Source organism: Rhinoraja longicauda, unplaced genomic scaffold (assembly GCF_053455715.1).
Source record: "Rhinoraja longicauda isolate Sanriku21f unplaced genomic scaffold, sRhiLon1.1 Scf000121, whole genome shotgun sequence".
In the NCBI taxonomy this organism is placed as follows: Eukaryota; Metazoa; Chordata; class Chondrichthyes; order Rajiformes; family Arhynchobatidae; genus Rhinoraja; species Rhinoraja longicauda.
In genome coordinates, this window is record NW_027601339.1 from 79,528 (window position 1) to 151,415 (window position 71,888).

Sequence of the window (71,888 nt, forward strand, 5' to 3'; positions counted from 1 at the left end):
TAATGTTACCTCTGAACTTAACCTCTGAACCTAGCCGTGCCATCCTCCTTAATCAACAATGCAACTCCCCCTTTGCTTTTTTCGTCACCCATGTCTCTCCTGAAGTTTCTGTACCCCGGATCATTGAGCTGCCAGTCCTGCCCCTCCCTTTTCCAGGTTTCAGTCATGGCTACAACGTCCCAGTCGTTCGAACCTAACCACGTCCTAAGCTCATATGCCTTACCCATCAAGCCCTTGCATTAAAATACATGCAGTTTAAACCATCCCTCCTTCCACACTCTCCGGCTTTTTCCCTCTTCTGTCCATCAACCTTTCCTACACCACCCTCCATTCTAACCTCTCCTGTGCCTCTGTCCTGCACGAGATCCCACCCCACTGCCAATCTAGTTTAAAGCCTCCCATGTAGCATTAGCAAACCTTCCCGCTAGGATGCTGGTCCCCCTCCAGTTTAGGTGCAACCCGTCCCTTTTATACAGGTCACCCCTGCTCTGGAAGAGATCCGAAAGATCCTGAAATCCGAATCCCTGCCCCCTGCACAAACTCTTCACGGAGTTGGACAAAAGAAAATTCACCAGGATGTTGCCTGAAAAGGAGGTTGATAAAGGATAATAAGATCATGAGGGGCATTGACAGCATAGATAGTTGTAGTCCTTTCCCCAGGGTAGGAATGTCCAGATACATGGGTAGGAAAGGAATAGAGAGATGAGATCCCAATGTGGTCAAATGGGGTCATGCAGATGAGGATCATGATCAGCATAGACAAGGTTACCTGAAGGAAACGTTTCTGTGCTGCACTACTCTACAACTCTATAAGCATCGAATTGAGCTCTTTGGCATACTGGGTTCATGCAATTTACCCAACTACACTAATCCCATTTGCCCACATTAAGACAGTATCCCTCTCTGCCAAGTCCTATTTAAGCATTTGACTCAAAGCTTTTTAAACATAGGATTCAGATTAACATTCAGCGCGGAAACGGCCCCTTTGGCCCAAGTCCTCGCCAACCAGCGACCCCCGCACATTAACACTATCCTACACACACGAGAGATGGGGTTTTTAACATTTACCAAGCTTACAACCCAAGAGTATGAACATTGAATTCTCCAATTTTAGGTGACCTCTAACAACCCCCCCCCCCGCCTTACCTGGCTCACGCCTATTTCTCCCTTCCCCCTCCTCTTACATCTTTTCCTATGGCTTCACAATTTGTAATCCCCCTCCTCTCTCCAGCTTTCTTTCCCCCCACCTCTTACAATCAGTCTGAAGAAGTATCCTGACTTGAAACGTCTCCAATCCACATTCCTCAGAGATGTTGCCAGACCCACTGAGTTACTCCAGCACTTTGTTTCTTTGTTTAACACAGACCAGACTTAGACCCAACCAGTGACCCAACCAACACAATCACTGACTTGTCAGACCCTGGTCATCCTTCTCCCTGTTCCCTTCCAGCAGAAGGTACAGAAGCTTGAAAGCGTGCAACACTAGACTCCAGAACTGCTTCTTCCCCTCTGTTATCAAGCTTCTGAACGGTTCTTCCATTAACTAGGGTACTAAACCAATTCACCTCTACTGCATTGCAGACATTGGACTTTGTTTCTGGAACTAATGCACTACAAAGCTGAGAAACATATTCTCAGTTACTCCAGCACTCTGTATCTTCCCCTTTGTTCTATCTATTGCATTCGAGTTTGGCTTGATTGTATTTATGTATAGTATTTTCTGATCTGATTGGAAAGCATGCAAAAGAAAGCTTTTCACTGTATCTCGGCACATGTGACAACAATAAACTTAAGCCGAACCTAAACCTAATATTGTGTAGGAAAGAACTGCAGATGCTGGTTTAAATCGAATGTAGACACAAAATGCTGGAGTAACTCAGTGGGACAGGCAACATCTCTGGAGAAAAGGAATGGATAACATTTCGGATAAGGCTTCTTCAGACTGAAGGGTCTCGACCTGAAATGTCACCCAGTCCTTCTCTCCAGAGATGCCTCCTGTCCCGCTACACCTAATATTCACAGGTGAAATACTACAAGATTGGAAGGCTTGAGTTATTAGGTGACATTGGATCAGCTGGGGACACAAGAAACTGCAGGCGCCGGAATCTTTAGCAAAAACAATGCTGGAGTAAGATGCTGGATTCAGGCAGCATCTGCAGAGGGAATAGACAGGAGACCTTTTGGGTTGGGAACCTTCTTCAGATTGATCAGACTGAACAGACTGGGACTGTTTTCCCTGGAGTGAAGGAGGCCGAGGGGTGATCTTATGGAGGTTTATGAAATCATGGGAAGCATAGAGAAGGCGCATGGTCACAGCCTATACTCCAGCATAGGGGAGTCTAAAACTAGAGGGCGCAGCTTTAATGTGAGAGGGGAGAGACTTATTCCCACATAGGGTGCTGGGTATAAGGAAGAAGCTGCCACAGAAATTGGTAGGGATGGGTAGAATTATAACGTTTAAAAGACATTTGTACAGGTTTATGCATAGGAAGGGTTTAGAGAGATATGAGCCAAACAGGCAAAGCTCACTAGCTTTGGTAGACATCTTGATTGGCATGGATAAGCTGACAGGTCTCTTTGCATGCTGCATGATTCTAATATCAGATATCTGTGGGGGAGTAACATGCTTGGATCTATGGCAGGAGTTCAGATAGTTTATGTGTGGAAATAACAGATACCAGAGTTACAGAGTGGGAAGTCATTCATTGTCTGTAGGAAGTCATTTACATGTTGAATAACAGATACTAGGAGTGGGTTACAAACTGAAGGTTTTCAATGGGTTTGTGTGTTTCTGTACACAATCTCAAATACTGCAGCTGAGGCCAATGTAAAATGCCCAGAGAACAGACCTGAGAACACTTCCTGCTGCTGTGTGATTTGAAAAGCCCACCCACCCTCTAGAGAAATTGACCAAAGGCCTGTGTGCCAGCGTGTCACCCCAGACCCAAATCCCACGATGGTCTTGAACCGTAAGTACTACTGACCTTTATTTTGTTGTAGTTATACGGATCCCTATTCACATTGCGACCCTGGGGGGGCCTGGAAGATAAATGGAAGGGGTGAGTTACTACCTCCAAGCTGAAGAGTTCCTGCACTTTGCTGACAACTTCTTCACAGGGACAACACTTCCTGTTCTGTCTCAGTGCCAGAGACCAGGGGCTCCGTGGTAACTCCAGCGTTGCAGAATCGGTGCTCCCACACTGCAGCTTGGAGCAATGACAGCAAATATACCCCGTCCCGGGTTTGCCGGGTGTGAAGTGTAATAGTGAGGAGGTGTGGGAATTGTGGGAAGAACTGAACTGCTCTCTGTCTTGTTATGAGCACTTCGTACCGTGGAAATAGAACTTTATTTTAGTGAAGTGTCTCATAGGTTGAACATGTCTGACCTTGTACTTTTGATCTTTAATGTTAAGGCTGATAAGGGAAAGAGGAGAATTCTGGATCACAATAGTTAACCATGTTAACAAATATACGTGACCCACTCCACATTTCTTGCTATTAAATATGATATTAAAAGGTCGCATGCTCTGAGTCAGCAGAGCAGTCTCTGGCTTGACACCGTTATTGTGAACAAAGAAGTGAATTGTCACTCACGTCTTGAATATATTATTCCAACAGAGGTCTGGCTTTGTCTCTGCAGACCTTTAGTGACATCACAACAGATTCTTGGTCTCTTTATTTAAAGAGAGGTATAGCTGCCATGGAAGCAATAGACAATAGACAATAGGTGCAGGAGGAGGCCATTCAGCCCTTCGAGCCAGCACCGCCATTCAATGCGATCATGGCTGATCACTCTCAATCAGTACCCCGTTCCTGCCTTCTCCCCATACCCCCTCACTCCGCTATCCTTAAGAGCTCTATCCAGCTCTCTCTTGAAAGCATCCAATGAACTGGCCTCCACTGCCTTCTGAGGCAGAGAATTCCACACCTTCACCACTCTCTGACTGAAAAAGTTCTCCCTCATCTCCGTTCTAAATGGCCTACCCCTTATTCTTAAACTGTGGCCCCTTGTTCTGGAGCAGTTGGGTGAATGGTGAAAGGTTGAGTCCTGGGATGGGGTGCTGTATGAGAGATTGAGCAGGTTGGGCCGAAGCTCACTGGAGATTTTGGAATGAGAGGTGATCTTCATGAATTGTCTAAATTGTGCGGGGGACTGACAGGGTTGTGTCAGATTCAGGGGCGGCCATTTGAGGTGGAGCTGAAGACCTTTGCTCAGAATGCAGCCGTGCAGCTGCAGAACCAGCTGTTGTTCTGGCGCTGGTGCCCAGTGCCTGGGCTCAGTGGAGACCACAGCCCAGCACCACAGCCCGACACTACCACTGGAGACCCCCCTGTCAGCTCTCCCTGACAACTCCCATCTCTCACTAGAACCCATCTGAGTAACGAGACTTACCACCAGCCATGGATGGTCCACCACTCAAATTTACATCCTTTGCCGGTCCAGTGATTCACCTGGAGAAAGAACAAAGAAAACCCATCACTGAAACAGAATGGATGAAAAAGTTTAAAAAAAAGATAGATCATTGGGGTCATTGTCAGGCAGAGAGTGGGCAGGCAATGGGAGGGTTTGGCAAAAGGACAGAGGGGTGAGTGAACAAAGGGAGGGGTGGAAGAGACAGGTGGATGGGTCAAAGTGACTGTGGGATTGGTTGCTTCTCTCCAGGTGGATGTTTCTCTGCTTCTCAGGATATGAGTGAGAGGGTGCAGAGGAAAGTGGGACCCAGAACAAGCGATACACATTGGTACCAATGTGGAGAAGGCAGCAATGGAAGTCTGTCAATGTTGCCAGAGGTGGACAGGTGGCAATCTCTGGGCTGCTGGCACGGCCAGGCTTCAGGGAGAACAGAATATGAAGAGAAGGTGGTAGACTGGTAACATCCATGGTGCATGCAGGTACATTCAGATTCAGAGGCAGATGAAACCTGCATGAGATGGACGGGTCACAAGTTAATAGGATTGGGACAATGCCCAAGTCACTACAGTTGAATCAAGATCAGCAGGGTATGGGCATACCAGGCAATAACAGCAAAAATAAATAAGGGGAACAGAGGGTGTGAGTGTTGGATGATGACAGAGAAGGAATTGTTGGATAGGAGCAAATTGAGAGACACAATCTGGTGTCCACAATATACACAGAATGTGATGAGTAAGATTGGTGAGCTGTAGGTACAAAGAGCCATGTGTGATTATGATGTGCTGCTGATCACATGGCTCATTCTCGGCAGAACAGACCTCTTAATATTCAAAGATATGGTGGACAGAAAAGGCAAGGATGGAAAACAGGAGATGGGGGGCAGAGGAAAATGGTATTATAGACTATTGATTAAACATTCCCTTCTCCAAACAAGACAGCATCAAAGCTTCACCGTCGCCTCTCGCCGATGGACGGATGCCAACTACTATAGACTGAAGAGAGGGGATGTCTTTGAGGCCATGCACAAACTCGCTTGGGCTGGAATTCACTTTGCAGAACTTCCTCTTCTTCCCGACGTCGTTCATGCCCACGTGCACAACCACTTCTGGCTGTTCACCCTTCCTCTTGAGGATGTTCTGAAGTCGGTCTGTGACATATTTAACCCTGGCACCAGGGAGGTAACAGACCATCCTGAAGTCCCGCCTGCCGCTACAGAATCTCCTGCCCACACTTCGGACAATGGAGTCACCCACTACTATGGCTCTGCCTGACGTCGGTCTCCCCAGTCGAGTCTCCTTGCCAGGATTGGAGCCACCGACCTGTTCACCGCTTGGACTGGAAGCGTCTTCTGCTCCGACAACTCCTAAGGGGGCATACCTGTTTTCATTCGGCACAGCCACCGGGGTCGCCTGCTCTCCACGTTTACTCCCTTTTCTCCCAGTCACCCACCTGCTCTCCTCCTGAATCACTGGCGTAACAACCTCACTTGTCCAGGAAACTCTCATTTTCCAGGATGGCCCTAAAGTCATCCAGCTGCTTCTCCAGTTCCCCAACACGTTCACTCAGGAGCTGCACCTGGACACAATTCCTGCAGGTGTAGTCTCCAGAAGCTCCATAGGCATCCTTGACCGCCCATAACCTGCAGGAAATACACTGCACCAACCCGCCTGCCATTTCTTCAGTGGACAAAAAATCACAAGTTTCAAAGATCTGGGATACCAAAGAAAATTAGAGATTGCCAAATTTTATTTGGAGAAAAAAATAAATGGACAGAATACTTTTCAACTCGTGTTTCCTTACGCAAGCATAGATAATGTGCTTTGTGTTAGTAGATAGCGATATGGACCGCTCTCCCCAGTCCTCATGTATCACCAGTGTTGATGTTGTGGCAGCTGGCACTGTCACTGAAGAATGGGAGATGTTTTATGTACAGACGAGGAGTATTCCCACACCAGGGAAAAGTAAAGGAACTCTGGTGCTCCCTGGATCACCCAGGAGGGAGTGAAGGAAGGAGTGAGCATGAGGAAGGTGAGACTTCAATGGAAACCCACCTGAATGTGGTGAGATGGGAGAGGCAGTGAGTACAAAAGGAGAGAGGCTTTTCAAGGGAAAGTGGAACAGAGCCTTCCAAAGGCCTGTAAATGGGATGAGCGGAGTGAGGAGATCAGGGTATAACGGAGTGATCTGCATCAAGGTAGAGGCACAGCTGGAACATGGCTGAGGGCATTGTATCACCCGTTATCAGGAAATGGGAGCTGCCAGAAGCGGAGTGATGCAGATCTGGGAGAGGGGGTGGGGGTAACTGATGAGGAGGAGGAGGAGGTAACACTAACAAGTCACTTGCACTGGAAGGGATAATCCCAGGTTGTTAAAGGAGGCAAGGGTCGTGGAGCAGGTGGCTGTAACCTATGTTGCCACCACCTTCTGTGTGAAGAAATTGACCCTCAGGTTCCAATCAAATCTTGCCCCACTCACCTTTAACCTAAGTCTTCTTGTTCTTGATTCCCCCACGTTCGGTAAAATACCCTATCTATTCCCCTCAAGACCTTATACTCCTTTATAAGATCATTGCTCATCTTCCTGCACTCCAAATAATAACGTTCTCACCTACACAACCTCTCTCTGTAGCACAGGCTCACAAGTCCTGGCAACATCCTCTTCTAGCTTCTCTGTGCTCTTTACAGCTTAATGACATCCTTCCTATTGCAGAGTGACCAAAACTGAACACAATACTCCAAATGCAGCCTCAAAGTCTTGTGCAACTGTAACACAATATTGCAACTTCTTTACTCAACACCCTGATTAATGAAGGTATCAAAAGCCGTTACTACCCATTCCTCAAACCTCCCTGAGAGGATGTTAGTCCTTTTCCAGTTTTGATGCACCCTGTCCCTCTTGTACAGGTCACACCTGCCCAGAAGTGATCCCAGTGATCTCATCAGCTAAAGGCCTGCCTTCTGCACCAGTTCTTCAGCCATGCGTTCATCTATTCTATTGTTACCATCATTGGCATATGGCACTGAGAGGAATTTTGAGATTACACTCTGGAAGTTCTGCTTTGTAACCTTCTACCAAACTCTCTAAGTTCACCCTGTCGGATCTCACCTCTCGTTCTGCCTAGGTTGTCAGTACCATTGTGTACAACAATCTCAGCTGTTTTCCCTCCCCTTTCACAATGTCCCGGATCCAATCCAAGACATCCCTGTCCTTGACACGTGAGAGGCAACAAACCATCCTGGGATCTCGCTCTGAGCCAAGGGGAAGTCCATCTCTTCCCCACACCACAGCTCACTGAGATGTTTCCTTGCCCTGCTGTGCATCACAGCCAACTGTGGTGCCACACCTTGGCTACTGCTGCAACTTTCCTCTGAGAGACCGACTCTGTCTGCAAGGGGAATGACCACAGGGCACTCACTCCTGCACGACCTGCCTGCACTTACTGCTCCTCCTGGTCATCCACCTCCTTCCTTTCTCTACCTGCAGTGTGACTAATTGCTAAATTCAGTCAACAAAGTTCTCCGTAAATCAAATTCTCCACGGCACTACACAGTGGGAAGCTGCAGCTGGACACAGCCTCCTGCAGGTGTAGTCAGACACACCAGAAATGTTCCCAAACTCCCACAGGAAGAGCAGACCACTGGCCTAACCTCCATAACCTTTCCTCTTGTTCTACCCTTATTAGACCTTTGATGTATATGGTCTCACTTCCACCTGGCATTGCTCTGCCCATCTTATTAGATCAATATCACCATGTAACCAATCACTCTTCAGACAGAAATCCAGATAGACACATTCTGTCCCAAATAAACCTCCTCACCATGGGTGGCACATTGGCGCAGTAGTACAGCTGCTGCCTCCCAATGCCAGAGACCCGGGTTTGATCCTGACTACGGGTGCTGTCTATATGGAGTTTGCACGTTCTTGCTGTGACTGCGTGTGTTTCCTCCGGATGCTCTGGTTTCCTCCCACATCCCAAAGACGTGTGGGTTTGTAGGTTAATTGTCCCTAGTGTGTAGGATAGAACTAGTGTACTGGTGATTGCTGTTCAGCACGGACTCAATGGGCCTGTTCCACTCTATATCTCTGAAACTAAAAACATGTACTCGTTACTGAAGGAATCACTGATCAGAGGAGCAGGACATGTCACAAGAGGGTCTGATGTCAGAATGCAGCTGTTTTATGGATCGCTGACTGAGGGCAAACGATTAGGTGGTGACAGAACAAGTTTCAGAGATGCTCGTACAGTATTCTTGAAGCCTTTCAACATCGACACACTCCATTGGTAACAATGAACAGTGGATTGTCTTATTTGGCATACCTGCATAAAGTGTGTGCTCGGTCGTAAAGAGTTATCATGGAAACAGCCCCATTGATCAAACTCGTCCATGCCGACCAAGGTGCCTCACCTAAGCTAGTCCCATTTCCTTAGGTATGGCCCATATCCCACTAAACCTTTCCTGTCCATGTGCCTGCCCAAATGTCTTTTAAATGCTATTATTGTACGTGCCTCAACGATCTCCTCTGGCAGTTCATTTTCCATAACTACCACCCTTTGTGTGAAGAAATTCTTATTAATTCTTTCCCCTCTCACCTTAGGCCTATGCTCTCAGGTTCTTAATTCCACTATCCTGGGTAAAAAACTGTACATTCACCATATCCATTCCCTATGACTGATGAAAGCCAATACACTAAAACTCCTCTTTAATACCCAAACCACCCGTGATGCCACTTTCAGGGAACTACACTTTACACTAGCACTTTCACTGCTTAGTTTTTAGTTTAGTTTAGAGATACAACGTGGAAACAGGCCCCTCGGCCCACTGAGTGCGCAGATGAGCAATCCCCACACATTAACACTAATCTATACACACTAGGGACAAATTACAATTATACCCCGCCAATTATCCAACAAACCTGTATGTCTTTGGGGTGTGGAAGGAAACCGGAGATCCTAGAGAAAACCCACACAGGTCACGGGGAGAACTTACAAACTCTGTACTGACAAATACCTGTAGTCAGGATCAAACCTGGGTCTCTGGTGCTGTAAGGCAGCAACTCTACTGCTGCACCACCGCCCGATCCCTCTGCTCTACAACACTCCACAGGCCCCTCCCATTCACTGCGAAGGTTCTACTTTGGTTTGACTTTACAAAATTTAACATCTTGCACTTATCTGCATAAAACTCCATTTGCCTCTCCTCGGCCCACTTGCCCAGCAGATCAAGACCCTGCTGTAATTTTTGATAACCCTCTTTGCAATCTGCGATACCACCTACTTTATTGTCATCTACAAACTTACTAATCAAGCCTTGTACACTCTCATCCAAATCAGTTGTAACCTGAGACAAGCCTCTTCATTGTCCACTATACCACCAATCTTCTCTCAACCTTATTGTTCCAAACGTGCGTTTCAAGGTAGATAAGGAAAGGTACAAGGATTAGAAATTAAGGATCTGAAGTGGGGAAGGATGATATGAATGTCATGAAACAGGACCTGGCAAAAGTTGACTGGGAGCAGGTACATCCATAAACCTACCAGTCATGCCATCCAGATTCTAATTATTAGTACGGCAATATGATCTCTAAAGCAGCTTCTGTGATAATGACACTATTTGCATGCTCTCACAATCAAAGCACTCAGACTGGCACACAAATAATTCCATTTACCTTACAGACATTTTTCACCACTTAAGTGCCAGAACATTAACGGTAGGATCTCCCAAGTTAGATTTGCTATAAAACAAAAGTGTTTTCATTAACGGATCTGTGAACTGGCCACACGAGGAAGTGCTGATAGAGCAAATAGTAATTGGCGGTACAGCCCCCGTTCACCTACTGCATATAAACCACCACAACACGCACTCACCTGGTAACTCCAGAGATGGGGGTAGAGATGTCAAAGGGAGGGAAAGAGTCAGAGTGGTCTAGGTGGGAGCAGAGTCAAAGTGGCAGCAGGGGTCATGAAATGTTTACATTCCATCTGAGTACACCAATCCAGTCATCTAGGTAGACAGAGCTCGGTTCAGTTTAGTTTATTGTCACATGTATCGAGGTACAGTGAAAAGCAGTGAAAAGTGACCAAAGGCAGCAGATCAAAACACCATCCACATTCCCCTCAGCCCCACACTTTCTGAACTTGGACGTTTCCTCACTTGCTTCCAATCCACTCACCACCCTCCCATTCATCTAGGCTTAATCAATGTAAATGCTGCATTCTCCAAGTTTATAATGTGAAGGTGTTTCTGGGGCTACTTGGATTATGAATCCAAATCAGGTCTTACATTGTTCAATCCATGGTCTATAAAGAATATCAAGACAATAATGAATACTCTCCACATTCCTAGATGCGTGCACTTCCAATGACACTCGGAATGCTTGACTCATGTCTAGATGACCAAGGCGAATAACGCATTTAATGAGCACCCAGTCTATTCACACCCTCCACAGTGATACACCATGGCTGCAGTGTGTCCAGATTAAACTCCATCAGTCGTTTCTCTGCACATATTTTCAACCTATCTATATCCTGCTGAATCATTCGACAAGCCTCCTCACTATCCATAACTGCACCAATTAGGCAGCATCTCTGGAGAAAAGGAATAGATGATATTTCAGGCTGAGTGAGAGTGTCAGTCCAAAGAAGGATTTCGACCCGATACGTCACCTAGACGTTTCTCCGGAGATGCTGCCAGACCAGCTCAGTCTTTGCATATGCATGGGCGCAATCCCTTGTTAGGACAGGACGAGGCACTGGCACCTCAGGCTTGCCCCGGCCACTTGGCCTTAGTCTCAGTGGAAGTGCTGGCTGTCTCGGATTTTTTCCTGACAGCCCAGTCTTGACCACACAATGGTACTGGCAGTCTCAGTTTTGTCCCAGTAACTCAGTCATCCTCGGACGTGTGACAGGGGAACACAGCCAACAGGGAGCCCTGCGCCTTGCGCCTTGCGCCTTGCGCCTTGCGCCTTGCCCCTTGCCCCTTGCCCCTTGCCCCTTGCCCCTTGCCCCTTGCCCCTTGCCCCTTGCCCCTTGCCCCTTGCCCCTTGCCTTTCCCTTTCCCACACTCTCCTTTTCACTAGAATGCCTAGGTTTATAGGGAACAGGCTGAAAAGGTTCTGGTGACCAAACCAATATAAGCTAATTGCCCCCCGCTGTTACCAATGATGCTGAGAATTGCCTCTCCTGGCCTGTCAGCCAATGAGAGGGACAGGAGCGGCATCTGAAGGAGGGGTCCATCTCACATTGTGCACATCAACTTTGAATTCAATCTATCAAGTCTCTGTGGATCTCATGTACTTTAGCCTTTACATCAGCCTACCATGAAGGCCTGTGTTGAAAACTTTACTAAAATCCATTTATTCAACACCCATTGCCCTACGTTCAATCATCTTTGTCACCTCCTCAAAAAACTCAACCAATTTATTAAGATATCATCTCCCCCTCCCAAAGTCATGTTGACTATCCCTTAAAAGACTTATTATGGATAGATTAGGATTCTATCCCTAAAAATCTTCTCCACCAATTTTTCTACCACAGCCTCACCATCCTATGAATGACCTGTTTTGTCTCTATTTCCTGCCTCAAATGAAGGAATTGCAATGGGGTACCTGCAGAACTTTGGGATCTTGCATGTGGCTAAAGAGGATACAAAGATCTTTGTCAAGGCCCCAGCAGTCTCCACTCTTGTATTTTCAATGATCTGGGATAGATCCCATTAGGCGCTGGGGAGTTATCCACTATATTATTCTTCTAGAAAACAATACCTGTGCCACAGTGGCCCAAGGGTGATACAGTGACACAGCTGGTAGAGCTGCTGCCTCACAGTGCCCAGGACCAAAGTTTGATCCTGACCTTGGATGCTGCCAGTGACACAACTATACCTCGCGCTCCCGCATCTCGTGCCTCGTTAGCCCAACCGAGTGTTCGAGACCCCCCCGCTAATCCGTATGTCCCTACATGACCCCCCCCCCCCCCAGAACCCTCGAAACCGTACCTCACGGGTGCCCGGACCTCCCTCCTGGAACGCGTACGGAGGGGGGAACCCGATACCGCCAATGTGATGGGAGGCGGTGAGGTCGCCGCCGCCGGAGGCGATGGAGGGGCCACGGAAGTGGAGGGCGTAGGCGACGGAGAGCGCTTGATCGGGAACGGGGGCCCGGGCCCAACCATAGGCGGTGGGGGGCTGAGGGGTGGCAACCAAGGCGCCGCTGGCGGCAGCAGGGGGGCGGCCATAGGCCGGCCCCGGCGCGGAGGTTGAGCCACCGACACCGGGAGGTCCTGGTCCAAATGGGCCGGCTTGAGCCGGGATACGGAAACGAGTTCCTGGCGATTACCCACCTGTAAGGTAAAAGTGACAGCCCCTCTCTTCAGTACCTGAAACGGGCCCTGATAAATCGGCTGAAGAGGGGGGCGGTGGGAATCTTTCCGCAGGAACACGAAATCACAGTCCCGCAAGTCCGACGGGACGTGGACCGCCATGCTTCCGTGCCAGGAGGTCGGAACTGGAGCCAGAGAACCTACCCGTGCCCGGAGGGAACCCAACACCGACGTAACGGGTGGTGGCAAAGCGGGGGCTGGAAGGGAGGATGTCACCTCGTACCCGCAGGGGCGAACCGTAGACGAGCTCGGCCGAGGATGTGCCTAGCTCAGCCTTCGGGGCCTAACAAATGCCGAGGAGGACCCAAGGCAGCTGGTCAGCCCAAACGTGGCCGGTCAGTCGGGCACAGAGGGACGCCTTCAGCTGCCGATGGAAGCGCTCAACCATCCCGTTGGATTGGGGATGGTAGGCGGTGGTCTGCTGTAAACGAAACCCATACAACTGTGCCAGCGCGGCCCAGAGGGAGGAGGTGAACTGGGCTCCCCGATCTGTGGTGATGATAGCCGGGACGCCGAAACGGGCCACCCAATGCAACGCCAGGGCCCGTGCACAGGAGACCACCGAGGTGTCCGTCAATAGGAGCGCCTCCGGCCAACGTGTAAACCGATCCACCACCGTCAGCAGATGAGGATAACCCCGGGAATAAGGCAATGGACCCACCAAATCCACGTGGATGTGGAAAAAACGGACTGGGGGAACCTCGAAACTCTGGTATGGGGGCTGGACATGGCGATGAACTTTGGAGGTTTGGCACGGAATACAGGCACATGCCCAGGCTGCCACCTGCTTCCGCAGGCCGTGCCAGACAAACCGGGCGGCCACCATGGCTGAAGTCGCCCTGATGGACGGATGTGACAGGCCGTAAATGGCCTCAAAAACCTTACGCCGCAAGGCGGCAGGCACCACCGGGCGAGGGCGTGGAAGGGAAACGTCACACCACAACTTGGTACCTGTGGGGCCACACGCCACCTGCTCCAAACGCAGTCCCGAGGTTGTGGAGGTGTACACCGCGGCAGTTCCTTCCAGGCGCTGAGCCTCCGCTAGCTCCTGGAAATCCACCTGTCCACCTACCGCGGCTACGGAGGGAATGGCCGGCCGGGACAGGGCATCAGCAACAGCATTCAGCCTACCCGCAATATGACGGACATCGGTGGTAAACTCCGAAATCAGGGTGAGGTGCCGCTGCTGGCGAGCCGACCACGGATCAGAAACCTTAGCAAAAGCGAATGTCAGAGGTTTGTGATCCGTGTAGGCCACAAAAGAACGGCCTTCCAAAAAATAGCGGAAGTGGCGGACTGCTAAATAGAGGGCCAGGAGCTCCCTATCAAACGCACTATATTTGAGCTCGGCTCGCGAGAGCTGCCGGCTGAAAAACGCCAGGGGCTGCCATTGACCTTCGACCTGCTGCTCCAAAACCCCACCCACCGCCACGTCTGAGGCGTCCACCGTCAGCGCCGTGGGGGCGGAGGAGCGCGGGTGCACCAGCATGGTGGCGTTGGCGAGGGCCTGTTTGACCGCGACAAAAGCCGTCTCTGCAGATGCGGACCATACCAACTCGGCGGGGTTACCCGCGAGGCATTGAAAAAGGGGGCGCATGACCCGAGCTGCTGCATGCACGAACCGGTGATAAAAGTTCACCATGCCCACGAATTCCTGCAAACCCTTGATGGTAGTAGGGCGTGGAAAAGAGCGGACCGCCTCCACCTTAGCTGACAAAGGAGTGGCTCTGGCCGATGTAACCCGGTGACCCAAAAAATCTACCGCCGACAGGCCGAATTGGCATTTGAACGGATGGAGAATCAGGCCGTGGTCCTGCAGCCTCTGGAATACAGTGCGGAGGTGGACTAAGTGCTCCTGGACCGAACGGCTGGCAATCAAAATGTCATCGAGGTAAATAAACACGAACGGCAAACCTCGACCCACACGGTCCATCACACGCTGGAATGCCTGAGCTGCGTTTTTAAGGCCGAAAGACATGCGCAACCACATAAACAACCCGAACGGAGTAATGGTAGCCGTCTTTGGAATGTCCGGCGGGTGGACCGGGATCTGATGATATCCCCGCACCAAATCAATCTTAGAAAAAATTGTAGCCCCCTCCAGGCTAGCTGAGAAGTCCTGTATGTGCAAGGGTTTCTTGACAATATCTAGATCCAACCAGGGAAGGGACCATACTGGACCTTGTATTGGGAAATGCGCCTGGCCAGCTGATTGGAGTTTCAATGCATGAGCATATTGGGAACAGCAAACACAACTCCGTATATTTGCAGTAAGTTACGGACAAGGATAAGCCTGGACCTTCGGGGAATGTGCTACATTGAGGTGAGGCTAATGACATCAGTATTAGGCACGTGCTGGGGAGAGAGGACGGAAGGCAAGAATAGCAAGGCTCAGGATCCTTGGATGTCAAGAGATGCTGCAAGTTTAGTCAAAAAGAAAAAGGAAGTTTGAGGAAGTTGAAATTGGGCCCTTTGAGAAATGTAGACAATAAGAAGAAAACAAAACTTCCATGGCAAGTTGGATTAAGGAGCATCCCAAGATATTTTATTCATTGTTGACAAATAAGTGGGTAACTAAGGAGGGGATTGGAACAGTCAAAGGTAAATAAGAGAATTTATGCATGGATTCACCGAAAATGGGTGAGTTACTAAATGAGTGCTTTGCAGCTGTATTCACCAAGGAAAGAATAGTGCAATCACGGAGGGGTATATTGATATTCTAGGGCATGTTGATCATTTTGACTGTTTATCATTATTGTCCTATTCTGCTGCAGGCTCTGGTGCCTATGGTAAGAGCAGGGAGTGTACCTCTGGTAGTTGCAAGAACTTGTGGTTGGAACATGTCGTATAGGAAGCCTGTGTGACCACAGCCCCATCTGATCTCATGAGCCTGCAGCCTGGGGATGTATAAGGCCTGAGCATCCCACTGTGCATTACAGCTACAATAGCCTACAACTGTCTCTGCCGTGACATGGGTCTGCCATTCCTCCTGAGTACTTTGCACCTGCATTCACCAAGGAGAGAATAGTGCGATCAGGGAGGGGTATATTGATATTCTAGGGACATGTGATCAAGAAGGAGGAGGTTTACTCTGCTTTAGTTCAGAGATACAGCATGGAAACAGGCTCGTTGGCTCTCCATGTCCATTCCGACCATTGATCACCCATACACACTAATTCCATGCTATCCTGCTTTCTCATGTACTTCCTACACACCAGGGGCAATTTACGGAAGCCAAATAACCTACAAACCCGCATGTCTTTGGGATGTAGGAACAGGGAGAATAGGCAAACTCAACACTGGCAGCATCCAAGGTCAGGATCAAACTTTGGTCCTGGGCACTGTGAGGCAGCAGCTCTACCAGCTTTGTCACTGTGTCGCCCTTGGGCCAATGTGGCACAGGTATTGTTTTCTAGAAGAATAATATTGTGTCCAAGAAAACTCCCGGAACAGATATATGGGAAAAATGTAAAAGCAACAGAGGAGTTGCAGTGGGTGACTTTAATTTTTCCAATATGGACTTAACTCCCCTTGGTGCCACAAACTTAGATGGGGCAGAATTTTTGTAGGTGCATCTAGGAGGGTTTCTTGACAATATCTAGATCCAACCAGGGAAGGGACCATACTGGACCCTGTATTGGGAAATGAGCCTGGCCAGCTGATTGGAGTTTCAATGCAGGAGCATATTGGGAACAGTAAACACAACTCCATATGTTTTCTGAAAGTTACGGATAAGGATAAATCTGGACCTTGGAGGAGAGTGCTAAGTTGAGAAGATGCCAATGACATCAGTATTAGGCATGAGCTGGGGAGACAGGATGAAAAGCAAGAATGGCAAGGCTCACGAACCTTCGATGACAAGTTTAGTCAAAAAGAAAAAAAGAAGCATATGTAAGGATGAGGAAACTGAAATTGGGCCCTTGAGAAATGTAGACAATAAGAAGAAAACAAAACTTCCATGGCAAGTTGGATTAAGGAGAATCCCAAGATATTTTATTCATTGTTGACAAATAAGTGGGTAACTAAGGAGGGGATTGGAACAGTCAAAGGTAAATAAGAGAATTTATGCATGGATTCACCGAAAATGGGTGAGTTACTAAATGAGTACTTTGCACCTGTATTCATCAAGGAGAGAATAGTGCAAACACGGAGGTGTATATTGATATTCTAGGGCATGTTGATCATTTTGACTGTTTATCATTATTGTCCTATTCTGCTGCAGGCTCTGGTGCCTGTGGTAAGAGTAGGGAGTGTACCTCTGGTAGTTGCAAGAACTTGTGGTTGGAACATGTGTTATAGGAAGCCTGTGTGACCACAGCCCCATCTGATCTCATGAGCCTGCAGCCTGGGGATGTATAAAGCCTGAGCATCCCACTGTGCATTACAGCTACAATAGCCTACAACTGTCTCCGCCGTGACATGGGTCTGCCATTCCTCCTGAGTACTTTGCACCTGCATTCACCAAGGAGAGAATAGTGCGATCAGGGAGGGGTATATTGATATTCTAGGGACATGTGATCAAGAAGGAGGAGGTTTACTCTGCTTTAGTTCAGAGATACAGCATGGAAACAGGCTCGTTGGCTCTCCATGTCCATTCCGACCATTGATCACCCATACACACTAATTCCATGCTATCCTGCTTTCTCATGTACTTCCTACACATCAGGGGCAATTTACGGAAGCCAAATAACCTACAAACCCGCATGTCTTTGGGATGTAGGAACAGGGAGAATAGGCAAACTCAACACTGGCAGCATCCAAGGTCAGGATCAAACTTTGGTCCTGGGCACTGTGAGGCAGCAGCTCTACCAGCTGTGTCACTGTGTCGCCCTTGGGCCAATGTGGCACAGGTATTGTTTTCTAGAAGAAGAATATTGTGTCCAAGAAAACTACCGGAACAGATATATGGGAAAAATGTAAAAGCCACAGAGGAGTTGCAGTGGGTGACTTTAATTTTTCCAATATGGACTTAACTCCCCTTGGTGCCACAAACTTAGATTGGGCAGAACTTTTGTAGGTGCATCTAGGAGGGTTTCTTGACAATATCTAGATCCAACCAGGGAAGGGACCATACTAGACCCTGTATTGGGAAATGAGCCTGGCCAGCTGATTGGAGTTTCAATGCAGGAGCATATTGGGAACAGTAAACACAACTCCATATGTTTTCTGAAAGTTATGGATAAGGATAAATCTGGACCTTGGAAGAGAGTGCTAAGTTGAGAAGATGCCAATGACATCAGTATTAGGCATGAGCTGGGGAGACAGGATGAAAGGCAAGAATGGCAAGGCTCACGAACCTTCGATGACAAGTTTAGTCAAAAAGAAAAAAAGAAGCATATGTAAGGATGAGGAAACTGAAATTGGGCCCTTGAGAAATGTAGACAATAAGAAGAAAACAAAACTTCCATGGCAAGTTGGATTAAGGAGAATCCCAAGATATTTTATTCATTGTTGACAAATAAGTGGGTAACTAAGGAGGGGATTGGAACAGTCAAAGGTAAATTAGAGAATTTATGCATGGATTCACCGAAAATGGGTGAGTTACTAAATGAGTACTTTGCACCTGTATTCATCAAGGAGAGAATAGTGCAATCACGGAGGTGTATATTGATATTCTAGGGCATGTTGATCATTTTGACTGTTTATCATTATTGTCCTATTCTGCTGCAGGCTCTGGTGCCTGTGGTAAGAGCAGGGAGTGTACCTCTGGTAGTTGCAAGAACTTGTGGTTGGAACATGTCGTATAGGAAGCCTGTGTGACCACAGCCCCATCTGATCTCATGAGCCTGCAGCCTGGGGATGTATAAAGCCTGAGCATCCCACTGTGCATTACAGCTACAATAGCCTACAACTGCCTCCGCCGTGACATGGGTCTGCCATTCCTCCTGAGTACTTTGCACCTGCATTCACCAAGGAGAGAATAGTGCGATCAGGGAGGGGTATATTGATATTCTAGGGACATGTGATCAAGAAGGAGGAGGTTTACTCTGCTTTAGTTCAGAGATACAGCATGGAAACAGGCTCGTTGGCTCTCCATGTCCATTCCGACCATTGATCACCCATACACACTAATTCCATGCTATCCTGCTTTCTCATGTACTTCCTACACATCAGGGGCAATTTACGGAAGCCAAATAACCTACAAACCTGCATGTCTTTGGGATGTAGGAACAGGGAGAATAGGCAAACTCAACACTGGCAGCATCCAAGGTCAGGATCAAACTTTGGTCCTGGGCACTGTGAGGCAGCAGCTCTACCAGCTGTGTCACTGTATCGCCCTTGGGCCACTGTGGCACAGGTATTGTTTTCTAGAAGAATAATATTGTGTCCAAGAAAACTCCCGGAACAGATATATGGGAAAAATGTAAAAGCAACAGAGGAGTTGCAGTGGGTGACTTTAATTTTTCCAATATGGACTTAACTCCCCTTGGTGCCACAAACTTAGATGGGGCAGAATTTTTGTAGGTGCATCTAGGAGGGTTTCTGGACAATATCTAGATCCAACCAGGGAAGGGACCATACTGGACCCTATATTGGGAAATGAGCCTGGCCAGCTGATTGGAGTTTCAATGCAGGAGCATATTGGGAACAGTAAACACAACTCCATATGTTTTCTGAAAGTTACGGATAAGGATAAATCTGGACCTTGGAGGAGAGTGCTAAGTTGAGAAGATGCCAATGACATCAGTATTATGCATGAGCTGGGGAGACAGGATGAAAGGCAAGAATGGCAAGGCTCACGAACCTTCGATGACAAGTTTAGTCAAAAAGAAAAAAAGAAGCATATGTAAGGATGAGGAAACTGAAATTGGGCCCTTGAGAAATGTAGACAATAAGAAGAAAACAAAACTTCCATGGCAAGTTGGATTAAGGAGAATCCCAAGATATTTTATTCATTGTTGACAAATAAGTGGGTAACTAAGGAGGGGATTGGAACAGTCAAAGGTAAATTAGAGAATTTATGCATGGATTCACCGAAAATGGGTGAGTTACTAAATGAGTACTTTGTAAGATTTGAGAAGTTTTCCCTCATTCTGAAATCAACACAAAACCAAAGAGCTGCAGTTTGGACATTTTAAACGGGAGACTGGGGCTGATCGCGGAGAAAGGCTGCAGTCAGTTTACCAAAGGATGTCACAATCTGTGGGTCCTAAAATGGCTGCAGGACCTCGTGACCAGCCACAAAAGGTAAAAAACCTTACAACCCAGTCTCTAGGTTTCTGCAAAGCTACGGCCAGAACAAAGGATGGGTATTGGCCATGCAGAAACCTACGAAACCAGGTCGGAGTCCAGACACTGGGGCGCTGACATCAGCATACTCACAATGCCCCAAGCCGACCTAAACAGTTCATCTCAGTGAGGGGGCACAATAGCCCATAGAAAACTACCTGGTAGGTGATGGGAAACCAGTTAACACCCATCACCTCACAACGAAATCCCAATTAACACCGTCTGGCCATCCCCGGTATCCCCGAACATAAGCGCAGATCAGAAGAAAACCTCATACATATCTTTTTGAACAAAGAGATTCCAAGATCTGGCGGGAGATAGGACGGGTCAGAAACAGTATAACTGGCCACTACTTTTGGGTGAATAAGTGAAGTCAACTCGAGAAGAAAACCTGCAGGGAACGCAAGCAGTCAAGACAGACACAGTCAAGAAGCGCAGAGAAAACCGGGTTCGAAGTCAACTGAAGTCAAGAAGAAAGTCGGAAAGAAGAACGGATGCAAGAGGGAGGAACAGGCACGCAACTGGAGAAGAAATACTGCAAAACGAACAGCCAGTAACCCCAGTAATAGCCCCATGGTGAGCATGCACTCCAAATCCTACATATCCTGGACATAGTTTAGTGTAGAGGGGAGGGTGGTTGTGAATAAACGTTGGGTGTGTATTAAAATATGGGTTGGTCAAGGTTGCGATGCGTCGTACGTTCCCCATCTTACAGTCGTGTATGTGTCTTGCAGAACTGTGTTTAAGAATTCATAAGAACCACTGAAGGTCACCTCACCTACTGTCTCCTTTCTCTGTTCATTTATTTATTTACTTATTTATCTATTTATTAATTTCCCTATGTTCTCAAAATCTCTGTAAAGCGTCTTTGAGTATATGAAAAGCGCTATATAAATAAAATGTATTATTATTATTATTATTATTATAAGTAAAAGGGTATTCGTGTATATGTTTTGTGGAACTGTGTGTTTCAAGAATTCAGCGAAGAAGGTATTCGGATATATGTCTCGTGGAACTGTGTGTTTTTAAGTTTTCAGCGAAAAGGGTATTCGGGTATATGTCTTGTGAACTGTGCGTTTCGTGATTAATAAATCAAAGGTATTCATGTATTCGGTATGTGTATTATAGATATGTCTTATAGAACTGTATAAATATATTCATGGACAATAGTCCCAAGTGCTGAATAAAAGCCTTTTCATTTCAACCCTGGTTTTGAAATCTGGTCTGGTTAAATTTTTTCTGCACTATAAGAGCTCCTGCATCTAAGCCCAGTGTCTAGAACCGTAAGGGGTGAGTGGGTCGAACCACTCACGGGGAACCAGTGTGCACGGCCTGGTCAAGGGATCAGAGCAAGGCACGGGGACCTTAGGTCGGGCGAAAGCTCGGCGCAGAAACCCCTTACACACCTGTATTCATCAAGGAGAGAATAGTGCAATCACGGAGGGGTATATTGATATTCTAGGGCATGTTGATCATTTTGACTGTTTATCATTATTGTCCTATTCTGCTGCAGGCTCTGGTGCCTGTGGTAAGAGCAGGGAGTGTACCTCTGGTAGTTGCAAGAACTTGTGGTTGGAACATGTCGTATAGGAAGCCTGTCTGATCTCATGATCTCAGGCCTGCAGCCTGGGGATGTATAAAGCCTGAGCATCCCACTGTGCATTACAGCTACAATAGCCTACAACTGCCTCCACCGTGACATGGGTCTGCCATTCCTCCTGAGTACTTTGCACCTGCATTCAGCAAGGAGAGAATAGTGCGATCATGGAGGGGATATTGATATTCTAGGGACATGTGATCAAGAAGGAGGAGGTTTAATCTGCTTTAGTTCAGAGATACAGCATGGAAACAGGCTCGTTGGCTCTCCATGTCCATTCCGACCATTGATCACCCATACACACTAATTCCATGCTATCCTGCTTTCTCATGTACTTCCTACACATCAGGGGCAATTTACGGAAGCCAAATAACCTACAAACCCGCATGTCTTTGGGATGGAGGAAAAGGGAGAATAGGCAAACTCAACACTGGCAGCATCCAAGGTCAGGATCAAACTTTGGTCCTGGGCACTGTGAGGCAGCAGCTCTACCAGCTGTGTCACTGTATCGCCCTTGGGCCACTGTGGCACAGGTATTGTTTTCTAGAAGAATAATATTGTGTCCAAGAAAACTCCCGGAACAGATATATGGGAAAAATGTAAAAGCAACAGAGGAGTTGCAGTGGGTGACTTTAATTTTTCCAATATGGACTTAACTCACCTTGGTGCCACAAACTTAGATTGGGCAGAATTTTTGTAGGTGCATCTAGGAGGGTTTCTTGACAATATCTAGATCCAACCAGGGAAGGGACCATACTGGACCCTGTATTGGGAAATGAGCCTGGCCAGCTGATTGGAGTTTCAATGCAGGAACAGTAAACACAACTCCATATGTTTTCTGAAAGTTACGGATAAGGATAAATCTGGACCTTGGAGGAGAGTGCTAAGTTGAGAAGATGCCAATGACATCAGTATTAGGCATGAGCTGGGGAGACAGGATGAAAGGCAAGAATGGCAAGGCTCACGAACCTTCGATGACAAGTTTAGTCAAAAAGAAAAAAAGAAGCATATGAAAGGATGAGGAAACTGAAATTGGGCCCTTGAGAAATGTAGACAATAAGAAGAAAACAAAACTTCCATGGCAAGTTGGATTAAGGAGAATCCCAAGATATTTTATTCATTGTTGACAAATAAGTGGGTAACTAAGGAGGGGATTGGAACAGTCAAAGGTAAATAAGAGAATTTATGCATGGATTCCCCGAAAATGGGTGAGTTACTAAATGAGTACTTTGCACCTGTATTCATCAAGGAGAGAATAGTGCAATCACGGAGGTGTATATTGATATTCTAGGGCATGTTGATCATTTTGACTGTTTATCATTATTGTCCTATTCTGCTGCAGGCTCTGGTGCCTGTGGTAAGAGCAGGGAGTGTACCTCTGGTAGTTGCAAGAACTTGTGGTTGGAACATGTCGTATAGGAAGCCTGTGTGACCACAGCCCCATCTGATCTCATGAGCCTGCAGCCTGGGGATGTATAAAGCCTGAGCATCCCACTGTGCATTACAGCTACAATAGCCTACAACTGTCTCCGCCGTGACATGGGTCTGCCATTCCTCCTGCTCCTCTTCCTGGTGGCAGCCAGCTGTTCTGGGTGAGTACAGTCAGGATTACTGGTAAGGGGAGCTTTTTCTTTCCATTGTGTCTGGATTAATCCCATCTGTTCATGAGTGATAGCTGAATGAGGCTATTCAGCCCATCAAGTCCACTCTGCCATTCAATCATGGCTGATCAACTGCCATTCAATCATGGCTCCCTCTCAACCCCATTCTCCTGCCTTATCCTCATAAGCCTGTCACTCGTACTAATCAAGAGTCTATCTACCTCCACCTTAAAAATATTCATCGACCTGGCCTCCACAGCCTTCTATGGCAAAGAATTCCATGGATTCACCACCCTTTGAGTAAAGAAATTCCTCCTCATCTTCCTAAATGGACGTCCTTTTATTCTGAGGCTACGACCTCTGTTCCTAGACTCTCTCACTAGTGGAAACATCCTCTCCACATCTACTCTATCCAAGCCTTTCACTATTCGATGTTTCAATCAGGTCCCCCCCCACATCCTTCTAAATTCCAGGGAGTGCAGGCTCAGTGCGGTCTGGGCGGTAAAACCAGCCAACACTCTCAAAGTACTCAACTTATAGATGTTAGTCTTTAAAATGTTTATTGGAAGTAAATATCAAAAACTATTATGGCATAAAATACGTAATAAAATGTGCGATTAAATTTTACAAGAAAGTTAAAATGATGCAAGATAAAATGTTACAAAATACAATGCACTGACCATTCCTCTGTGCCCTAATGGGTTTGCACAGCTTTAATTCTTAACTTTAAGTCTCCAACTCAGAATGCAGCTCACCTCAATGTTTACTGATCCAGTGGTTAAATGGTACTTTATTGTCACATGTAACTAGGTACGTACACTTGAGTAAGAATCTTACTATACAAAGACACAAACATACTTAAGTACAAGAGTGTCGGAATAGTAGATTACACTGTTACAGGCATTACACAAGGCACACCACATTTCCAGCGCTATTTGTAAGATTGAAGTCCAAGGTTGTTTAAAATGTTGAGTCCGAACTTGGCCATAAAGGCCAGTTGTCCTAGTGGCGGCACTGCATTGGAGTTGCAGCGGCCGATCTGGCCAGACGATGTTATCAAAGTCCTCCACCCCTGCTCCGCCACTCTGTGCTGCAGCAGGCTGGTTCTGATCCATGCACTCGGCCTCTTAGAGCGGCACCTGAGCCACTCGAGCCCCCGGCTGCTGCAGGGCCTCCAGTGGCCCACTCCACCGACACTTTGACCAGGGGACATCCACCCATAAACATGTCGTCCCTCGCCTCACACGGCCACTGCTCAGCCTTCGATCCCCAGGGTGCCACCCCGCAATCAACCTTGAGCACAGAGTGCTGCCGAAGGTGTGGGAGGAAAGACCCCAGCAGCACCGTTCTTTTACTGCAACCGCCACCATTTTGAATCTTACGCACCAATCCTGTCCAGTTTCATTGCAAGTTGCTCTGAACTTTCCCCTGACACCCTTTATATCAAACAAAAATCACAGCTGGAGAAGTGACTGATGCAACTGTGTCATGTTATAGTGTCCAAGTAAACCCCTGGAACAGATATATGGGAAAGATGTAGAAGCAGAGGGTGAGTTGTAGTGGGTGACTTTAATTTTCCCAATATGGACTCGGTCTCCGGTGGTGCCACAAGCTTAGATGAGGCAGAATTTTTGTAGGTGCATCTAGGAGGGTTTCTTGACAATATCTAGATCCAACCAGGGAAGGGACCATACTGGACCTTGTATTGGGAAATGAGCCTGGCCAGCTGATTGGAGTTTCAATGCAGGAGCATATTGGGAACAGTAAACACAACTCCATATATTTGCAGTAAGTTACGGACAAGGATAAGCCTGGACCTTCGGGGAATGTGCTACATTGAGGTGAGGCTAATGACATCAGTATTAGGCACGTGCTGGGGAGAGAGGACGGAAGGCAAGAATAGCAAGGCTCAGGATCCTTGGATGTCAAGAGATGCTGCAAGTTTAGTCAAAAAGAAAAAGGAAGTTTGAGGAAGCTGAAATTGGGCCCTTTGAGAAATGTAGACAATAGGAGGAAAATGAAACTCCCATGGCAAGTAGGATTAAGGAGAATCCCAAGATATTTTACCCATTGTTGACAAACAAGTGGGTAACTAGATAGAGGATTGGAGCAGTCAAGGATAAATTGGAGAATTTATGCTTGGATCTGGAAATGGGCGAGGTACTAAATGAGTACTTTGCACCTGCATTCACCAAGGAGAGAATCGTGCGATCAGGGAGGGGTATATTGATATTCTAGGGACATGTGATCAAGAAGGAGGAGGTTTAATCTGCTTTAGTTCAGAGATACAGCATGGAAACAGGCTCGTTGGCTCTCCATGTCCATTCCGACCATTGATCACCCATACACACTAATTCCATGCTATCCTGCTTTCTCATGTACTTCCTACACATCAGGGGCAATTTACGGAAGCCAAATAACCTACAAACCCGCATGTCTTTGGGATGTAGGAACAGGGAGAATAGGCAAACTCAACACTGGCAGCATCCAAGGTCAGGATCAAACTTTGGTCCTGGGCACTGTGAGGCAGCAGCTCTACCAGCTGTGTCACTGTATCGCCCTTGGGCCACTGTGGCACAGGTATTGTTTTCTAGAAGAATAATATAGTGGATAACTCCCCAGCGCCTCATGGGATCTATCCCAGATCATTGAAAATACAAGAGTGGAGACTGCTGGGGCCTTGACAAAGATCTTTGTATCCTCTTTAGCCACATGCAAGATCCCAAAGTTCTGCAGGTACCCCATTGCAATTCCTTCATTTGAGGCAGGAAATAGAGACAAAACAGGTAATTCATAGGATGGTGAGGCTGTGGTAGAAAAATTGGTGGAGAAGATTTTTAGGGATAGAATCCTAATCTATCCATAATAAGTCTTTTTAGGGATAGTCATCATGACTTTGGGAGGGGGAGATGATATCTTAAAAAATTGGTTGAGTTTTTTGAGGAGGTGACAAAGATGATTGAACGTAGGGCAATGGGTGTTGAATAAATGGATTTTAGTAAAGTTTTCAACACAGGCCTTCATGGTAGGCTGATGTAAAAGCTAAAGTACATGAGATCCACAGAGACTTGATAGATTGAATTCAAAGTTGATGTGCACAATGTGAGAGGGACCCCTCCTTCAGATGCCGCTCTGATCCCTCTCATTGGCTGACAGGCCAGGAGAGGCAATTCTCAGCATCATTGGTAACAGCGGGGGCAATTAGCTTTTATTGGTTTGGTCACCAGAACCTTTTCAGCCTGTTCCCTATAAACCTTGGCATTCTAGCGAAAAGGGAGAGTGTGGGAAAGGGAAAGGCAAGGGGCAAGGGGCAAGGGGCAAGGGGCAAGGGGCAAGGGGCAAGGGGCAAGGGGCAAGGGGCAAGGGGCAAGGGGCAAGGGGCAAGGGGCAGGGCTCCCTGCTAGCTGTGTTCCCCTGTCACAAGTCCGAGGAAGACTGAGTTACTGGGACAAAACTGAGACTGCCAGTACCATTGTGTGGTCAAGACTGGGCTGTCAGGAAAAAATCCGAGACAGCCAGCACTTCCACTGAGACTAAGGCCAAGTGGCCGGGTCAAGCCTGAGGTGCCAGTGCCTCGTCCTGTCCTAACAAGGGATTGCGCCCATGCATATGTAAAGACTGAGCTGGTCTGGCAGCATCTCCGGAGAAACGTCTAGGTGACGTATCGGGTCGAAATCCTTCTTCGGACTGACACTCTCACTCAGCCTGAAACATCATCTATTCCTTTTCTCCAGAGATGCTGCCTAATTGGTGCAGTTATGGATAGTGAGGAGGCTTGACGAATGATTCAGCAGGATATAGAAAGGTTGAAAATATGTGCAGAGAAACGACTGATGGAGTTTAATCTGGACACACTGCAGCCATGGTGTATCACTGTGGAGGGTGTGAATAGACTGGGTGCTCATTAAATGCGTTATTCGCCTTGGTCATCTAGACATGAGTCAAGCATTCCGAGTATCATTGGAAGTGCACACATCTAGGAATGTGGAGAGTATTCATTATTGGCTTGATATTCTTTATAGACCATGGATAGAACAATGTAAGACCTGATTTGGATTCATAATCCAAGTAGCCCCAGAAACACCTTCACATTATAAACTTGGAGAATGCAGCATTTACATTGATTCAGCCTAGATGAATGGGAGGGTGGTGAGTGGATTGGAAGCAAGTGAGGAAACGTCCAAGTTCAGAAAGTGTGGGGCTGAGGGGATTGTGGATGGTGTTTTGATCTGCTGCCTTTGGTCACTTTTCACTGCTTTTCACTGTACCTCGATACATGTGACAATAAACTAAACTGAACCGAGCTCTGTCTACCTAGATGACTGGATTGGTGTACTCAGATGGAATGTAAACATTTCATGACCCCTGCTGCCACTTTGACTCTGCTCCCACCTAGACCACTCTGACTCTTTCCCTCCCTTTGACATCTCTACCCCCATCTCTGGAGTTACCAGGTGAGTGCGTGTTGTGGTGGTTTATATGCAGTAGGTGAATGGGGGCTGTACCGCCAATTACTATTTGCTCTATCAGCACTTCCTCGTGTGGCCAGTTCACAGATCCGTTAATGAAAACACTTTTGTTTTATAGCAAATCTAACTTGGGAGATCCTACCGATAATGTTCTGGCACTTAGGTGGCCACCAAACGCCTGTAAGGTAAATAGAATTATTTGTGTGCCAGTCTGAGTGCTTTGATTGTGAGAGCATGCAAATAGTGTCATTATCACAGAAGCTGCTTTGGAGATCATATTGCCATATTAATAATTAGAATCTGGATGGCATGACTGGTAGGTTTATGGTTGTACCTGCTCCCAGTCAACTTTTGCCAGGTCCTGTTTCATGACATTCATATCATCCTTCCCCACTTTAGATCCTTAATTTCTAATCCTTGTATCTTTCCTTATCTACCTTGAAACGCACGTTTGGAACAATAAGGTTGAGAGAAGATTGGTGGTATAGTGGACAATGAAGAGGCTTGTCTCAGGTTACAACCGATTTGGATGAGAGTGTACAAGGCTTGATTAGTAAGTTTGTAGATGACAATAAAGTAGGTGGTATCGTAGATTGCAAAGAGGGTTATCAAAAATTACAGCAGGGTCTTGATCTGCTGGGCAAGTGGGCCGAGGAGAGGCAAATGGAGTTTTATGCAGATAAGTGCAAGATGTTAAATTTTGTAAAGTCAAACCAAGGTAGAACCTTCGCAGTGAATGGCAGGGGCCTGTGGAGTGTTGTAGAGCAGAGGGATCGGGCGGTGGTGCGGGAGTAGAGTTGCTGCCTTACAGCGCCAGAGACCCACGTTTGATCCTGACTACAGGTATTTGTCAGTACAGTGTTTGTAAGTTCTCCCCGTGACCTGTGTGGGTTTTCTCTAGGATCTCCGGTTTCCTTCCACACCCCAAAGACATACAGGTTTGTTGGATAATTGGCGGGGTATAATTGTAATTTGTCCCTAGTGTGTGTAGATTAGTGTTAATGTGTAGGGATTGCTCATCTGCGCACTCAGTGGGCCGATGGGACTGTTTCCTCGTTGTATCTCTAAACTAAACTAAAAACTAAGCAGTGAAAGTGCTAGTGTAAAGTGTAGTTCCCTGAAAGTGGCATCACGGGTGGTTTGGGTATTAAAGAGGAGTTTTAGTGTATTGGCTTTCATCAGTCATAGGGAATGGATATGGTGAATGTACAGTTTTTTACCCAGGATAAGAACCTGAGAGCATAGGCCTAAGGTGAGAGGGGAAAGAATTAATAAGAATTTCTTCACACAAAGGGTGGTAGGTATGGAAAATGAACTGCCAGAGAAGATCGTTGAGGCACGTACAATAACAGCATTTAAAAGACATTTGGGCAGGCACATGGACAGGAAAGGTTTAGTGGGATATGGGCCATACCTAAGGAAATGGGACTAACTTAGGTGAGGCACCTTGGTCAGCATGGACGAGTTTGATCAATGGGGCTGTTTCCATGATAACTCTTTACGACCGAGCACACACTTTATGCAGGTATGCCAAATAAGACAATCCACTGTTCGTTGTTACCAATGGAGTGTGTCGATGTTGAAAGGCTTCAAGAATACTGTACGAGCATCTCTAAAACTTGTTCTGTCACCACCTGATCGTTTGCCCTCAGTCAGCGATCCATAAAACAGCTGCCTTCTGACATCAGACCCTCTTGTGACATGTCCTGCTCCTCTGATCTGTGATTCCTTCAGTAACGTGTACATGTTTTTAGTTTCAGAGATATAGAGTGGAATAGGCCCATTGAGTCCGTGCTGAACAGCAATCACCAGTACACTAGTTCTATCCTACACACTAGGGACAATTAACCTACAAACCCACACGTCTTTGGGATGTGGGAGGAAACCAGAGCATCCAGAGGAAACACACGCAGTCACAGCAAGAACGTGCAAACTCCATATAGACAGCACCCGTAGTCAGGATCAAACCCGGGTCTCTGGCATTGGGAGGCAGCAGCTGTACTACTGCGCCAATGTGCCACCCATGGTGAGGAGGTTTATTTGGGACAGAATGTGTCTATCTGGATTTATGTCTGAAGAGTGATTGGTTACATGGTGATATTGATCTAATAAGATGGGCAGAGCAATGTCAGGTGGAAGTGAGACCATATACATCAAAGGTCTAATAAGGGTAGAACAAGAGGAAAGGTTATGGAGGTTAGGCCAGTGGTCTGCTCTTCCTGTGGGAGTTTGGGAACATTTCTGGTGTGTCTGACTACACCTGCAGGAGGCTGTGTCCAGCTGCAGCTTCCCACTGTGTAGTGCCGTGGAGAATTTGATTTACGGAGAACTTTGTTGACTGAATTTAGCAATTAGTCACACTGCAGGTAGAGAAAGGAAGGAGGTGGATGACCAGGAGGAGCAGTAAGTGCAGGCAGGTCGTGCAGGAGTGAGTGCCCTGTGGTCATTCCCCTCGCAGACAGAGTAGGTCTCTCAGAGGAAAGTTGCAGCAGTAGCCAAGGTGTGGCACCACAGTTGGCTGTGATGCACAGCAGGGCAAGGAAACATCTCAGTGAGCTGTGGTGTGGGGAAGAGATGGACTTCCCCTTGGCTCAGAGCGAGATCCCAGGATGGTTTGTTGCCTCTCACGTGTCAAGGACAGGGATGTCTTGGATTGGATCCGGGACATTGTGAAAGGGGAGAGAAAACAGCTGAGATTGTTGTACACAATGGTACTGACAACCTAGGCAGAACGAGAGGTGAGATCCGACAGGGTGAACTTAGAGAGTTTGGTAGAAGTTTACAAAGCAGAACTTCCAGAGTGTAATCTCAAAATTCCTCTCAGTGCCATATGCCAATGATGGTAACAATAGAATAGATGAACGCATGGCTGAAGAACTGGTGCAGAAGGCAGGCCTTTAGCTGATGAGATCACTGGGATAACTTCTGGGCAGGTGTGACCTGTACAAGAGGGACAGGGTGCATCAAAACTGGAAAAGGACTAACATCCTCTCAGGGAGGTTTGAGGAATGGGTAGTAACGGCTTTTGATACCTTCATTAATCAGGGTGTTGAGTAAAGAAGTTGCAATATTGTGTTACAGTTGCACAAGACTTTGAGGCTGCATTTGGAGTATTGTGTTCAGTTTTGGTCACTCTGCAATAGGAAGGATGTCATTAAGCTTAAAGAGCACAGAGAAGCTGAAGAGGATGTTGCCAGGACTTGTGAGCCTGTGCTACAGAGAGAGGTTGTGTAGGCGAGAACGTTATTCTTTGGAGTGCAGGAAGATGAGCAATGATCTTATAAAGGAGTATAAGGTCTTGAGGGGAATAGATAGGGTATTTTACCGAACGCGGGGGAATCATGAACAAGAAGACTTAGGTTAAAGGTGAGTGGGGCAAGATTTGATTGGAACCTGAGGGTCAATTTCTTCACACAGAAGCTGGTGGCAACATAGATTACAGCCACCTGCTCCATGACCCTTGCATTCTTTAACAACCTGGGATTATCCCTTCCGGTGCAAGTGACTTGTTAGTGTTACCTCCTCCTCCTCATCAGTTACCCCCACCCCCTCTCCCAGATCTGCATCACTCCGCTTCTGGCAGCTCCCATTTCCTGATAACGGGTGATACAATGCCCTCAGCCATGTTCCAGCTGTGCCTCTACCTTGATGCAGATCACTCCGTTATACCCTGATCTCCACACTCCGCTCATCCCATTTACAGGCCTTTGGAAGGCTCTTTGTTCCACTTTCCCTTGAAAAGCCTCTCTCCTTTTGTACTCACTGCCTCTCCCAACTCACCACATTCAGGTGGGTTTCCATTGAAGTCTCACCTTCCTCATGCTCACTCCTTCCTTCACTCCCTCCTGGGTGATCCAGGGAGCACCAGAGTTCCTTTACTTTTCCCTGGTGTGGGAATACTCCTCGTCTGTACATAAAACATTCCCCATTCTTCAGTGACAGTGCCAGCTGCCACAACATCAACACTTGTGATACATGAGGACTGGGGAGAGCAGTCCATATCGCGATTTACTAACACAAAGCACATTATCTATGCTTGCGTAAGGAAACAAGAGTTGAAAAGTATTCTGTCCATTTATTTTTTTCTCCAAATAAAATTTGGCAATCTCTAATTTTTTTTGGTATCCCAGATCTTTGAAACTTGTGATTTTTTGTCCACTGAAGAAATGGCAGGCAAGTTGGTGCAGTGTATTTCCTGCAGGTTATGGGTGGTCAAGGATGCCTATGGAGCTTCTGGAGACTACACCTGCAGGAATTGTGTCCAGGTGCAGCTCCTGAGTGAACGTGTTGGGGAACTGGGGAAGCAGCTGGATGACCTTAGGGCCATCCTGGAAAATGAGAGTTTCCTGGACAAGTGAAGTTGTTAAGCCAGTGATTCAGGAGGAGAGCAGGTGGGTGACTGGGAGAAAAGGGAGTAAACGTGGAGAGCAGGCGACCCCGGTGGCTGTGCCGAATGAAAACAGGTATGCCCCCTTAGGAGTTGTCGGAGCAGAAGACGCTTCCAGTCCAAGCGGTGAACAGGTCGGTGGCTCCAATCCTGGCAAGGAGACTCGACTGGGGAGACCGACGTCAGGCAGAGCCATAGTAGTGGGTGACTCCATTGTCCGAAGTGTGGGCAGGAGATTCTGTAGCGGCAGGCGGGACTTCAGGATGGTCTGTTACCTCCCTGGTGCCAGGGTTAAATATGTCACAGACCGACTTCAGAACATCCTCAAGAGGAAGGGTGAACAGCCAGAAGTGGTTGTGCACGTGGGCATGAACGACGTCGGGAAGAAGAGGAAGTTTTGCAAAGTGAATTCCAGCCCAAGCGAGTTTGTGCATGGCCTTAAGGACATCCCCTCTCTTCAGTCTATAGTAGTTGGCATCCGTCCATCGGCGAGAGGCGACGGTGAAGCTTTGATGCTGTCTTGTTTGGAGAAGGGAATGTTTAATCGATAGTCTATAATACCATTTTCCTCTGCCTCCCATCTCCTGTTTTCCATCCTTACCTTTTCTGACCACCATATCTTTGAATATTAAGAGGTCTGTTCTGCCGAGAATGAGCCATGTAATCAGCAGCACATCATAATCACACATGGCTCTTTGTACCTGCAGCTCACCAATCTTACTCATCACATTCTGTGTATATTGTGGACACCAGATTGTGTCTCTCAATTTGCTCCTATCCAACAATTCCTTCTCTGTCATCATCCAACACTCACACCCTCTGTTCACCTTATTTATTTTTGCTGTTATTGCCTGGTATGCCCATACCCTGCTGATCTTGATTCAACTGTCATGACTTGGGCATTGTCCCAATCCTATTAACTTGTGACCCGTCCATCTCATACAGGTTTCATCTGCCTCTGAATCTGAATGTACCTGCATGCACCATGGATGTTACCAGTCTATCGCCACCTTCTCTTCACATTCTGTTCTCCCTGAAGCCTGGCCGTGCCAGCAGCCCAGAGATTGCCACCTGTCCACCTCTGGCAACATTGACAGACTTCCATTGCTGCCTTCTCCACATTGGTACCAATGTGTACCACTTGTTCTGGGTCCCACTTTCCTCTGCACCCTCTCACTCATATCCTGAGAAGCAGAGAAACATCCACCTGGAGAGAAGCAACCAATCCCACAGTCACTTTGACCCATCCACCTGTCTCTTCCACCCCTCCCTTTGTTCACTCACCCCTCTGTCCTTTTGCCAAACCCTCCCATTGCCTGCCCACTCTCTGCCTGACAATGACCCCAATGATCTATCTTTTTTTTAACCTTTTCATCCATTTTGTTTCAGTGATGGGTTTTCTTTGTTCTTTCTCCAGGTGAATCACTGGACCGGCAAAGGATGTGAATTTGAATGGTGGACCATCCATGGCTGGTGGTAAGTCTCGTTACTCAGATGGGTTCTAGTGAGAGATGGGAGTTGTCAGGGAGAGCTGACAGGGGGGTCTCCAGTGGTAGTGTCGGGCTGTGGTGCTGGTCTGTGGTCTCCACTGAGCCCAGGAACTGGACACCAGCACCAGAACAACAGCTGGTTCTGCAGCTGCACGGCTGCATTCTGAGCAAAGGTCTTCAGCTCCACCTCAAATAGCCGCCCCTGAATCTGACACAACCCTGTCAGTCCCCCTCACAATTTAGACAATTCATGAAGATCACCTCTCATTCCAAAATCTCCAGTGAGCTTCGGCCCAACCTGCTCAATCTCTCATACAGCACCCCATCCCAGGACTCAACCTTTCACCATTCACCCAACTGCTTCCATGGCAGCTATACCTCTCTTTAAATAAAGGGACCAAGAATCTGTTGTGATGTCACTAAAGGTCTGCAGAGACAAAGCCAGACCTCTGTTGGAATAATATATTCAAGACGTGAGTGACAATTAACTTCTTTGTTCACAATAACGTGTCAAGTCAGAGACTGCTCTGCTGACTCAGAGCATGCGACCTTTTAATATCATATTTAATAGCAAGAAATGTGGAGTGGGTCACGTATATTTGTTAACATGGTTAACTATTGTGATCCAGAATTCTCTTCTTTCCCTTATCAGCCTTAACATTAAAGATCAAAAGTACAAGGTCAGACATGTTCAACCTATGAGACACTTCACTAAAATAAAGTTCTATTTCCACGGTACGAAGTGCTCATAAGACAGAGAGCAGTTCAGTTCTTCCCACAATTCCCACACCTCCTCACTATTACACTTCACACCCGGCAAACCCGGGACGGGGTATATTTGCTGTCATTGCTCCAAGCTGCAGTGTGGTAGCACCGATTCTGCAACGCTGGAGTTACCACGGAGCCCCTGGTCTCTGGCACTGAGACAGAACAGGAAGTGTTGTCCCTGTGAAGAAGTTGTCAGCAAAGTGCAGGAACTCTTCAGCTTGGAGGTAGTAACTCATCCCATCCATTTATCTTCCAGGCCCCCCAAGGGTTGCAATGTGAATATGGATCCGTATAACTACAACAAAATAAAGGTCAGTAGTACTTACGGTTCAAGACCATCGTGAGTTTTGGGTCTGGGGTGACACGCTGGCACACAGGCCTTTGGTCAATTTCTCTAGAGGGTGGGTGGGCTTTTCAAAACACACAGCAGCAGGAAGTGTCCTCAGGTCTGTTCTCTGGGCATTTTACATTGGCCTCAGCTGCAGTATTTGAGATTGTGTACATTAACACACAAACCCATTGAAAACCTTCAGTTTGTAACCCACTCCTAGTATCTGTTATTCAACATGTAAATTACTTCCTACAGACAATGAATGACTTCCCACTCTGTAACTCTGGTATCTGTTATTTCCACACATAAACTATCTGAACTCCTGCCATAGATCCAAGCATGTTACTCCCCCACAGATATCTGATATTAGAATCATGCAGCATGCAAAGAGACCTGTCAGCTTATCCATGCCAATCAAGATGTCTACCAAAGCTAGTGAGCTTTGCCTGTTTGGCTCATATCTCTCTAAACCCTTCCTATGCATAAACCTGTACAAATGTCTTTTAAACGTTATAATTCTACCCATCCCTACCAATTTCTGTGGCAGCTTCTTCCTTATACCCAGCACCCTATGTGGGAATAAGTCTCTCCCCTCTCACATTAAAGCTGCGCCCTCTAGTTTTAGACTCCCCTATGCTGGAGTATAGGCTGTGACCATGCGCCTTCTCTATGCTTCCCATGATTTCATAAACCTCCATAAGATCACCCCTCGGCCTCCTTCACTCCAGGGAAAACAGTCCCTGTCTGTTCAGTCTGATCAATCTGAAGAAGGTTCCCAACCCAAAAGGTTTCCTGTCCATTCCCTCTGCAGATGCTGCCTGAATCCAGCATCTTACTCCAGCATTGTTTTTGCTAAAGATTCCAGCGCCTGCAGTTTCTTGTGTCCACAGCTGATCTAATGTCACCTAATAACTCAAGCCTTCCAATCTTGTAGTATTTCACCTGTGAATATTAGGTGTAGCGGGACAGGAGGCATCTCTGGAGAGAAGGACTGGGTGACATTTCAGATCGAGACCCTTCAGTCTGAAGAAGTCTTATCCGAAATGTTATCCATTCCTTTTCTCCAGAGATGCTGCCTGTCCCACTGAGTTACTCCAGCATTTTGTGTCTACCGTCGATTTAAACCAGCATCTGCAGTTTTTTCCTACACAATATTAGGTCTAGGTTCGGCTTAAGTTTATTGTTGTCACATGTTCCGAGATACAGTGAAAAGCTTTCTTTTGCATGCTTTCCAATCAGATCAGAAAATACTATACATAAATACAATCAAGCCAAACTCGAGTGCAATAGATAGAACAAAAGGGAAGATACAGAGTGCTGGAGTAACTAAGAATATGTTTCTCAGCTTTGTAGTGCATTAGTTCCAGAAACAAAGTCCAATGTCTGCAATGCAGTAGAGGTGAATTGGTTTAGTACCCTAGTTAATGGAAGGACCGTTCAGAAGCTTGATAACAGAGGGGAAGAAGCAGTTCTGGAGTCTAGTGTTGCACGCTTTCAAGCTTCTGTACCTTCTGCTGGAAGGGAACAGGGAGAAGGATGACCAGGGTCTGACAAGTCAGTGATTGTGTTGGTTGGGTCACTGGTTGGGTCTAAGTCTGGTCTGTGTTAAACAAAGAAACAAAATGCTGGAGTAACTCAGTGGGTCTGGCAACATCTCTGAGGAATGTGGATTGGAGACGTTTCAAGTCAGGATACTTCTTCAGACTGATTGTAAGGGGTGGGGGGAAAAGAAAGCTGGAAGAGAGGAGGGGGATTACAAATTGTGAAGCCATAGGAAGAGATGTAAGAGGAGGGGGAAGGGAGAAATAGGCGTGAGCCAGGTAAGGCGGGGGGGGGGGGGGGGGGGGAGGGGGGGTTGTTAGAGGTCACCTAAAATTGGAGGATTCCATATTCATACTCTTGGGTTGTAAGCTTGGTAAATGTTAAAAACCCCATCTCTAGTGTGTGTAGGATAGTGCAAGGGTCGCTGGTTGGCGAGGACTTGGGCCAAAGGGCCTGTTTCCGCACTAAATGTTAATCGGAATCCTATGTTTAAAAAGCTTTGAGACAAATGCTTAAATAGGACTTGGCAGAGAGGGATACTGTCTTAATGTGGGCAAATGGGATTAGTGTAGTTGGTTAAATTGCATGAACCCAGTATGCCAAAGAGCTCAATTCGATGCTTATAGAGTTGTAGAGTAATGCAGCACAGAAACGTTTCCTTCAGGTAACCTTGTCTATGCTGACCATGATCCTCATCTGCATGACCCCATTTGACCACATTGGGATCTCATCTCTCTATTCCTTTCCTACCCATGTATCTGGACATTCCTACCCTGGGGAAAGGACTCCAACTATCTATGCTGTCAATGCCCCTCATGATCTTATTATCCTTTATCAACCTCCTTTTCAGCCAACATCCTGGTGAATTGTTTTTGTCCAACTCCGTGAAGAGTTGGTGCAGGGGGCAGGGATTCGGATTTCAGGATCTTTGGGATCTTTTCCGGGGCAGGGGTGACCTGAATAAAAGGGACGGGTTGCACCTAAACTGGAGGGGAACAACATCCTAGCGGGAAGGTTTGCTAATGCTACATGGGAGGGTTTAAACTAGATTGGCAGTGGGGTGGGATCTCGTGCAGGACAGAGGCACAGGAGAGGTTAGAATGGAGGGTGGTGTAGGAAAGGTTGATGGACAGAAGAGGGAAAAACCCGGAGAGCGAGGAAGGATTGATGGTTTAAACTGCATGTATTTTAATGCAAGGGCTTGATGGGTAAGGCATATGAGCTTAGGACGTGGTTAGGTTCGCACGACTGGGACGTTATAGCCATGACTGAAACCTGGATAAGGGAGGGGCAGGACTGGCAGCTCAATGATCCGGGGTACAGGAGCTTCAGGAGAGACATGGGTGAGGAAAAAAGCAGAGGGGGAGTTGCATTGTTTATTAAGGAGGATGGCACGGCTAGGTTCAGAGGTTAAGTTCAGAGGTAACATTACGGACAGTTCGTCTAGTGAAGCTATGTAGGTGGAGCTGAGGAACAAGAAAGGGATGATCAGGAAAGGGGTGTACTACAAATGCCCAAATAGTCAACGGTAATTAGAAGAGCAAATGTGCCAGGAGATTGCAGACAGCTGCAGGTCAAATAAGGTTGTTGTAGTAGGGGATTTTAACTTTCCTAATATAGACTGGGAAAATCATAGCATGAAGGGTTCAGATGAGGTTTAAGAAAGCTATGGACCGGGATGGAGAGGGACCATGTGTTAGACAATAGACAATAGACAATAGGTGCAGGAGTAGGCCATTCAGCCCTTCGAGCCAGCACCGCCATTCAATGTGATCATGGCTGATCACTCCCAATTAGTACCCCGTTCCTGCCTTCTCCCCATACCCCCTCACTCCGCTATCCTTAAAAGCTCTATCCAGCTCTCTCTTGAAAGCATCCAACGAACTGGCCTCCACTGCCCTCTGAGGCAGAGAATACCATACCTTCACCACTCTCTGACTGAAAAAGTTCTTCCTCATCTCCGTTCTAAATGGCCTACCCCTTATTCTTAAACTGTGGCCCCTTGTTCTGGACTCCCCCAACATTGGGAACATGTTTCCTGCCTCTAATGTGTCCAATCCCCTAATTATCTTATACGTTTCAATAAGATCCCCCCTCATCCATCTAAATTCCAGTGTATACAAGTCTAATTGCTCCAGCCTTTCAACATACGACAGTCCCGCCATTCCGGGAATTAACCTAGTGAACCTACGCTGCACGCCCTCAATAGCAAGAGTATCCTTCCTCAAATTTGGAGACCAAAACTGCACACAGTACTCCAGGTGCAGTCTCACCAGGGCCCGGTACAACTGTAGAAGGACCTCTTTGCTCCTATACTCAACTCCTCTTGTTACGAAGGCCAACATTCCATTGGTTTTCTTCACTGCCTGCTGTACCTGCATGCTGCCTTTCAGTGACTGATGCACTAGGACACCCAGATCTCGTTGAACATCCCCTCTTCCTAACTTGCTCAACTGGGGTAAGGCCAACTTTGAGGGTATGAGAGACCCTTCAAGTTGACTGGAGCAGGTTATTTGATGGGGAAAGGAACATCGGCCAAGTGGGATGTTTTTAAAAGTGTACTAAAGAGAGCTCAGGATGTGTACGTCCCCGTTAGAGTGAAAGGCATAGCAGGCAAAGAAGGCAGCTTGGCTGATGAGGGAAATTGAGATGTTAGTCAAAAACAAGAAGGATACATGGGACAGGTATAGGCAGCTGGGATCAAGTGCACCCCTGGAGGAGTTTTGGGAACTAAGGAGCAACTAAAAAAAGGAGAACAGAAGGGCAAAAAAGAGGCCAGGAGATAGCTCTGGCGGGTAGCCTCAAGAACAATTCCAAAAGATTTTATAAATAATTAAGGGAGAAAGGGTAACTAGAGAGAGAGTGGGACATCTCAGGAATAAAAACTGTCACCTCTGTGTGGAGCCACAGGAGATGGGCAAGGTCCTCAAATGAGTATTTCTCCTTTGTATTTACCGAGGAGAAAGACAGTAGGGCAGAGGAAATTGGAGCATTCACTGGAAGTGTCATGAGAGTCATTGTTACCGTCAAGGAAGTACTGAAGGTACTGTCGTGTATGAAGGTAGACAAATCTCCGGGGCCTGATCAGATATATCCGACGACATTCCGGGAAACTAGAGAGGAAATTGCGGGAGCCCTGGTTGAAATTTATGAGTCATCCTTAAATACAGGAGAGGTGCCAGATTGGAGGGTGGCAAATGCTGTGCCTCTTTTCAAGAAAGGCTGCAGGGAAAATGCTGGGAACTATAGGCCGGTGAGCTTAACATCTGTAGTTGGTAAGTTACTGGAGAGTATTCTGAGGGATAGAATATACAGGCATTTGGATGGGCAAGGGCTAATTAGGGATAGTCAGCATGGTTTTGTACGTGGGGAGGTCATGTCTCAGAATTCTGATTGATTTTTTTGAAGACGTGAGCAAAAATGTTGATGAGGGCAGAGCTGTAGAAGTTGTGTTAATGGACTTCAGTACGGTGTTCGACAAGGTTCCACATGGTAGGCTGCTCTGGAAGATTAGATCTCATGGGATCCAAGGAGAGATAGCTGAAAGGATAGCTAATTGGCTCCATGGAAGGAGGCAGAGGGTGATGGTGGAAGGTGGCTTCTCAGAATGGAGGCCTGTGACTAGTGGTGTGCCTCAGGGTTTGGTGCTGGGCCCATTACTGTTTCCCATCTACATCAATGGATGAGAACATACAGGGCAAGATTATCAAATTTGCTGATGACACCAAAGTTAGTGGTTTTGCAGATAGTGAAGATGGTTGTGAACAATTGCAGCAGGATCTGGATCGATTGGCAAGGTGGGCGGAGGAATGGTTGATGGAATTTAATGCAGAGAAGTGTGAGGTGTTGTATTTTGGGACGTCGAACAAGGGTTGAACCTACACAGTAAAATGGTAGGCCTCTGTGTAGTGTTGCAGAGCAGAGGGATCTAGGAGTACAAGTGCATGGTTCCTTGAAGGTCACGTCGCAGGTAGATAAGGTAATCAAAAAGGCTTTTGGCACTTTGGCCTTCATCAGTCAGAGTATTGAGTATAGAAGTTGGAAGGTCATGTTACAGTTTTATAAGACGTTGGTGAGACCGCATTTAGAATATTGTGTTCAGTTCTGGTCACCATGTTATAGGAAAGATATTGTCAAGCTTGAAAGGGTTTAGAAAAGATTTACAAGGATGTTGCCACGACTAGAGGGTGTGAGCTATAGGGAGAGGTTGACTAGGCTGGGTCTCTATTTCATGGAGCGTAGGAGGATGAGGGGAGATCTTATAGAGGTGTATAAAATCATGAGAGGAATAGATCGGGTAGATGCACAGAGTCCTTTACCCAGAGTAGGGGATTCAAGGACCAGAGGACATAGGTTCAAGGTGAAGGGGAAAAGATTTAATCGGAATCCGAGTGGTAACTTTTTCACACAGAGGGTAGTGGGTGTATGGAACAAGCTGCCAGAGGAGGTAGTTGAGGCTGGGACTATCCCATCGTTTAAGAAACAGTTGGACAAGTACATGGATAGGGCAGGTTTGGAGTATTATGGACCAAGCAAGTGGGACTAGGGTAGCTGGGCCACTGTTGGCCGGTATGGGCGAGTTTGGCCGAAGAGCCTGTTTCCACACTGTACCACTCTATGACTCTATAACTATAAATCTACGACTCAATATTCAAGTCTACACATAACTTTTGGGTTTCTGTTAGATTATGTGGAAATCCTCACTTGGATTCCAACCTGTAATTCCTGAGTATCTGTTTATTTACAAACCCCCAAATCCCTGGATTAGATCCCACCCTATTCCCAGATACCTGCATCTGTTTTCATATAGCTGTTCAACTTGATTGCATTCCAGCTGCTATCGCTGTGTAGGGTATGTGATGTTCTCTTTCTTGTATTTTCAGTTTTTATTTCACTCTTGTCCTGACACAAAATGTTAATTTGTTATATTTTCAGTCTTTACAGCCTGATTTGGACAAGGTTTGGCCCGAACTGTCTGGCAAAGACACTCTTTGGTAATGGTTTGTACCTAAGGTGGATAAATCCCCAGGGGTTGACCAAATGTATACTTGCACTTTGTGAAAAGCTAGGGTAGAAATTGTGGAGCCCTTGCACAGATATTACCATCATCTTTAGGCACAGGTGAAGTTCCAGTAGACTGGAGGGTGGCTAATGTACAGTTATTTAAGGGCACCAAGGACAAGCCAGGGCACCACTGGTGAGTGAGCCTGCATCAGTAGTGGGTACGTAACTGCAGGTGATTCTGAGGGACATCATTTACCAGCAGTTGATAGATAAAGACTGATCAGGGATAATCATAGGGAATCATATCTCACAAAGCAGACAGTTTTTTAAAGAGGTGACCAAGAGGATTGATTTAGGTTAAAGATCGTTGTCTATGTGGACATTAGCTGGGCCATGACAAGGTCATAAGTGATTGGAGCAGAATTAGGCCATTCGGTCATTCCACAATAGTGACCCAGCATCGATCCCTGTGGCACACCACTGGTTTCTGATCTCCAATCTGAATAACAACTCTTTACTATACCCTCTGGCTCTTGCCATCAAACCAATTTTCTCACCAATTGGCTAGTTTGCCGTGGATCCCATGTGATCTAACCTTCCAGCCGAGCTTACAATGCGATACCTTGTCAAAGGCCTTGCTGAATTTAGCAGGCCACACTGCCCTCATCAATCCTCTTCTAACTTCTAAATGTTGTGAGAGTCACTGCTTCCACTGCCTCGAGCAGTGTGTTTCAGATTCCAACTACCCTCTCTTGAAAAAGTTATTTTCAGATCTCTAAATCTTTTCCCACTTCTCCTAAAAGTGAGCCATCTAGTTTCATACTATCCGCTCTGTCTCTTACTCTCATACCTTTGTGCATGTCCACCGGGTCCCCTTCAGCCTCCTCAACTCCCGGGAAAGCTAACGCTGTCTATCCAGTCGTTCCTCATAATTCAGGTGCCTAATCCTAGATCAGAATTATACAGTTCTCCAGGTGTGGCCTGACCAATAGATAAAGTTGTAACACTGTTCTTATTTAGTGCCTGACAAATGAAGGGAAATATTGTGCACACCTGTGCTGGCAACCTTGTGTACTGCACACCTGCAATCCTTGGGTTTGAACACCAAAGTTTGTCTGTTCAATGGTTTAGGTGGCACAGTGACACAACTAGTAAAGCTACCACCACACGGCTCCAGTAACCCCTGGTTCAATCCTGATATCTGCCTCTGCCTGTGTTTGTACATTCTCCCTGTTATTCTGTGGGCTTCCCAAGGGTGCTCTAGATTCTTCCCACATTCAAAAGATGTGTGAGGGCTACGTTAATTGGCTGCTATAAATTAAGGGGGAGAATCTATGGGGCAATTGATCATAAAATGGGTGCTTGGTGGTCAGTGCAGACTCAGTAAGCCAAATAACTGACTGCTGTGCTGTACCTTCATATGAGTCAAATCTCCAACCCACTGGATCCCCTCCCACGGACACTCTCCCCACCATTCTGCCCCATCACCCATTCTGCCCCATCACCCACTCTCCCCACCACTCTCCCCCATCACCCACTCTCCCCCATCACCCACTCTCCCCATCCCCACCCCTCCTATGGACACTCTGCCCCATCACCCACTCTCCCCACCCCCTTCCCACCCTTCAACGGACACTCACACCACCCACTCTCTACACCCCTCCCATGGACACTCTCATCACCCACTCTACACCCCTCCCACTGACACTCTCCCCCATCACCCACTCTCCCCATCCATGGACACTGTGCCTCATCACCCACTCTCCCCAACCCCACCCCTCCTGTGGACATTCTCCCCCATCACCCCTCCCCTCCCACTGACACTCTCCCCCAACACTCACTCTCTCCACCCCCTCCCCACCCACGGACACTCTCCCTCATCACCCACCCTCCCTGCCCCCACCCCTCCTATGGACATTCTCCCCCATCATCGCTCCCCTCCCATGGACATTCTCCTTCATCACCCACTCTCCCCACCCCCACCCCCACCATGGACATCACCCACTCTCCCCACCCCCACCCCTACCCCTACGCCTCCCCTTCCAACTGGACAAATAATGTTTTGGTTCCTGGTCTTCAGACTGGAGAAAGGTCCTGATCTGAAAAGTCATCAGTCCATTTTCTCCCTGCAGATACTGTCTGGTCTGCTAAGTTCCTCCACCAACTTGTTTTTAACTTCCTCTAAACATTTCTATCCATATGCCTGTCCAAATGTCTTTTAAATCCATCTCTACATGACCTCTGTCAGCTTATTCCGTAAATGTAGCACCGTCTGTGTGGAAAAGATTGCCCCTTAGGTCCCCTTTAAATCTTTCCCCTTTCACCTTAAACCTATGCCCTCATGTTTTAGACACCCCAACCCTGGGAAAGCAGTCACTTTATTGCCTTCTTCGCTCCAGTGAAAACAGCCTCAGCCTGTCCAGTCCCTCCATATCATTCAATCCCTCCTGTCCCTGGTGCATCCTCATCAATCTCTTCTGTACCCTTTCCAACTTAATGACGGGGTTCCCATCGTTGAAATTATTCCTATATATTTAGTTGGAATAATTCCTGTAGTTGGGTGACTGGAACTTTGCACAATAGTCCAAGTGTGGTCTCACCACCAATATCATTCAAAGACAGTTTCTGTTTCTCCTTCAATCCATCTTTCAGCTCTGCACTCTTGAAAACTCTTCATATTGAAACAATGCTGTTCCTAATCTCTTTCCACAGGTCCCATGAATGGGAGGCACACGGTAAGCCTGCTACTCAGACATTAACAGTGCGTGAGTACTTTGAGAAAGGTCTGAACTACTACAGGTGAGGACCTGATGTGTGTATCTCACTGACATACAGCCCCACCACCACCATCCACGGGAGGAGAGAGAGACAAAATGAGGAAGGGTGGCAGAGAGACAAATATATGGAAGAAGATAGACAGAGGCAGGGAGATGGAGAGAGAGAGAGATGGAAGGAGGGAGAGGAGGAGGACGGACAGAGAGAGAGTCTGAGGGAGAAGTGATGGAGAGAGTAAGAGTGACAGAGGGGGGACAATGAGAAGGAGAGGAGATTGAGGACAGAGCACAAAGAGATGGGATGGAAAAGATGGAGAGTTCAAGGAGAGAGCAACAGTGTGTGAGTGGCAGAGAGAGAGTGGGAGATAAAGGATGCAGTGAGGGAAAGAGAGAAGGGGGAGATGCACAGATGCCTGACAAAACAAACAGATGTGGGAAACAGGCAGACACAGGAAGATAGATAGATAGTTACAGATAGATGTGTGAAAAGAGGGGAGGAGGACAGATGTGAAGAGATGGAGAGCTATACAGGCAGGGAGAAAGAGATGGATGGGTAGAGGGAGAGGCAGAATATAGATCAAAGAGACAGAGTGCTATGCAGCATGGAAACAGGGCCTTCAGCACCTCTTCCATGCTAACCAAAGTGTTCACCTCGAGCCACACCCATTAGGTTGCGTTTGGCCCATACTCCTCTAAACCTTTCCAATCCATGTACCTGTCCGTATAACTTTGAAATATTGTTATTGTACTCGCTCCTCCCACCTCTTCTGGCAGCTCATTTCATACTCCCACCACCCTCAGATCTCTTTTAAATCTTTCCCCTCTCATCGAAAATCTAGTTTTACACTCTCCCGCCCTTGGGAAAAGACTGTGATCATCCACATGATCGAAGTTCCCTGTGTTACACCCTGCATTGTTCCAGGCCTATCAGTACAATGCAGCACAGGAACAGGCCCTTTGGCCCACAATGTCAGTGCTGTTCATGATGCCAAGATAAACTAATCTCCTCCACCTGCACATGATCCACATCCCTCCATTCCCTGCATATCCATGTACTTATTTAAAGGCCTCAAATGTCACTATTGTATCTGCCTCCACCACCACCCTCAGCAGTGTGTTCCAGGCACCCACCACTCTCCTTTAAACTTTGCCCCTCTCACTTTAAAGCTTTGCCCTCTGCTCGAGTCCGGTCCTTATAAATTAAACCCTCCGTAGCATTATCTGCAGAGGAATCTTGAGGAGCAAGTCTATAGTTTACTGAAAGTGGAAGCACAACATGGATAGGGAGGTAAAGAAGGCAGACAACTTGCTTACCTTCATTAGTCAGATGTGGGTTTTAGAATCAGGTGATCATGTTGCAGCTTTATAAACTATGGTCAGGGCACATTTTGAGTATTGTGTGCAGTATTGTGTGTGGGGGGGGAAGAGGGGGGAATAAAAGAGAAATGAGGGATCTGGGGATGGGAGATGAGCACACTGAGGAAGGAAAATGGTGGGGTGTGAAGGGGCAGATGGGAGATAGTGAAATAAATGGGCTGCACCGGGTGTAGGAGGGGGGAACGGAAACGAGAGAGGGCATGGGGGTATTACTTGATATTGGTGAATTCAATGTTCATACCATTGGGTTGTGAACTCTTGTAGATGGGCAGAGAGCTGTACAATGCTACAGGAACACAGATCAGTTTTTGTTCACAAATCGTTGCTACTCTCCAATGTGATTGTGTGCCAGAGAGGGAGAGTGTGTGGAGAGGTGGGAATACTGAGAGGGAGCACATGGGTTAATGGGGATTAAGCAGAGAGGGTGAGGAATGTGGGGACGGTATGTTTGTGAGGGGGAGAAAGGGATACAAGAAATGTATTTACTTATGAGCGTTGAATGTTGATGTGCAGCGGAAACAAAACGTCTTTGTTTTTGTTGCAGTCGTGTGGAAAGTTGTGTAGACCATAAACCAGAGGTAAGTCATGCTCAATTAATGGTTCTTTGTTGCCAGGTGTTTATGTTCTGAGACAGGGACCTAATGTTACAAATGTACAGGAGTCCTCGGCGCCGTCGCTTCCGTATTTACCCCCCCCCCCCCGTGTCATATCTCCCCACCCCCATGTCGTGTCTCCCATCCCCCACCCCCCCCCCCCCACCCACACATAAAATGTTACAAAAACTCATTGGAGTCTCTTGCATCTTATCTGCCAGAGGTCTGCCAGGCCTTCTTTTTTTGCCCTTTAGTTTTCCTTTACGAACATCCTTTACAAGGATGTTGCCAGGACTTGAGGGCCTGAGCTACAGGGAGTGATTGGGCAGTCTAGGACTTTATTCCCTGGAATGCAGGAGGATGAGGAATGAACTTACAGAGGAGTGAGTATAAGATCATGAGTGGAATAGAAAAGGTGAATGCACAGTCTTTTACCCAGAGTAGGGGAATCAAGAATCAGAAGCCATAGGATTAGGGTGATAGGGGAAAGATTTAATAGGAACCCAAGGGGCAACTTTTTCACACAGAGGGTGGTGGGTAAATGGAATGTTGGGTATATGGATGGGTACATGGATAATGAAGGAGGGATATGGGCCAAGTGCAAGTAGGTGGGACTAGTAAAACAATCAAACAATCTCCTAGATGTTCTAGTGGCCAGAGATCCTAGGGTGACAGAGGAACTGAAGGAACATTAAGCAGGAAATTGTGTTGGGTAGACTGATGGGACTGAAAGCTGATAAATCCCCTGGGCCTGATGGTCTGCATCCCAGGGTACTTAAGGAGGTGGCTCTTGAAATTGTGGACGCATTGGTGATCCTTTTCCAATGTTCTATAGATTCAGGATAAGTTCCTGTGGATTGGAGGGTAGCTAATGTTATCCCACTTTTAAGAAAGGAGGGAGAGAGAAAACGGGAAATTATAGACCAATTAGTCTGACATCAGTGGTGGGGAAGATGCTGGAGTCAATTATAAAAGATGAAATTGCAGATCATTTGGATAGCAGTAACAGGATCGTTCCGAGTCAGCATGGATTTACGAAGGGGAAATCATGCTTGACTAATCTTCTGGAATTTTTTGAGGATGTAACTAGGAAAATTGACAGGGGAGAGCCGGTGGATGTGGTGTACCTCGACTTTCAGAAAGCATTCAACAAGGTCCCACAAAGGAGATTAGTGGGCAAAATGAGAGCACATGGTTTTGGGGGTAGGGTACTGACATGGATAGAAAATTGGTTGGCAGACAGAAAGCAAAGAGTGTGGATAAATGGGTCCCTTTCAGAATGGCAGGCAGTGACTAGTGGGGTACCGCAAGGCTCGGTGCTGGGACCGCAGCTATTTAATATATACATTAATGACTTGGATGAAGGGATTATAAGTACCATTAGCAAATTTGCAGATGATACAAAGCTGGGTGGTATTGTGAACTGTGAGGAAGATGCTATGAGGTTGCAGGGTGACTTGGACAGGTTGTGTGAGTGGGCGGATGCATGACAGATGCAGTTTAATGTGGATAAGTGTGAGGTTATCCACTTTGGTGGTAAGAATAGGAAGGCAGATTATTATCTGAATGGTGTCAAGTTAGGAAAAGGGGACGTACAACGAGATCTGGGTGTCCTAGTGCATCAGTCACTGAAAGGAAGCATGCAGGTACAGCAGGCAGTGAAGAAAGCCAATGGAATGTTGGCCTTCATAACAAGAGGAGTTGAGTATAGGAGCAAAGAGGTCCTTCTGCAGTTGTACAGGGCCCAAGTGAGACCGCACCTGGAGTACTGTGTGCAGTTTTGGTCTCCAAATTTGAGGAAGGATATTCTTGCTATTGCAGCGTAGGTTTACTAGGTTAATTCCCAGAATGGTGGGACTGTCGTATGTTGAAAGACTGGAGCGACGAGGCTTGTATACACTGGAATTTAGAAGGATGAGAGGGGATCTTATCGAATCATATAAGATTACTAAGGGGTTGGACACTTTAGAGGCAGGAAACATGTTCCCAATGTTGGGGAAGTCCAGAACCAGCGGCCACAGTTTATGAATAAGGAGTAGGCCATTTAGAACGGAGATGAGGAAAAACTTTTTCAGTCAGAGAGTTGTAAATCTGTGGAATTCTCTGCCTCAGAAGGCAGTGGAAGCCATTTCTCTGAATGCATTCAAGAGAGAGCTAGATAGAGCTCTTAAGGATAGCGGAGTCAGTGGGTATGGGGAGAAGGCAGAAACGGGGTACCGATTGCGAATGATCAGCCATGATCACATTGAATGGCGGTGCTGGCTCGAAGGGCCGAATGGCCTACTCCTGCACCTATTATCTACTGTCTAATATAGATGGGGCATATTGGTCAGCATGGGCAGGTTGTGCCCATGGGCCTGTTTCTGTGCTGTGTGATTCCATTACTATAAATGTGCCCTGCAGTCCACTACATTCTCCAGGGATACGCTTTGTCCCAGCCACCTGGACCTGATCCAAGCCTCCTTTTTCCTGACCTTTTCAGGACGTTTCTGCAACTTCAATTACCTTTTGTGCTTTCCTTTGCCGATACTGTAGTGGGATGTTGAACCTGAAATGTTAAATCTGTTTCTTTCCCCATAAACGTTACCTGACTTGCTGAGGTTATTTATTGTTTTCTATTTTATTTAGATTTCCAGCCAATCCGTCATCCAGTAATACGTGCTGATGTAATGTGCTCGGAGCACTTCCCTCTCCACGTTTCATTAGTTTGTCATCGTCTTTTCTGTCTGAAGGATCATAGCTGGTCAGTCCACTCCTGGTAACCTCCACTTTCCTTTGTTCACAGAAAGCCGAAAAATGCTTCAGAAAGCTATCAATTGTGAAAGATTGCGTAAGTATCAGGTCCTGATGAAAAAAGCTCACAACCAGCCCATAATCCATGTTCCCCTTGATATCCAGAAATCTAGTAATCTCTGTTGTGAATGCCCTCAGTGGCTGAGCTCCCACACCCCTGTGTGATGAAATCTACAGAATCGCCACCTATGAGGATGGGGATTTTTTTCTTATCTCAGTGCTCAACAGCCTGTCCCAACTTGCAATCCCAACAACCCCCTACTTCTACACTTCTCAACTAGAGGAACCAACATTACAATAAATCCCCTCCCAAAGCCTATAATGGATATGCAAATCATCACGAGGTTATTACTCATTATTTTCCACTCGAGAGGACAGGCCCAGTCTGCTTAATCTCTCCTCAGGACAAAATCACTCTGGTCCAAATGTACCACAACAAGTTCACCCTGAGCTGCAACCCCTTAAAATTACAACAGATTTAGACAATAGACAATAGGTGCAGGAGTAGGCCATTCGGCCCTTTGAGCCAGCACTGCCATTCAATGTGATCATGGCTGATCATTCACAATCAGTACCCCGTTCCTGCCTTCTCCTCATACCCCCTGACTCCGCTATCTTGAAAGCAGCAAGAGAATTGTCCTCCACTGCCTTCCGAGGCAGAGAATTCCACTGATTTACAACTCTCTGAATGAAAAAGTATTTCCTCATATCCGTTCTAAATGGCTTACCCCTTGTTCTTAAACTGTGGCCCCTGGTTCTGGACTCCCCCAACATTGGGAACATGTTTTCTGCCTCTAATGTGTCTAATCCTTTAATAATATATGTTTCAATAAGACCGCCTCTCATCCTAAATTCCAGCGTATACAGGCCTAGTCGCTCCAGTCTTTCAACATACGATAGTCCCACCGTTTCGGAATTTACCTAGTGAATCTTTGCTGCACGCCCTCAATAGCAAAAATGTCCTTCCTCAAATTTGGAGACCAAAATTCCACACAGTACTCCAGGTGTGGTCTCACTAGGGCCCTGTACAACTGCAGAAGGACCTCTTTGCTCCTATACTCAACTCCTCTTGTCATAAAGGCCAACATGCCATTAGCTTTCTTCACTGCCTGCTGTACCTGCATGCTAACTTTAAGTGACTGATGACCAAGGACACCCAGATCTCTTTGTACTTCCCCATTTCCTAACTTGACACCATTCAGACAATAATCTGCCTTCCTGTTCTTTCCATCAAAGTGGATAACCTCACATTTATCCACCTTAAACTGCATCTGCCATGCATCCGCCCACTCACACAACCTGTCCAAATCACCCTGCATCCTCATAGCATCTTCCTCACAGTTCACACTGCCACCCAGCTTTGTATCATCTGCAAATTTGCTAATGGTACTTTTAATCCCTTCATCCAAGTCATTAATGTACTTCGCAAGAATGGCGTTGGAGAGAGAACTGAGGGCGACAGGAGGAGAATCATACCGTGCGGAAACACGCCCTTCGGCCCAACTTGCCCACACCAACCAACATGTCCCATCTACACTGGCCCCACCTGCCTATGTTTGGCCCATATCTCTCTAAACCTGTCCTATCCATGCACCTGTCCAAATGTTTCTTAAACATTGTGATACTACCTGCCTCTACTACCTCCGGCAGGTCATTCCATACATCCACAACCTGTGTGAAAGTTACCCCTAGGTTCCTATTAAATTTCCCCCCCCTCACCTTAAAACTATGTCCTCTGGTTCTTGATTCCCCTACACTGGGCAAGAGGCTCAGTATGTCTACCCAATCTATTCCTCTCATGATTTTGTACACCTCTATAAGATCACCCCTCATTCTCCTGCGCTCCAATGAATAGAGTCCTAGCTTGCTCAACCTCCATATAATTACGACTCATAAATCTCAGGCCCTTGAATCCTGGCAAGATTCTTGTAAATCTTCTCTGCACCCTTTCCAGCTTGACACCATCTTGCCTAATACCTAATCAATGTCTGATATAAATGCAACAGGACTTCCCAACTTCCATACTTAATACTCTGACAGATGAAGGCCAGTGTGCCAAAAACCTTTTTGACCACCTTATCTACTTGTGTTGCCACTTTCAACAAATTATGTACCTGCACTCCTAGATCTTCCTTCTCTACAACTCTCCCCAGAGACTTACCGTTGACTGTGTAGATCCTGCCCATTTTAGTCTTCCCAAAATGCAACACCTCACATTTCTCTGTATTGAATTCCATCAACCATTCCTCAGCCCTCCTGGCCAACCGATCAAGATCCTGCTGTAATTATTGACAACTGTGGCGCGTCGAGAAAGGCCCGAAATAAAGGCAAGGAGCCGGGTATTTCGGGAGGTTTGATTTTATTACGTTTGCTAGACCGGTCAAGTCTGCCAGAGTGAAATCGCGCCCAAAACCTCGTCCTTTATAACCGTAGCAAAGGGCCGCCCCCCTGAACCGGTCCATTCCCGTGCCGAAGGGTCGGTAGTGGTATGGCCAGACCCTTGGGAGCCGCCACAGGACCCCCCCCCCCCCCTAGAACCGGAGGCACGAAACGCACTGGTGGTCGCACTACCCGACCGGACCGCGTACGGAAATCGGCCAACAGAGGGGCCGGCGGAGGCACAGTTGGAGGGACAGGTGGTGGGACCCGCAAAGAGGGGCAACCTCGTGACCGAGGCTGGGCAACCCGTTGGTCGATGTCCAAGTGGGCCGGCTTCAAGCGGTCAATTGACATGGCCTCCGGCCGGCCCCCCATGTCCAAGACAAAGGTTGTCTGTCCGTGCTCCAGCACCCGGTACGGGCCCTCATAAGGCCTCTGGAGCGGCGTCCGGTGGGCGTCACGGCGCAGGAACACATGGGTGCAGTCCCGGAGGGCCGATGGCATGAAAAGGCGGAATGTACCATGTCGGGACGTCGGCACAGGTGCGAGCTTGCCAACTCGCTCTCGAAGGCGCTGTAGTTAAGCTCCATCTTAACTATCTACAATACCACCCACTTTTGTGTTATCTGCAAACTTGCTAATCATGTACATTCTCATCCAAATCAATGATATAGATGACAAACAGCAATGGGCCCACCACCAAACCCTGAGGCACACCACCAGTCACAGGCCTCGAGTCCGAAAAGAAACCTTCCACCATCAGCTTCTGCTTCCTTCCATGAAGCCAATTTTCTATCCATCCAGCTATCTCTCCTTAGATCACATGTGATCTAACCTTCCAGATGTTCCAGGTGTTCCGGATGTGGCCTTCATTATATCGGTGACACAAAGCATAGATTCAGCGACTCTTTTGCCGGACACTTGAGCTCGACCCACCAAAGATGATTGGATTTCCCAGTTACTAACCACATTAACCCCCCTTCCCATTCCAACACTGACTTTTCTGTCCTGTGCTTCCTCCATTGCCAGAGTGAGGCCAGACACAAACTAGAGGAACAGTGCCTCAAATTCCACGGGTCACTTACAACCTAATAATATGGACATTTAATTCTCCAATTTTGGTAACTTACCAAACTCCCCCACCTTCTTCCCCCCTTCCTTCCCCCCAGTCCATCTCTCTTCCCTGTGCTACACCTGGACTCATAACCATTTCTCTCTCACCCATTTCCTTCCAACTACATTCCTTCCTCTAGCTTCACAATTTTCAACTCACCCTCTGGACTTTGTTCGACCATTCGCTGATCAAAAAACATTCGTCTGAATCCACCCGTGACTCATAGGCTTTGTCCTGCCCCTCCTCTCATCCAACTTCCTTCCCACCCCACCCACCCCCACCCCCAAAATCAGTCCAAAGAAGTGTCCCAACCTGAAACCTTAAAGTCTTTCGAAGTTGCAACAGGCAGGAATGAAAAAGAGGACCCAGTTGATATGTATTTGGACTCAGAGGCCTTTAATAAAGTGGAGTATAGGAGGTTATTAAACAAAATTTACATGCTCGGCCATGAGGATAATATACGAGCCAGGACTTGGTCAACTGAGAGAAGATGGAGTAGGATAAAATGGGTCATTTTTTGGGCTGGGTGGCTGTGACCAGGAATGATGCTGGATTAATGCTGGGCCCAGCTGCTCACAATTGATATCCCTGAATTGTATTAGAAGATCAGGTTGGATATGTCCAAGCAAAACACAAACTGCTGGAGGAACTCAGCATCAGTGGAGGCAGAGGGATGGTGCCTGTTTGGGGTCAGGATCCTGCACCAGCTCACTACATGATGTATCCAAGGTAGCTGACGATACCAAGCCAGGATTATGCAGAGACATCGGGCAGAACATGGCGGATGGAAAATAATGTGGAGAAAGTTGGAGAATTTTAAATGGTGGGAAATTGAAAGGTGTTGGTGTTGGGAGAGGTCCAAGTATGGGGTTCTTGCACACCAACCACTGAAAGTTCACATGTAGGGTAGTGAGCTATTTGTTGTGTGTTGGGCTTTATTTTAAGAGGATTGCTCCAATTATATGGGGCACTGGTGAGACAGCACCTGGAATATGTACAGATCTGCTGTACCTGCCTGAGGAAAGATTACCCTCAATGGAAGGTGAGCCGCATTGCTTCAGCAGGTTGAATGGTGGGTTGGGATGGGGTCTGGCTGCTCCTCTGTAGAGAGAACGAACAAACTTGGTCTAAACTCTAGTTCCAAGAATGAGAGGTGATCTCATTGAAACACAAATTTTTACTGGATTTGATATGAATTTGATATTTCCATTGCCTACAGTCTGAAATACAATTATCCCCCACTCTCAGCCGCCGGTCCATGCTGCTACCCAATCTTTAACCCCCTCTGGCCCAGTTTCACACTGCCTTGAGGGTAGGACTTCATCAAGCCCCTGAAAGCCCTCTCAGAGATTGAATAGATGGAGGATGGCAGGAGAGAGGGAGAGCAGAAGATACGGGGGGGGGGGGGGGGGGGAAGGGGATTGACAACAGCAGAGAAGTTTCAGGCGAGGAACTCCAGTGATCTGGGATGTGCTGCCTGAATGGAGCTCAGTAGATTCACAGCAATGGGCAAAGGGAACTGGAGAAAGTCTGGACTGTGGGGAGGAATGGGGAGTGAGACTCAGCAAGGAGCTCCACCATCAAGCTGGAACAAGCCTGATGGGCCGAGTGGACTCCTGTCATTCACCGATTCTCAAATCCAATCTGGAATTCCAGAGGGGGAGGGATGTGGGACTTGTTCCCACCCTGTGCCTGGCTCTCCCTCTCCACGGTTCAATAGTTGATAATCTCTCCTTATTTCTGCTCCTGATGTCCTAACTTAGGTCCGTCCGCACCTGGTAACCTTATCTTTCCGCTCTCTGTTCACAGATAATAATCCGGAAAGAATCATCTGGACAGCGAGTGAGTATCAAGTCCTGAGTATAAAAGCGAACACTCGATCCCGAGAAGGAGTCCACAACTAAGCGCTAGTGGGGAGAAGTGATGTTGGTGACAGGACAATGGGTGGAACAGGAAGTGAGTGAGAGAAGTGAAACAGAGAACTGGAAGGCAGAGTGAGGTGAGAGGGGTACAGGGGAGAGATAGTTTGGGGGGAGAGTGTGAGGGAGGCAGATAGGTAGACCGGGAGGAAGGAGAGGGAAATAGAGAAGAGAAGAAAGAGTGGCAAAGAGAAATGCAAGGGTTATGGCCACATCATGCAACACAGAACCCTCAGTCCATCGTGTCCATGCTGACCATCAGGTATCCAACTCCAACCACTTGGTCCGCACCCTACTCACTTGGTAATTCAGGAGCTCATGCAAATGTTTCTTCAACACTGAAAATTTCTGCCTCCCCATCCCCTCAAGGAGATCATTCCAGATTCCAATCACCCTCTGAATGGATAAAGGTCTTCCTCGGATCCTCCTTAGACCAACACCCTCTGTCCCTAGACACATGTACCATTGGGAAACATTTCCTACAATCTATCTCTTACAGCATGGATACAGCTGCTTCGGCCTAACCTGTCCACACCGACCAAAATGCCTCATATAAGCAAGTTCCATTTGCCTGTGTTTGGCCCATATCCCTCAACGCCTTTCGTATCCATGTGCCTGTTCAAGAGTCTTTTAAATGCTGTTATAGTTCCTGCAAGAATGATCTCCACTGGCACCTAATTCCATGACCCAACATCCTCTGAGTGAAAAAAGTGGTCTTCAGGTTCCTATTACATCTTGCCCCTTTCTCCTTAAATCTAGGACCTCAGACTTTTGATTGTCTATCCTGGATAAAAGACTCTATTCACTCTCCTCATGATTTTAAACACCCAAAACACATCACTCTCTCTAACTCAGGCCATCAAGCCATGAAAAATTCTGGTAAATTATTTCTAGATTATTTCCAGTTTAATGACATGCAGTGCATTCAGAAAGCATTCAGACCCCATCATCTTTTCCACATTTTGCTACGTTACAGCCTTATTTTAAAAGATGGTTGTGAAACGGTGAACGGTAGGGATCTGGGGAGAGTTGTAGAGCAGCTGGATCGAGGAGTATTTATAGTACTGTGTTCAGTTTTGGGCACCAGGTTACAGGAAAGATGTTCTCAAGCTGGAAAGAGTGCAGAGAAGATTTACGAGGATGTTGCCAGGACGCGAGGGCCTGAGCTATAGGCTATGACTATAGCTTAGAGCGCAGGACGATGAGGGGTGATCTTATAGAGGTGTAGAAACTCATGAGAGAAATAGTTTGGGTAGATGCACAGTCTCTTGCCCATAATAGGGGAATCGACAACCAGAGGACATAGGTTTAAGGTGAGGGGGAAAAGATTTAATAGGAATTTGACGGGTATTATATTCACAAAAAAGGGTGACAGGTGTATGGAACGAGCTGCCGGAGGAGGTAGTTGATGCAGGTACTATCGCAATGTTTAATAAGCATTTAGACAGATTCATGGACAGGATATGTTTGGAGCGATATGGGCCAAAGCAGACAGATGGGACGAGTGCAGATGGGACATGTTGGTCGGTTTGGGCAAGTTGGGCCGAAGGGCCTGTTTCCACACTGTATGACTCTGTATGCATGGTATAGGAGAGATAGAGGGTAAAAGAGGTGAGTGAGTTGTTTTATTGATTAAGGAGAATGTCACGGCACTAGCCTGAGATTACATTACGGATGGTTTGCCCAGTGAGGCTATATGCGTGCAGCCAATTTATATATCCTGCCTATTCTGTCCTCCAACTTTATTTCATCACCACCCATATGGACTTCCAGCCTGTCACCTGCCTCAGTCCCGCATTGAATCCCGCCCATCTGCCTTTCAAGTTTAGTCCCGTCCACTGTGCCTTCCCTCCACAGATGCTGCCTAACCTGCTCACTTCCCCTAGCAGCATGGTTTTCCCATCTATTCTGGCAGGGACAGACCTGGAGTGACAGAGCCCCAGAGGATGAATGGGTGGATGGGGCGGTGGTCGTCAGTGAATGGGGGGGAGGGGGGGGGGGAGGTAGTAGGGTTTGGGTTGACAAGGACAAGGGCCTGCCAGTGGGTTGGGGTGATAGTTTCTGAGTTAATGGGGGGTTTGCACAGTGAGTGAGTGAGGGGTGACCCTTCACCGGCTGTTGGTCACCCTCACTCCAGCTCCTTTCCCAGAAAGGTTTTCACCACTTTCTTTTGCCCGCAGATTATTACTGAAGCACGTTTGTATCTCAAGTAACCGTACAGAGCTCACAGCCAACCAACTGCACAGCACGCTACGATTCTGCAAATGCTCAGCGGGACAGGGGATGGAAAGGGATGGAAGAACAGAGACTGCCAGAGACACTCTGGTGGATGGATAAACAGGAAAAAGAGGCAGGTTGAAAGAGGGAAAGAGAGAAAGTTGGAGGTGTTCATGTGTTAGTCCTGTCGAGCTGCTAAATTCTCACTGCAGTTATCACCTGAAGGTAATATTCTTTATTGGAGACTCAGCTGTGACCTGTGCTCACATCACACATCGTCACTACATGGACATGCACCTTTCAATGTTCTCAAAATTATTATGGGGAGAGACCTAGAGGAAACATATGTACAAGCAAAGGAAGGACACCACACAAACAGGCAAAGAAGTGGTGTGATAGACAGATTGAAACTCCAGGGGTTCAGCAAATGCGAGCTATGCTTTGCTTTGTGGCTTTTAAGCAATAAAAAATCATTTCAAAACTTGTCTTGTATTGGTTATGTATGTCTGGACCTCTCCTGGTGCCATGGATGGAGACAGGAGGGGGTGCAGGTGAATGTGTGACCCACAACTGATGCAAGAGGAAGGACTTGGATTACTGGGGCAGGGCAGCCAAACTGAATGGTCAGGCTCAGAGCTGGATTGGCAGGGTGAAGGGAAACCCACAATGATTCAGGACCGCTGGGTGCCTTCAGTAAATGAGTCTGCAAAGCAGATGAAACAGGCTGGAAGAAAGAAAACCAAGTAGAGGGTACAGTGGAGCAGCAGTTAGTGCTGCTGTCTGCCAGCTCTAATCCGTGTGCAGTTTATATGCTCTTCCTGTGTCCGTGGGTTCCCCTGGCACTCCTCCCACATCCCCTGCCCCACGGGGTGATCGGTCACTCTGGTAGCCCATCCTGGGCCACAGGTAAACTTTGTGGGCCAATACGATTGCACAGACTGGAAGGACTGAAAGGGCTTTCCTCATAAAGAAATCCAGAAATGTGTAAAGGTTTTGAAGGGGTTAATTGTTTGTAGTTCAGTGTGTGTGGTTGGGGTGAGGTGGGGTGGGGTGGGGTGGGGGGGGGGGGGGGGGGGTGAAGGTAGTGGAGGACAATGCAGAGACCATGGGAGGTTTGCAGTGACCAGAAGACATGGCTTACATAGAGTGCATGTGGAGAGAATGAAAGGACATACCTTAAGAATGGAGATGAGGTGAAATATCTTTCGCCAGAGGGTGGTGAATCTGTGGAATTCATCACCATAGACAGCTGTGCAGGCTGTCATTGGGTATTTTCAAAGCAGAGGTTGACAGGTTCTTGATTAGTAAGGGGGTCAAAGGTTACAGAGAGAAGGCAGGAGAATGGGTTGAGAGGGAAAGATAGATCGGTCATGAATAAATGGCAGAGTCGACTCGATGGGCCAAATGGCCGAACTCTGTTCTTAATTCCGGCTTCATGGACATTAGTGTCAGTGAAATCTGAGGGTTACCAAAGAGATAGATAGTAGTTCAGAACTGCTCTCTGGCTGTGATAGGATAGTTCACTTTCCAGATAACAGCTGTGAAGAAACTGTCCCTGAATCGGCAGGTGTGCGTTTTCACATTTAATACCTTTTGCCTGAGGAAAGAAGAGGTAGTGGCTAAGGTGTGATGTCCTTGATTATGCTGCTGGCCTTGCCGAGGCAGCATGAGATATAAATAGAGTCAATACAAGGGAGGTTGGTTTGTGTGATGGTCTGGGTTGCGTCCACAATTCGTGGTCTTGGATGGAGTTGTTCCCAAGCCAAGCAGAGATGCATCCTGATAAAGTTCCTCATGGCAGCCTGATCGAGACAATTGGTTTAGTTTAGTTCTGTTATTGCTGTCACGTGTACCGAGATGCAATGAAATATTTTATTTTGCATACTATCCAGCCACAGCTTGCCTGTACCAGGCCCATATCCCCTCAACCCTTGATAGAAACAAGGAACTGCATATCTTTTTTGCATTCATTGTTTCATTCAATCATTCATTCATTCTTCTGTATCTCTCCACATCGCTATCTATATCTCTCGTTTCCATTATCCCTAACCAGTCTGAAGAAGGGACTCGACCTGAAACGTCACCCATTCCTTCTCTCCAGAGATGCTGCCTGTCCCGCTGAGTTACTCCAACTTTTTGTGTCTATCAAGGAACTGCAGATGCTGAGTTACTCCAGCACTCTGTGTCTATCCCTTCAAACACCCCCTTCTATGTAGCTGTCAGTGGCTTTCAAATGTCATAATTGTAGCTGCTTCTACCATCGCATCTGACAGCTCCATATGTACACAGCCCTCTGTATGGGGAAGCAGTTGCCCCTTGTATCCCTTTTAAATCTTTTCCCTCTCTGCGTCAACGTATGCCCTTTAGTTTTAGACTCTCTTCTCTAATACCCAATAACTTGGCCTCCACAGCCAGCAAAGAATTCCACAGGTTCACCACCCTCTGACAAACAGCTTTCAAACACACATCACGGGTTAACCCAATCACCCCCCGGATAACTCTCATGAGCCTCTTCTGGACCTTCTTCCCTCTCTCGGCTCCTTCAACCTAATCAAGATTCTTGATTAGTCCGGGCGTCAAAGGTTGTAGCAGCAACTTAGTCCTTCCCAATAAAGTCCTTAAGCTTACCACTTTTACGAAAGGAGTGGAGTGAACATTCTTGACGCAAACAACGACAGAGATCTTCATGACGTTTCAGTTTAATTAGTCGTTTATTGAAGTAGTTATACAAACAGATTAGTATATCTCTAGTCATTGACTTGGTAAGAATTGTATCCCACCACAGCTCCTCTCGTGTCTATCGCATAACATCGCGGTCTTCCCAATTGTAATTCTGGCCCCTCCCCTGGCTCCTCCCAGTCCATATATGCACATATGCCCATGTATGTAAGCCCCAAAAATAGGATACAAAAGAATATAGTATGCTAAGACAGCTAGCAAATACACATGGCTCCGACAAAGGTTATGGGGAGAAGGCAGGAGAATGGGGTTGAGAGGAAAAGATAGATCAGCCAGGGTCTATGGCTGGAGAATGGCAGAGTAGACTCGATGGGCTGAATAGCCTCATTCTGCTCCTATGCATTATGAACATCATACTATAAACGCGTACAATATATAGAATAGATGACCAGTGATAGTTTGATTCAGACTGGCTCACCCAGGGAAGACACAGCGCTGTGGCGAAAGGATGTTATTCTGACTGGAGGCCCATAACCAGTGGAGTTCCACAGGGATTAGTGCTGGCACCTATTTTAACAGTATATATATTAATGATAGCGATGAAAATTAGTTGGCCAGTAAATGTGCAGATGATGCACAAATTGGTGCTCAGGGACAGTGAAAAAAAGACTCAAATGTATATATAACTTAGTTACAGATGTGAGCGGAGAAATGGCAGGCAGTGTTTACCCGGGCAAATATGCGGAATTGCATTTTGGGAGGTTGAATATAAGGGGAAAATTTAGTTTTTACAACATAAAGTGGGGAGTGCCTGGAATGTGCTGTTGGGAGTGATGGTAGAGGCAGATATGATAGTGGGATTTAAAAGGCTTTAGACAGGCTCATGGATATGCAGGGGATGGAGGGATATGGATTATGTGCATGCAGGGGGGATTGGTTTAATTTGGCATCAGGTTCGGCACAATATTCGATAAATGAGGGGATGAAGGGTGGAGACTCCATCAACGTGGGCAAAGCCATGATAGCGGCTCAGTGGCTGGCTGATCCCAACAGCAAGCACCCAAGGAAGAGCAGCAGACTGCATGCCAAGTGGATACCTCTGTATCAGAGGGTGGTCGAGCGGGGTTCAAGAGATTGCAGGGCTGTATCATTACCGTGGATGGTAAGGTGGAGGCTCTGATTCCATGGTGTGCCTGCCACTGAGGGAGAGCTGAGAACCACAGCAAGGCAGTAGCTGACTGATACGGAGTGGGGAATGGACTGGATTCTGTGATGTTGGTGGTGGGAGGGAGAGATGCTCTCAGTCCTACAGCACAGTGGCAGTGCCTCCAGCCGTGCAGTGACCACCCACACACCCGTCTACACTGATCCCACATTCACCCACTTCACTCTCCCCACATTCACACCAACACCCCCCCAGCACACGCACACCCTGAGGGCAATTCAAAACAGCCAATAAACCCACCCACCATCACAACTCAAATTGCAGCAGGATCTTGATCAGTTGGCCATGTGGGCTGAGAAATACTTGATGGAATTTAACACTGAGAAATGTGAGGTGTTGCATTTTGGAAAGTCAAACATGGGCAAGACCTACACAGTGAATGTTAAGGCTCTGGGGAGTGTTGTAAAGCAGACAATCTAGGAGTGCAGATACATAGTTTGTTGAAAGTGACATCACAGGCAGATCGGGCGGTCAAAACGGCTTTTTGGCACATTGGCCTTCATCATTCAGAGTATCTATCTATCTATCTATCTATCTATCTATCTATCTATCTATCTATCTATCTATCTATCTATCTATCTATCTATCTATCTATCTATCTATCTATCTATCTATCTATCTATCTATCTATCTATCTATCTATCTATCTATCTATCTATCTATCTATCTATCTATCTATCTATCTATCTATCTATCTATCTATCTATCTATCTATCTATCTATCTATCTATCTATCTATCTATCTATCTATCTATCTATCTATCTATCTATCTATCTATCTATCTATCTATCTATCTATCTATCTATCTATCTATCTATCTATCTATCTATCTATCTATCTATCTATCTATCTATCTATCTATCTATCTATCTATCTATCTATCTATCTATCTATCTATCTATCTATCTATCTATCTATCTATCTATCTATCTATCTATCTATCTATCTATCTATCTATCTATCTATCTATCTATCTATCTATCTATCTATCTATCTATCTATCTATCTATCTATCTATCTATCTATCTATCTATCTATCTATCTATCTATCTATCTATCTATCTATCTATCTATCTATCTATCTATCTATCTATCTATCTATCTATCTATCTATCTATCTATCTATCTATCTATCTATCTATCTATCTATCTATCTATCTATCTATCTATCTATCTATCTATCTATCTATCTATCTATCTATCTATCTATCTATCTATCTATCTATCTATCTATCTATCTATCTATCTATCTATCTATCTATCTATCTATCTATCTATCTATCTATCTATCTATCTATCTATCTATCTATCTATCTATCTATCTATCTATCTATCTATCTATCTATCTATCTATCTATCTATCTATCTATCTATCTATCTATCTATCTATCTATCTATCTATCTATCTATCTATCTATCTATCTATCTATCTATCTATCTATCTATCTATCTATCTATCTATCTATCTATCTATCTATCTATCTATCTATCTATCTATCTATCTATCTATCTATCTATCTATCTATCTATCTATCTATCTATCTATCTATCTATCTATCTATCTATCTATCTATCTATCTATCTATCTATCTATCTATCTATCTATCTATCTATCTATCTATCTATCTATCTATCTATCTATCTATCTATCTATCTATCTATCTATCTATCTATCTATCTATCTATCTATCTATCTATCTATCTATCTATCTATCTATCTATCTATCTATCTATCTATCTATCTATCTATCTATCTATCTATCTATCTATCTATCTATCTATCTATCTATCTATCTATCTATCTATCTATCTATCTATCTATCTATCTATCTATCTATCTATCTATCTATCTATCTATCTATCTATCTATCTATCTATCTATCTATCTATCTATCTATCTATCTATCTATCTATCTATCTATATAATACTAGACCGAGTGGGCCCGTTGGGCCCGTCCTCGTAGGGTTTCCATTGTAACCGGGAGGGGAGGAAAGGGGGAGGGTTGGGGGAGGGAAGGGGGAGGGAGGAGGGGAGGGAGGGGGGGAGGGGAGGGGGGGAGGGAGAGGGGAGGGAGGGGGGTAGGGGGGAGGGAGGGGGGAGAGGGGGGGATGGGAGGGGGGAGGGGAGGGGGGAAGGGAGGAGGGAAGGGGGGGAGGGAGAGGGGAGGGAGGTGGGTAGGGGGGAGGGAGGGAGGGGGGACCTCCCCTTTTCCCAGTACACCTCTTTCCCCGTTGGGCCCGTCCTCGTAGGGTTTCCATTGTAACCGGGAGGAGGGGAGGGCGGGAAGGGGGAGGGAGGGAGGAGGGAGGTGTGGAGGGAGGAGGGGAGGGGAGGGAGGGGGGAGGGGAGGGAGGGGGGTAGGGGGGAGGGGGAGGGAGGGGGAGGGAGAGGGGATGGGGGAGGGGAGGGGGAAGGGGGGAGGGAGGGGGACCTCCCCTTTTCCCAGTACTCCTCTTTCCCCGTTGGGCCCGTCCTCGTAGGGTTTCCATTGTAACCGGGAGGGGGGGAGGGAGGGAGGAGGGAGGTGTGGAGGGAGGTGTGGAGGGAGGAGGGGAGGGGGAGGGAGGGGGGGAGGGGAGGGGGAGGGGGGAAGAGGGGTAGGGGGGAGGGGAGGGAGGAGGGGAGGGAGGGGAACTCCCCTTTTCCCAGTACCCCTCTTTCCCCGTTGGGCCCGTCCCCGTAGGGTTTCCATTGTAACCGGGAGGGGGGGAGGGAGGGTGGAAGGAGGGGGAGAGGGGTGGAAGGGTGGAGGGAGGGGGGGAGGGAGTGGGGGAGGGTCGGATGGAGGGAAGGAGGGAGGGGTGAGTTAGGGGCTGAGTGGTGATGGAGGTTGGGATTGAGGGGGGAGAGAGTGGGGATGGAGGTGGGAAGGAGGGGGGAGGAAGAGGTTGAGGGGGAAGTGGGACCTCCCCTTTTCCCAGTACCCCTCTTTCTCCCACCACCAAGCCCCCACCGCAACGACCCCTGTTGTCCCCCTCCCCAGTCCCCATTCTCAGACCCCCCCCATTCTCTTGGAATAAAAAAAAACTTTTTAAAAAAAAGTGCTTTTTAATTGCTTGTTTTGAAACATTCGCGGTTAAGTGCTTTTTTAAAAAACATTCGCGGTTAAGTGCTGGTTTTGAAACATTCGCGGCTACTTAGTGCTTCTGTCAGTTGCTTTTCGAGGGAGGGAGTAGGGAGGTGTGGAGGGGGGAGGGGAGGGGGAGGGAGGGGGGAGGGGAGGGGGGAAGGGGGGGAGGGAGAGGGGAGGGAAGGGGGTAGGGGGGAGGGGGAGGGAGGGGGAGGGGGGAAGGGGAGGGAGGGGGGAAGGGGAGGGGGAGGGAGGGGGGGAGGGAGAAGGGAGGGAGGGGGGAGTGAGGGGGGAGGGAGGGGAACCTCCCATTTTCCCAGTACCCCTCTTTCCCCATTGGGCCCGTCCTCGTAGGGTTTCCATTGTAACCGGGAGGAGGGGAGGGAGGGTGGAAGGAGGGGGGAGGGGGAGAGGGATGGAATGGTGGAGGGAGGGGGGAGGGAGTGGGGGAGGGTGGGATGGAGGGAAGGAGGGAGGGGGGGAGTTAGGGGCTGAGTGGTGAAGGAGGTTGGGATTGAGGGGGGAGGGAGGGGGGAGGGAGTGGGGATGGAGGTGAGAAGGAGGGGGGAGGAAGGGGTTGAGGGGGGAAGTGGGACCTCCCCTTTTCCCAGTACCCCTCTTTCCCCCACCACCAAGCCCCCTCCGCAACGACCCCTGTTGTCCCCCTCCCCAGTCCCCATTCTCAGACCCCCCCCCCCCCCCCCCCCCCCCCCCATTCTCTCTCTCCCCCAGACACACTCTCAGTGCTTTTTTCGAAACACTTGCCCCGGTGGCCCACGAGCATAGGGGCCCAATGCTGATCTGTGTATGATAAGTGACTTGCAATAAAAAAAAATACTTTAAAAAAAGATAAGTGCTTTTTAAGTGCTTGTTTTGAAACATTCACGGTCACATAGTGCTTCTCACTGCGATCTGTTAGTGGTGCTTTTCGAAACAATGTAGCACCCATCTCAAACAAGCATTGGTAGGATGGGAGGGAGGGAAGGGGAGGGAGGGAGGAGAGAGGTGTGGAGGGAGGGGGGAAGGGGAGGGGGAACGGGGGGGAGGGAGAGGGGAGGGAGGGGGGATGGGATGGGGGAAGGGGGGAGGGAGGGGGACCTCCCCTTTTCCCAGTACCCCTCTTTCCCCGTTGGGCCCGTCCTCGTAGGGTTTCCATTGTAACCGGGAGGAGGGGAGGGAGGGAGGAGGAGGTGTGGAGGGAGGAGGGGAGGGGGGGAGGGGAGGGGGGGAGGGGAGGGGGAAGGAGAGGGTTAGGGGGGAGGGGGAGGGGGGAGGGGAGGGGGGAAGGGGAGGGAGGGGGACCTCCCCTTTTCCCAGTACCCCTCTTTCCCCGTTGGGCCCGTCCCCGTAGGGTTTCCTTTGTAACCAGAAGGGGGGGAGGGAGGGTGGAAGGAGGGGGGAGGGGGAGAGGGATGGAAGGGTGGAGGGAGGGGGGGAGGATGGAGGGAAGGAGGGAGGGGGGGGGAGTTAGGGGAGGAGGGGTGAGGGAGGTGGGGAGGGAGTTGGGGAGGAGGGGGGGAGGGAGTGGGGATGGAGGTGGGAAGGAGTGGGGAGGAAGGGGTTGAGGGGGGAAGGGGGGGAGGGAGGGAATAGGGGCCCCATGCTGATCTGTGTATGTTAAGTGACTTGCACAACTTTAAAAAACTGGCAGTTGCTTTTCGCAACAATGTTGCAACAATCTCACACAAGCATTGTGACGTCACAAGCTGAAGATGTAAATTTAAAACCGAGCTGATCTCTCATTGGTGCACGGGTGCCATTGTGACATCACGCACTGAAGCCCCTTCAAGAAAAGGGTTAGAAATGAAAATTTATACTTTAATATCTCTCTAGCTTTAAAAAGGTAGCTTCAATTTGAACGAAAGTACTTACAATAGTTGCCCATGTTAATGGTGAATACGGCGGTACAAAAATCGTAGCGCTTTGGTGTACCGTCTGGGAGGAGTAGGGTTTGGCCCCTTCAAGAAAAGTGTTAGAAATGAAAATTTAAACTTTAATATCTCTCTAGCTTTAAAAAGGTAGCTTCAATTTGAACGAAAGTACTTACAATAGTTGCCCATGTTAATGGTGAATACGGCGGTACAAAAATCGTAGCGCTTTGGTGTACCGTCTGGGAGGAGCTGGGTTTGTAAGTTATGGACAGAAATCTTCGGAATCTTCCGTATATACATACGGAATCTTCCGTATATACATACGGAATGTTGGACCGCAGAGTTTTAGTATTATACTAGACCGAGTGGGCCCGTTGGGCCCGTCCTCGTAGGGTTTCCATTGTAACCGGGATGGGAGGAAAGGGGGAGGGTTGGGGGAGGGAAGGGGGAGGGAGGAGGGGAGGGAGGGGGGGAGGGGAGGGGGGGAGGGGGGAGGGAGAGGGGAGGGAGAGGGGAGGGAGGGGGTAGGGGGGAGGGAGGGGGGAGAGGGGGGGATGGGAGGGGGGAGGGGGGAAGGGAGGAGGGTAGGGGGGGAGGGAGAGGGGAGGGAGGTGGGTAGGGGGGAGGGAGGGAGGGGGACCTCCCCTTTTCCCAGTACCCCTCTTTCCCCGTTGGGCCCGTCCCCGTAGGGTTTCCTTTGTAACCAGAAGGGGGGGAGGGAGGGTGGAAGGAGGGGGGAGGGGGAGAGGGATGGAAGGGTGGAGGGAGGGGGGGAGGATGGAGGGAAGGAGGGAGGGGGGGGGAGTTAGGGGAGGAGGGGTGAGGGAGGTGGGGAGGGAGTTGGGGAGGAGGGGGGGAGGGAGTGGGGATGGAGGTGGGAAGGAGTGGGGAGGAAGGGGTTGAGGGGGGAAGGGGGGGAGGGGGGTAGGGGGGAGGGGGAGGGAGGGGGAGGGAGGGGGAGGGAGGGGGAGGGAGGGGGAGGGAGGGAGGGGGGAAGGGGGGAGGGAGGGGGACCTCCCCTTTTCCCAGTACCCCTCTTTCCCCGTTGGGCCCGTCCCCGTAGGGTTTCCATTGTAACCGGGAGGGGGGGGAGGGAGGGTGGAAGGAGGGGGGAGGGGGAGAGGGGTGGAAGGGTGGAGGGAGGGGGGGAGGGAGTGGGGGAGGGTCGGATGGAGGGAAGGAGGGACGGGTGAGTTAGGGGCTGAGTGGTGATGGAGGTTGGGATTGAGGGGTGGAGAGAGTGGGGATGGAGGTGGGAAGGAGGGGGGAGGAAGAGGTTGAGGGGGGAAGTGGGACCTCCCCTTTTCCCAGTACCCCTCTTTCCCCCACCACCAAGCCCCCACCGCAACGACCCCTGTTGTCCCCCTCCCCAGTCCCCATTCTCAGACCCCCCCCATTCTCTTGGAATAAAAAAAAATACTTTAAAAAAAAGAAGTGCTTTTTAATTGCTTGTTTTGAAACATTCGCGGTTAAGTGCTTTTTTAAAAAACATTCGCGGTTAAGTGCTGGTTTTGAAACATTCGCGGCTACTTAGTGCTTCTGTCAGCTGCTTTTCGAAACAATGTTGCAACCATCTCACACAAGCATTGGGAGGATGGGAGGGAGGGAAGGGGAGGGAGGGAGGTGTGGAGGGAGGAGGGGAGGGAGGGGGGAAGGGGAGGGGGGGAAGGGGGCGGGAGAGGGGAGGGAGGGGGGATGGGATGGGGAAGGGGGAGTGAGGGGGACCTCCCCTTTTCCCAATTACCCCTCTTTCCCCGTTGGGCCCGTCCTCGTAGGGTTTCCATTGTAACCGGGAGGAGGGGAGGGAGGGAAGGGGGAGGGAGGGAGGAGGGAGGTGTGGAGGGAGGGGAGGGGGAGGGAGGGGGGAGGGGAGGGGGGAAGGGGGGGAGGGGGGAGGGAGAGGGGGAGGGAGGGGGGGAGGTGGGAGGGAGAGGGGTAGGGGGGGGAGGGGAGGGGGAAGGGGAGGGAGGGGGACCTCCCCTTTTCCCAGTACCCCTCTTTCCCCGTTGGGCCCGTCCTCGTAGGGTTTCCATTGTAACCGGGAGGAGGGGAGGGAGGGAAGGGGGAGGGAGGGAGGTGTGGAGGGGGAGGGAGGGGGGAGGGGAGGGGGGAAGGGGGGGAGGGAGGGGGGGTGGAGGTGGGAAGGAGTGGGGAGGAAGGGGTTGAGGGGGGAAGGGGGGGGGGAGGGAGGGAATAGGGGCCCCATGCTGATCTGTGTATGTTAAGTGACTCGCACAACTTTTAAAAACTGGCAGTTGCTTTTCGCAACAATGTTGCAACCATCTCACACAAGCATTGTGACGTCACAAGCTGAAGACCTTGAAAAAAAAGGTCAGAAACAAAATTATGTAAATTTAAAGTAGTAAACACCCAATAGCAGCCGCTTGTCCATCGCGAGCTGATCTCTCATTGGTGCACGGGTGCCATTGTGACATCACGCGCTGAAGCCCCTTCAAGAAAAGGGTTAGAAATGAAAAATTTAAACTTTAATATCTCTCTAGCTTTAAAAAGGTAGCTTCAATTTGAACGAAAGTACTTACAATAGTTGCCCATGTTAATGGTGAATACGGCGGTACAAAAATCGTAGCGCTTTGGTGTACCGTCTGGGAGGAGTAGGGTTTGGCCCCTTCAAGAAAAGTGTTAGAAATGAAAATTTAAACTTTAATATCTCTCTAGCTTTAAAAAGGTAGCTTCAATTTGAACGAAAGTACTTACAATAGTTGCCCAGGTTAATGGTGAATATGGCGGTACAAAAATCGTAGCGCTTTGGTGTACCGTCTGGGAGGAGCAGGGTTTGTAAGTTATGGACAGAAATCTTCGGAATCTTCCGTATATACACACATACATACGGAATGTTGGACCGCAGAGTTTTAGTAGTATATAGACTAGACCGAGTGGGCCCGTTGGGCCCGTCCTCGTAGGGTTTCCATTGTAACCGGGAGGGGAGGAAAGGGGGAGGGTTGGGGGAGGGAAGGGGGAGGGAGGAGGGGAGGGAGGGGGAGGGGAGGGGGGAGGGGGGAGGGAGAGGGGAGGGAGGGGGGTAGGGGGGAGGGAGGGGGGAGAGGGGGGATGGGAGGGGGGAGGGGAGGGGGGAAGGGAGGAGGGAAGGGTGGGAGGGAGAGGGGAGGGAGGTGGGTAGGGGGGAGGGAGGGAGGGGGACCTCCCCTTTTCCCAGTACCCCTCTTTCCCCGTTGGGCCCGTCCTCGTAGGGTTTCCATTGTAACCGGGAGGAGGGGAGGGCGGGAAGGGGGAGGGAGGGAGGAGAGAGGTGTGGAGGGAGGAGGGGAGGGGAGGGAGGGGGAGGGGAGGGAGGGGGGTAGGGGGGAGGGGGAGGGAGGGGGAGGGAGAGGGGATGGGGGAGGGGAGGGGGAAGGGGGGAGGGAGGGGGACCTCCCCTTTTCCCAGTACTCCTCTTTCCCCATTGGGCCCGTCCTCGTAGGGTTTCCATTGTAACCGGGAGGGGGGGAGGGAGGGAGGAGGGAGGTGTGTAGGGAGGTGTGGAGGGAGGAGGGGAGGGGGAGGGAGGGGGGGAGGGGGAGGGAGGGGGGGGGGGAAGAGGGGTAGGGGGGAGGGGAGGGAGGAGGGGAGGGAGGGGAACTCCCCTTTTCCCAGTACCCCTCTTTCCCCGTTGGGCCCGTCCCCGTAGGGTTTCCATTGTAACCGGGAGGGGGGGAGGGAGGGTGGAAGGAAGGGGAGAGGGGTGGAAGGGTGGAGGGAGTGGGGGAGGGTCGGATGGAGGGAAGGAGGGAGGGGTGAGTTAGGGGCTGAGCGGTGATGGAGGTTGGGATTGAGGGGGGAGAGAGTGGGGATGGAGGTGGGAAGGAGGGGGGAGGAAGAGGTTGAGGGGGAAGTGGGACCTCCCCTTTTCCCAGTACCCCTCTTTCCCCCACCACCAAGCCCCCACCGCAACGACCCCTGTTGTCCCCCTACCCAGTCCCCATTCTCAGACCCCCCCCATTCTCTTGGAATAAAAAAAAATACTATAAAAAAAAAGTGCTTTTTAATTGCTTGTTTTGAAACATTCGCGGTTAAGTGCTTTTTTAAAAAACATTCGCGGTTAAGTGCTGGTTTTGAAACATTCGCGGCTACTTAGTGCTTCTGTCAGTTGCTTTTCGAAACAATGTTGCAACCATCTCACACAAGCATTGGGAGGATGGGAGGGAGGGAAGGGGAGGGAAGGAGGAGGGAGGTGTGGAGGGAGGAGGGGAGGGAGGGGGGAAGGGGAGGGGGGGAAGGGGGCGGGAGAGGGGAGGGAGGGGGGATGGGATGGGGAAGGGGGGAGTGAGGGTGACCTCCCCTTTTCCCAGTACCCCTCTTTCCCCGTTGGGCCCGTCCTCGTAGGGTTTCCATTGTAACCGGGAGGAGGGGAGGGGGGGAAGGGGGAGGGAGGGAGGAGGGAGGTGTGGAGGGAGGGGAGGGGGAGGGAGGGGGGAGGGGAGGGGGGAAGGGGGGGAGGGGGGAGGGAGAGGGGGAGGGAGGGGGGGAGGGGGGTGAGGGGGGAGGGAGAGGGGTAGTGGGGGAGGGGAGGGGGAAGGGGAGGGAGGGGGACCTCCCCTTTTCCCAGTACCCCTCTTTCCCCGTTGGGCCCGTCCTCGTAGGGTTTCCATTGTAACCGGGAGGAGGGGAGGGAGGGAAGGGGGAGGGAGGGAGGTGTGGAGGGTGGAGGGGGAGGGAGGGGGGAGGGGAGGGGGGAAGGGGGGAGGGAGGGGGGGTGGAGGTGGGAAGGAGTGGGGAGGAAGGGGTTGAGGGGGGAAGGGGGGGGGAGGGAGGGAATAGGGGCCCCATGCTGATCTGTGTATGTTAAGTGACTCGCACAACTTTAAAAAACTGGCAGTTGCTTTTCGCAACAATGTTGCAACCATCTCACACAAGCATTGTGACGTCACAAGCTGAAGACCTTGAAAAAAAAGGTCAGAAAAAAAATGATGTAAATTTAAAGTAGTAAACACCCAATAGCAGCCGCTTGTCCATCGCGAGCTGATCTCTCATTGGTGCACGGGTGCCATTGTGACATCACGCGCTGAAGCCCCTTCAAGAAAAGGGTTAGAAATGAAAATTTTAAACTTTAATATCTCTCTAGCTTTAAAAAGGTAGCTTCAATTTGAACGAAAGTACTTACAATAGTTGCCCATGTTAATGGTGAATACGGCGGTACAAAAATCGTAGCGCTTTGGTGTACCGTCTGGGAGGAGTAGGGTTTGGCCCCTTCAAGAAAAGTGTTAGAAATGAAAATTTAAACTTTAATATCTCTCTAGCTTTAAAAAGGTAGCTTCAATTTGAACGAAAGTACTTACAATAGTTGCCCAGGTTAATGGTGAATATGGCGGTACAAAAATCGTAGCGCTTTGGTGTACCGTCTGGGAGGAGCAGGGTTTGTAAGTTATGGACAGAAATCTTCGGAATCTTCCGTATATACACACATACATACGGAATGTTGGACCGCAGAGTTTTAGTAGTATATAGACTAGACCGAGTGGGCCCGTTGGGCCCGTCCTCGTAGGGTTTCCATTGTAACCGGGAGGGGAAGAAAGGGGGAGGGTTGGGGGAGGGAAGGGGGAGGGAGGAGGGGAGGGAGGGGGGAGGGAGAGGGGGAGGGAGGGGGTTAGGGGGAGGGAGGGGGGAGAGGGGGGGATGGGAGGGGGGAGGGGAGGGGGGAAGGGAGGAGGGAAGGGGGGGAGGGAGAGGGGAGGGAGGGAGCGAGGGGGACCTCCCCTTTTCCCAGTACCCCTCTTTCCCCGTTGGGCCCGTCCTCGTAGGGTTTCCATTGTAACCGGGAGGAGGGGAGGGCGGGAAGGGGGAGGGAGGGAGGAGGGAGGTGTGGAAGGAGGAGGGGAGGGGAGGGAGGGGGAGGGGAGGGAGGGGGGTAGGGGGGAGGGGGAGGGAGAGGGGGGAGGGGAGGGGGAAGGGGGGAGGGAGGGGGACCTCCCCTTTTCCCAGTACTCCTCTTTCCCCGTTGGGCCCGTCCTCGTAGGGTTTCAAGGAGGGGGGAGAGGGATGGAAGGGTGGAGGGAGGGGGGGAGGGATTGGGGAGGGAGGGATGGAGGGAAGGAGGGAGGGGGGAGTTAGGGGGAGGGGGGAGGGAGTTGGGGAGGGAGGGGGAGGAGGGGGGAGGGAGTGGGGATGGAGGTGGGAAGGAGGGGGGATGAAGGGGTTGAGGGGGGAAGGGGGACCTCCCCTTTTCCCAGTACCCCTCTTTCCCCGTTGGGCCCGTCCTCATAGGGTTTCCATTGTAACCGGGAGGGGGGGAGGGAGGGAGGAGGGAGGTGTGGAGGGAGGAGGGGAGGGGGAGGGAGGGGGGAGGGGAGGGGGAAGGGGAGGGGGGAAGGGGGTAGGGGGAGGGGAGGGAGGGGGATCTCCTCTTTTCCCAGTACCACTCTTTCCCCGTTGGGCCCGTCCCCGTAGGGTTTCCATTGTAACCGGGAGGGGGGGAGGGAGGGTGGAAGGAGGGGGGAGGGGGAGAGGGATGGAAGGGTGGAGGGAGGGGGGAGGGATTGGGGGAGGGTGGGATGGAGGGAAGGAGGGAGGGGGGGAGTTAGGGGCTGAGTGGTGATGGAGGTTGGGATTGAGGGGGGAGAGAGTGGGGATGGAGGTGGGAAGGAGGGGGGAGGAAGAGGTTGAGGGGGGAAGTGGGACCTCCCCTTTTCCCAGTACCCCTCTTTCCCCCACCA

General features: G+C 48.5%; 1 protein-coding gene and 1 long non-coding RNA gene across 2 annotated transcripts; one reads left to right on the top strand and one right to left on the bottom strand.

Annotated features, from left to right (window-relative positions):
- Positions 1-2,984: 2,984 nt before the first annotated feature.
- On the bottom strand, positions 2,985-10,107 carry LOC144590083 (uncharacterized). The gene is made up of 3 exons (XR_013546162.1): positions 10,082-10,107; positions 4,394-4,452; positions 2,985-3,039 (listed from the first exon to the last, which is right to left on the bottom strand). It is a non-coding gene; the product is annotated as an uncharacterized LOC144590083 (long non-coding RNA).
- Positions 10,108-23,109: 13,002 nt separating this feature from the next.
- On the top strand, positions 23,110-56,830 carry LOC144590082 (ribonuclease T2-like). Its single transcript, XM_078394948.1, has 10 exons — positions 23,110-23,207; positions 27,804-27,870; positions 33,490-33,548; positions 34,587-34,641; positions 41,139-41,197; positions 43,920-44,006; positions 45,903-45,936; positions 48,737-48,781; positions 54,047-54,079; positions 56,337-56,830. The coding sequence occupies exons 1-10, from the start codon at positions 23,155-23,157 to the stop codon at positions 56,367-56,369; spliced, it is 525 nt and encodes a 174-aa protein (XP_078251074.1). The 5' UTR covers positions 23,110-23,154; the 3' UTR covers positions 56,370-56,830.
- Positions 56,831-71,888: the final 15,058 nt, after the last annotated feature.

Bases quoted from the DNA above. Each gene is read 5' to 3' on its own strand.
- LOC144590082 (XM_078394948.1), top strand. From the start codon at position 23,155: ATGGGTCTGCCATTCCTCCTGCTCCTCTTCCTGGTGGCAGCCAGCTGT. The intron at 34,642-41,138 runs GTCAGTAGTACT...TTATATTTTCAG, and splicing joins ATAACTACAACAAAATAAAG to TCTTTACAGCCTGATTTGGA. The intron at 45,937-48,736 runs GTAAGTCATGCT...CTTTGTTCACAG, and splicing joins GTGTAGACCATAAACCAGAG to AAAGCCGAAAAATGCTTCAG.